Source organism: Impatiens glandulifera, chromosome 4, assembly GCF_907164915.1.
Source record: "Impatiens glandulifera chromosome 4, dImpGla2.1, whole genome shotgun sequence".
Classification (NCBI taxonomy): Eukaryota; Viridiplantae; Streptophyta; class Magnoliopsida; order Ericales; family Balsaminaceae; genus Impatiens; species Impatiens glandulifera.
The window spans coordinates 51,901,598-51,962,992 of record NC_061865.1 but is presented as its reverse complement, the minus strand read 5'-3'; the positions used below and the strand labels follow the sequence as shown (position 1 = coordinate 51,962,992).

The window sequence follows — 61,395 nt, the reverse complement described above, 5'->3', positions numbered from 1 at the left end:
AAAAGTGGGAAACGAAAGATATGTTGCACCTACCTTGAAGATTCCTATCTAAAACAGAAATACAAACATGAACATATAAGTTTGTGAATGTTAGAGAAAATGAACTAATGATTGAAGCAATGTGGACCTCGAGACTTGAAACCAGCCACAAGTACCAAAAATAAAATAAAATTACTACCTTTCTCTGGCGATGCATTTAACTGGGACACAATATCAGGGTTACCATGTCCAAGAGAAAGCTCATGTAAGCTCTTGATAGCGGAATCCAAATCATTACCGCATTCATTCAGGGTTCTTACAAGATCCTGAAAATCAGAACAACCTATCACTATTCAGTTACTCTGTTAGGAAAATGCCTCCAAATGGCCTGGTTAGGGATTGGAATTAAAAGAACCAAGGGATAATATGATAGACAAGTTGAGATGAGTGAAATCCAATAACGATGAGAGGTCAAGAGAACTGTTCTTCAATTCATATGTTTCATTTACAGCTAGTACCTCTATTTATAAGCATATAGGTTGACTCATATAACGAACTAACATCATGTCCAACAATTATCTCACAACTTACGATAAAAGTAAATTAGATGATAAACTTTAGGAATGGCTCTTACCATTGAGATTCTAACAACACAAAACTCGATATGTACTTCTTTCTTATTTGGTTTGATGAGCTTTAATACCACTTGGTACACTTCGTGAGGCTTAGGTTTAAAAGCAAAAAGAAATAAGGGAAAATTGAGTAAAATGTTGAGAGGAAAAATTTTTGGAGAGAATTCATTTACAGCTAGTACTTGTATATAGAATAGAGGTTGCCTCATAAAACAAACTAATAACTTATCTAAACTTGGGTAAAAGTAGACAATGCTTATGAAAGTACATAAATGTATTCACTATTGCATAATGAAAAAAACCCATTTGCAGTCAAAATACTTGCCAGAACATGATAATCAATCACATTGGGGCTCAATTGTGTGCTGACTGTAAAAACAACACAATCTTCTTATTCATCCTTCATTTTTTTCTTCCCACTCATAGGTTTTTTGTATGACCATACATTTTACCACAGGAAATTGCATTATTCTTGATCATAATCTTGCCTCATGAACCTCTAAAGAGTAACATCTCACCAATCAACAATATACACCAACCATGAAATCACAATCTCTGCCCTAAATCTCTCATATGCCTAATATCCTGCTCCATAAACACTGATTCTCACTGTGTATGATCACAAAATTATTTTCTGGAACATGTATAATTTTTCAAAATTGTGTATGGATTTAGATATCAGATCGTTTGAATGTTTGCAGCAGACGAATACAAGAACCTATTTTCCATAATTCACAACTTCAAACAACTTTGTTTAAATCTATAGAATCAAACCTAGGGACCAAATCCAACTACAATCGAGGAAAAGAACAAGAACATAAGAATAATTTGTTCTAGGAAAATGAAATCTAGATCTATGGTACCTGAATATCCATCCGAGGAAAGAGAAGTCTGAGCTGATCGACAAGTGAGGAATTGGAAGGACAAGGATGAACTGGAGACCTTGAAGAGGAACACCGGATCCTCTTAGGAGCCGGTGATGATTGAGGAGATGATTGTAGGTCTTCGAAAATGGATCTCTTGCCGCACAGAATAGCAGACATCGTTCAATCTCTGCCCGCTCCTTGTTTTACGGAAACAATTCGGAAATATAATCGACGAAACAGTTCGATCTAATTGGTTTCAGGATTGGATAGTATGAAAGACGTAAGGGTTTTAGCGATTGGAAAAACCTAGATAGAGAGAGAGATTCGAATTCGTTCTTTGATGATTACTTTCTCTCTTGCAAGTTTTTCATCGCAAAGATGCCGTCGGTCTTCTTTTATAAGGGTGGATACCTAAGCGGTTGTTTGCGGCAAAGGGAAAGTTTTTTCTTGGGTTATTTACAAAGATAACTTCTTCATTTTTAAATTATTCTTTTTCAAAAAAAAATAATAATTTTTATTTTAAAATAATTATAAATAATAAAAATAAGAAGTTACATAATGTAAAAAAACAATCAATGAAATAAAAACAATTAAATGAAAATCTAAATATTAAATAATATAATAAATTTATAATAGAGAATTGATAAAAAAAAAAAAAAAAATACAATGAGAAAGAAAAGAGTAAGATGAATGTGCAATTTAATTAAGTGGATTAAAATTTTAATAAAAGAGAAAAATTTTAAAATTCAATAAAGTATTTAAAAATTTAAATTTATAATTCATTAAAGATGTGACACATTTTTTTAAAATATTTATGTTTTTTTATCATTTCTCTATACATAAATATCCATATATAATATACATTTTATATCTAATAAAAAAATTATATTTCTCAATATAAATGAATAAAAAATAAAAAATATATAAATATTCATTCTCTTCATAATAATATATATATATATATATATATTATTCTTTATAATAAAAATAAATTTAAATTAAGAAAAATAATTTATCTCTTAATTTATTTTTTAATATAATATAAATATTATCTCCTCTCATTTAATTCTCAATATAACATTTATAAATACATATTTATAAATTATTTTTTAATTAAAAAAAATCATGATAAACAAGGGTGATGTAAAAAGAGAATGATGGATGTTGAGTAATTTATATTTAAACTTTGTATATTTTTTTCATTTAATTTGTTAGATATGTAAAAAAACAAAATTATTGTAGAGTTACAATAAAACTGATATCGTTCATTTCTATATTTTTGTAGTTCGACGACCATAAAACTGCTCTAACCACCCGAGCCCTTCTATATTTTTGTAGTTCGACGACCATAAAACTGCTCCAACCACCCGAGCCCTTCTATTGAGACCATAAATATTAATGACCAAGAAGAAGATGATAAAGATGATGACGACGACAAAAACAAAAAAATAAGTAAGTTTCTTTGCAATGTAAAACATGGTAGATGAACATTTTATGGGAGGTGCATGAGTTTGTTGTTCTATAATAAGATGTCATTTCTAAGAAAATCATTTTATTATGTATTATTATTATAATTATTTAACAAGTTTAATTGTTTATTCAGTTTTAAAAAATAATGTGTCAAATAATAAATATTATAAATATAATGATAATTTTTTTTAATAGAAAATGTATTTTATTTTTATCAATTTATTCTATTACTTAAGTTATATATATCTATATATATATAATAATGCTTAATTTTTAAAGTGTCCGGATTGCCGGGTCGAGAGCTGTGGTTAATTTGGATACTTGGGTCGGATTGTGGGTTGACCCGTTTTTAAATTTAAAACGGTTAAAAATAAAATTAAAAATGCTAGAGGTATGTTTCGAACTTGCAACCTATCAAAACAAGTACAACTCTTTAACCAACTAGGCTACAAAGATTTTATATTTTAAATTAACACCAAATTTGATAAACGCGGGACGTTTTAATATTAATATAAGTTCACATTTTTAACTAACTAATCTATATATATATAATGATGCTTAATTTTTAAAGTGTCCGGATTGCCGGGTCGAGAGCTGTGGTTAATTTGGATACTTGGGTCGGATTGTGGGTTGACCCGTTTTTAAATTTAAAATGGTTAAAAATAAAATTAAAAATGCTAGAAGTATGTTTCGAACTTGCAACCTAACAAAAACAAGTACAACTCTTTAACCAACTAGGCTACAAAGATTTTATATTTTAAATTCAACACCAAATTTGATAAACGCGGGACGTTTTAATATTAATATAAGTTCAACTTTTTAACTAACTAATCTATATATATATAATGATGCTTAATTTTTAAAGTGTCCGGATTGCCGGGTCGAGAGCTGTGGTTAATTTGGATACTTGGGTCGGATTGTGGGTTGACCCGTTTTTAAATTTAAAACGGTTAAAAATAAAATTAAAAATGCTAGAAGTATGTTTCGAACTTGCAACCTAACAAAAACAAGTACAACTCTTTAACTTTATATTTTAAATTCAACACCAAATTTGATAAACGCGGGACGTTTTAATATTAATATAAGTTTAACTTTTTAACTAACTAACTAATATATAATGATGTTGAATAAATGGATACTTGGGTCGGATTGTGGGTTGACCCACCCATAAATTTAAAACGGTTAAAAATAAAATTAAAAATGTTATCCGTAATTTTTTTTTCATGTTTTTATATATTATTATTCGTGCAAATGCACGGGCTAAATGCTAGTTATATATAAGATTACTCTACATTTGTGCATTGCGCGAATAATATATTAGTTAAAATTATAATGAAGAAATTTAACATAAATTCCTAACTAAATATAATTTAAATATATGTGTAGATTCAATTTTTTTTTGTTTTGTGTTTCAAAAAGTAAATAAAATATTAACCAAGAATAACCATCAACAGGCCCGGCCCATAGAGCCTCCCGCCTCAATGACCCAAAACTAATATGCATAGGACTATTAATAATTTAATTAGTTAATATTTACTATGAATCAATTAATATATATTTTTTAATTATATTAATATTTTAAATATATATTAGGGAAATAATTATATATATTTTTTAAAATAAAATTTATAATTATTAAAAATTAAATTATGGACCCAAATTTTTTACTTTTATCCAAACTTCTTATCACTCAATTTTAATTTTTTTAATCTTGACAAAAAAAAATTGTTTAAAAATATATTTATTAGTGATCTCACCTCAATCATAAAATTAATTATTTACAATTTCATACAATTAATTAAAACTAATTATTTACAATTTCATACGATTAAATAAAACTAAAATTATATTATTCTATCTAAATACAAAAAGATTAATAACAAGGCCTTGTATTTGCAAATAGGCTTTAGTATTAAAGAAGCCTAATCGAGGCCCGTCTTCATCCTGGGCTGGGCCTTTGAATTGAAAAAATAGGAAAACAGAATAAATAAAAAGGAAAAGGATATGCAAACCAAACAAGCCCTTAGACTGCCTATATATATGAAGAACTGAAGACAGAAAGAAGGAAGCCGAAAAATCGAGAAAAATCTGAATCATCTTCTTCTCCGTTCAAACCCTAGAGAGTTCAAATTACCCGCGCTAAGCAGAAGATTCGATTTCATCTCGGTATTAGGTATTATTCTTCATATATTTGTAACAGGCTTGAGATCTCTTCATTTGTAAAGCAATTATCAATGTCTGTACACAATATGTGATAATTTCTTTGAAGAAATTGCATTATTCTACTTAGATTAACCTTTAATATCAATGTAGAAAACTTGGGTTTCTTTTGTTTCAATTGATTTTGTTGAATAAACTTCTATATCTCTAAATCCAGAGATAAAGTCAGCAGCTTTATACTGGGGAAACCTGTATCTTCCTATTTTACAACATGAAGCAAAAGTTTGACAATCTGTCATGGTTTTTGTTAGCTTGTTTTCTTATTTGAATGACAGATCTTCTGGTTTAGTTTTGTATTTTGATGACTAGTTGTGCTTATTTGATGCTTAGACATTGCATAAAAATCTCTTATTTTTTCAGAATTGAATCTTGCAGTAATGGAACACGGATCACTTCAGGACCCCAGTTCATCAACATTCTCAATAACTAATGAGGATCATACTCTAGCTAACTCTGTTAGATTTACACTCAATCAAGAGTAAGTGGTCTTTTCATTCTATTTGAACAATTGAAAATCGGTGTATGCAGTTCGAATGAAAGATTTTAGCTAGAAAGGTATGAACATTAGCTAAAATAACATGATGAACTAGTTACCCTTTGCTAGATAGGCATGTTTTCTTTCTTCCAATTTTTCCTTTTATCCTATTTATCTGCCAACTCCAAAGTGCTATATTGATTTTGATGCTGGTTTTGTTAAATCAATCTAAACTTCTTGTGGTGTTGCAGCCCGAGGGTGGTTTCTTGTGGGTACAGCATGCCGCATCCATCTGAAGCTCGAGTAAATATGAGGGTCCAGACAACTGGTAAGTCGGGTTGTCTTTTATCTAAAATCTAATATACATGATTCAAAATAAATAAATCCTATATGTTTCTGATCACAACTTGAAACAAACACTAAACAAAGCATAGAAATTTATTCAATGTTCCATTCCATTCTTTGCAAATGAGTTATTACTTCTTAAGAGAAGTGAAAGTCTTGATTTTCGAGTGATGACACATATCCTCTATCTTTTCGATCATGGGTCTATTTGAAAACACTTTTATACGAAGATCCAAATATGCATCAAGACGAAGAGGAATCACCAATAAATTTTTGGATGATCTTTTTGTTATTGTAGGTGATCCTGCAAGTGAGGTGTTGAAAGATGCATGTCAAGAATTGATGTTGACTTGTAAACATATTAATAGTGTCTTTGAACAGGCTGTCTCAGATTTCAAAGCTTCTCAGGCTCTTAAATCCATGGAAATCAAGGATGAATAGAAACTGTCTTTTATTTATTTTTTAGTTTTGATGATTTGAATCAGATTTCTTTGGCTGGTTATTTATTATATAGAATTCTGAACATGGTCTCAAATTTTGAATTATTTGCTAAATTATTATTGGATCTTCTTTTACACTTTTCATCTTTTTTAAACTAACATGTGAATGTTGATCTGATTTTTTAGTTATTTTTTTTATTCAGATTCTTGTAACTAAGGGTGTTATTCAATTTTTATAATAATTAGATCTACAATTTGGTTTTATACAAAATTGATATTGATAATCAATTTACACAAAACTTATGTTAGATTAAGTAGTTATTATAAGATAGATTTATTTAACATTAAGAACACCATTTGTATGTCAATATTGAAACAAATTTAGATTAGTTAAAAAAATTCTATTAAAACGACGTTAAATAAAATATTATACTAAATAAAATATTATACGTGAAGGGCAGGTCTGTTTTTTTTTTTTTCATTTTTTGCATTGGAGATAAAAGCAAAAAGAGGGCAGTGCCCTTTATGTCGGTCATGCACTCCTATGACATTTTCATAATTATATAATATATTCTATAATATAGGAATATTGGTTATATATTTAATTATAATATTTTTTTATTTTTAATTAACATTATAATAACATTAAATAAATATATATTCTAAAAATTTTACTATAATATAGGAATATTAATTATATATTAAATTATAATATAATATAGTAATATTAGTTATTTATTCTCAAATTTATTTTAAATTATAAAAATATTTTATATTTCAATTCATTTAATATTAGTTATATATATATTTAATTAATAAATATATATTTCAAATAAATTAATATATTTTTTTATTAATTATATTATCATGTTTTAAGGGTGAAATTATCAAATTTTTCTATAATATATATAATATAGGAATATTACTTATATATTTAATTAATAAATATATATTTTAAATAAATTAATATATTTTTTTATTAATTATATTAACACGTTTTAAGGATTTAAATTAACAAATTTTTCTATCTAGTATATAGGAATATTAGTTATAATAGTATAAATTAGTTATTTATTTAAAATATTATAAATAAAATTTATTTTTAAATTATTTAGATAAGAGGGCGGGAGGAAGTATTGGTGAGTGCTGAGATGAATATAGATTTGACAAAATAAGAGGGCAAATGTCTTAAATTATGCGATGCTGATGCTCTAAGTCAAGCCACTCAACTTTAGTTTAACTTTGACCAAGTTCGAACTTGAGCTGACTCGTTTCTCGACTCGAAAAGCTGGAACTAGACTTAAATTTTTAAGTTCGAGTTCAAACTTAAATCAAAAAAATATTTTAAAAAAAAATATAAAACTTAAATACAGATTCAACATTTAAATAAAGATGTGGGCACTTATAGATTTTGAAGAGTCTTTTATAAATAATATTTGTTTTAAATTTTAATATTAAAATAATAAATAAATATATATATATATATATATATATTATAAGACTCGAAAAAACTCGATAAATTATCAAACAAATATTATATGAAGTCGAACTCGAATATTAATCAATCGAACCGATTCGAACTTAATCAAAGTCAACCTCTTTCACTTTCACCAAAGGATTCATTTGCCACCTTAGTTATAGCTTATATATATCATTTAGGTTAAGTCCGTTTAATAAAAAAAAAAATTAATTTATCCTACTTTTATTCCCTATTTCCATGTCATCTATTATTTTTGTTTTTAAACTAACTTATCTAACTAAATTTAGAAAGAAAAAAATATACTTAGAATAAGTGTATGAGAATTGAGCAGTTGGGGTTCAGCCACCGATATCGGCGCGGGAGACAGGGAAAAAGAGAAGGGTCGGGTCAGTCTATTCAGTCTTATTAGTCCTAAGAGTTCCATTTTTTTTATTATCTCTAAAATGGAAAGATGTGAATGATTAATCATAGAACTCTTTAGAAAACTTAACAAAAGAAAATTATTGATAAAATGATAACTTTTTTTATTTTAGATTTATATTTTATTTTTGTTTGAGATTATTGTGTGAGATGTATTTTTTAATTTACCAAGGACTAACTCTAAATTTGCAATAATGGAAAATAATTTAAGTATCAAGAGTCTGACTTAAAATTAAAATTTTCGAGAGTTTGATTTATATATATAATCCCACCAAGATAATTCGATGTAAGAGTCGGTTAAGAAAACCAAAATGTCATGAGTTCGATTCCATTTGGAGACGCATTGAGTAGAGCCGTCAAATTTGAGTTATTTTGTTAAATTATTTAGTCAATTAATGTGTAATGATAGACAAAACTTTTTTTGGTGTGTATTATGACTATTTAATCATGTTCTTAAACTCTTATTTTTTAGAACTATTAATGATTTTTATTTATAGTGAGACAACCCGCGGGCGGGCCCGCCAAATCCGTCTAACCCGCAACCCACATTGGGTTGGGTTGGAGATTTTCCGCCCGCCGGGATGGTGAGTCGGACCGCCGTCGACCCGTTAAGCGATGAGTTTTGATGGGTAGGTCCGCCCCTCCATGGGTTGACCCGTCTGACCGCTCTAGTTTTGAGTTTAAACGGGGAACCATGGCGGTGAGGTATCATGCTAGTTTTCCGTTAGTTATATATATAAACTATTTTCTTTTATACAAAAAAAAAAATCATTTAATTTAATAAGAGTTATATATATAAAAAAAAATAATTAATTAATAATACAGAATAAGAAGTAAAAAAAAAAAATATATATATATATATATCAAATTATTTATTTTCATAATATATATTTATTTAGAATATACACTTAGTAATTAAAGTCTTTAACCATCTTCATTAAGTGATCAAAATTCTCAAATTATGTGTCTGATAATGCTTTGAGATTGTTTTGGTACTTAAATATATAGACGTTTTTATATATATAAATAATTAATACAAAATAAAATTATTTTTTTATGATAATATATATCCTTATTTAGACTATACACTTAAAGGCAGGCAATTATAATATAACTAATATTTATACCTAAAAAAACAGGCCATTTATAGATGGGGTAGGAATTATCCGTCAGTCAACCTCAACGTGTTAAATGTTCTTCCAATTAGGATATTCCTATATATGCTTATTATTCATCTTGTATTTGACCAAACAAGAAACTAGTCAAACCAAGTTAACTTATTTCTTTATTTTTACATTTCTTTAAGATTAAACTCATTTTTTTTTTTAATTTAATATAATAGAATATCATAATAAACACTCATGTGAATCTATGTATAGAATAAAACAGTGTGTTTCAAAATAAAATCAATTTAAAGTTCTTACTACTATAAAATAAAAAGACCATCCTTTTCCAAAAAGATAAAATGGTGACCAAGATCTCACCAACCTAAGCCTGGTTTGTTTGATAGAGAATTATCATAAAATTAATTTTCTCATTTTCTTATTTAAAATTTTAAAAATATTTCCTAATCTTAAAAAAAAAAAATAAACCTAGGAATGTATATGTGGCAATATATCATAGGTAGTAATAAAAGAAGATTCACACGGACACGTCACGTAAGGGCTAACCAATCAGAAATTGCCAAAGAAGCACCAACAGAAACGGTTTTTTTCTTTAATGATTCGGTCCGGTCTAAACACAACGTCTCCAACTTGTATCCAAATTTGATTTCTCACTATAAATACATCATCATCTCTCTCAAAAAGATGGAAACCATATAATAAGATTATAAACATAGAGAGAGAAAGAGGTGATCAATAATGGAGGAAGCAAAACATACAACCGCCGCCGCCGCCGTCGCCGGCAACAACGACATTAAGAACAGCAATAAGGAGAAGAAAGAAGAAAGGTACATGGGTATTGCAATAATCCATAGTCAAGTGAGAAAGATTAAACAAGAAATTGAAGAGATTGATTCTTATCAACAGCCGCCGGAGATTAGCCGGAGGATCAACCCTCGCCGGAGACAACAACGGTCTCGATCACCTTTAGGACTCACAGCCAGACCTATTATTACAGTCGGTAACATGTAGTAGTAGTAGTAACTAATTCATAAGAAAGAGATGAGTTCATCAATGGAATCTCCATCTTTATTTACCTTCTTCTTCTTTGTAACTTTACAGACATGTTTATGCATAACATGATGAACTTCTCTTTTTCTTTTATCTTCTTCCTCACAAAATCTTAGATTTTCTTTTTTTCAATCTTTGATCCATGACCCCAACTCTTGAATAAGGGTGTTCTTAATGAGACTCGAATTAGGGTATTCTTAATGGACTCGAATAGAGTGACTGAAAATCGAACCTTAGACAATTGTTCTATTCTAAATTCAAATCCGAGCCAAACTAAGTTCAAATTCATCTCTTATAGTGGCAACAAAAGTTGGATATTCCCGGCCTATCCCTGAGATTTTGAGTTCGAGTCGGTTAGACGACAACAACATGTTAAGTGTGTTCTGATTTGGATTTCCAACCGTCTGCGCTGTTAAGTGTGTTTACAGAGTATCCAACCGTCTGCGCTGTTAAGTGTGTTTACAGAGTATTTGCTTAAGCATTCCGAATGAAATTTGGAACAAAGATTAAAAAAAAAAGGGTTCAAACTCTAGATGAAATTGTGTTTCCCAAATGAATTAATATATCATAATAATCTTTCTTTAACCACAATTTACAATCAAATTGTAGCTTGAATTGAAATCAAATATATTCTAATGTTTTTGAGCCCTAAATCATATGAATAAAGAATCAATTATTGTGATTAATGGATCAACTAATAAATTATCTCAAATGGGTAATGGGGAAGAAGGAAAAAAACAATAAAGTACATCATTCCATAGTCTAATGCAAATAGTTGAAAACATGTTAAACACATCAATTATTTTAAGGCAATGATAAATAAAAGACAATAGTTATACCAATACCACCTTCAGAAAGACTAAAAACTACAAAATTATGTAATTTTCCTTCAAAAAGACAATACTTCTATTAAAATCAATCCTAAGCTTCATAAGCATGCAATAATTGTAGAACCAATAATGTTTACTTCCCATTTACCCAACAAATGGGTTCAAACTTTTATTTTTTGTTGCAGAAATCTTTCTGACTTATGAATTGGCAGAAGAATTATCGGGTAAGAGTGACTTCACCTTTCTCGTGAGATCTCTCATCACGTTTATTATCACAGACTTCTTTTCAATTCTGAACCGAAGAGCCAACTCTGTTGAACTAGACACCCCATTCTTCTTCAACAACGATTCATCCTCCGTTAACTTGGTCGGAAAATGCCCAAGCGCAATCACACACAAAGCAATCATGGTTCTCAAAACAGCTATCTCGGTTTCTTTTCCTAAAGGAGCTTCAACTGATAACGACATTAATGTATCTAATTCAATCTTCTTAGCAGTTTCCTCATCATTAGCTAGGAATACCCTTAGAGCAGCCAATAGACGACCTTCTACCATATCTCGACCACCAATTGTTACCTGATTGTGAGAAAACGTGTTCAGTCAACCAAAAAAAACAATTTAAAAAAAATATGATTATGACAGGACCTTGAGAAGTGATGTTTCTCCTGTTAAATTGAGCTGAGACAAAATATGATGTTGATATGGTGTTGGCGAAGAGAAATTTGGTGAAGAAACACCGGCAGCCATACTTGCAGCATCGAGAAGACCTCCGTTGTACTTGAGTTCGATACAGTCGTAGGGATTCGATGTTATGACGAAACCGTAATCTAAAAGGAAAAGATCGTTGTTCAAACAACCATAGTTGAGTAACAACGGTTCATCTCGTTGAATCTTCATCTCTGCTACAACCTGTGTAGGACAAGAATCTGTAATCTATGGCATTGGTTGATATGTGGGGTATTGAGATTAATTACAAATCACCCACTCATTCAATCAACTAATCAATCATATTTTTTTGTATCATCAACTAAAATAACACATTTTTATTTTTACAAAAATTATTTGTACAAGAATTTTATCAAAATGACAATAAAAATCTCGTCTTTTGAAAATCATGGTTTATTCCCTAGAAGAAGCTACCACAACCCCCACAACATGGCCCTCCACCTCCAACAAAGCGTTTTTAGTGGTAATCGAATCTGAGGTCTATTAGGCAATACTCTTTTAACTTTTCACCTTCACAATTTTTAAAAGTGATGGTCACAAAATACCACTTTCCAGAAAAGCCCTAATGTTTTTCACCCAAATAACCTCATTTTCCATATCAGGATAACCTACAACACCCAAAGTTATTTTGAAATAACCACTTGGTTATTCAAGTAACCTAATAGATCAAACAAGGCTTAACATTGTTTAGAAAGATTGTAAAAAGGGGAGAGATGACAGAGATAACCGGTTCTTGCCTTAACTAACATCCCTTTATCTCCTCCGGATAGTTCCTGAACAATATTGGCATTTGGATTGAAACTGTGGTTACACATATCAACAAGTGGAAGCATCATCGGGAGATTGACACGATTCCCATCACTGAGTTTCTCACCATACAAGCGAAACGCCCTTGACGAAACTGCAGACATTGCCCAACCTAAAGAAGAAGCATCTACATCTTGTCCACCAAAAGGATGTTCATCTAATTCAACATCTTCAAGCATTTGTCTAACAGATTTATCAAATTCAAGAAGAAATCTGCATCTTTTATTTACCTGATTATGGAAAACAGATGATGAATTTCAATCTAAACATAAGGAATCCCAATTTGAAGAATGAAAATACCTGATGAAGAAGGGGAGCATACTGCAAATTCTTTATGTCTTCACCAGAAAAGAAAATGGGGACAGTGTAGGTATCAGGAAGATTGCTGATATATGGCCACCAAAATGAACCCTTTTTAGCTCTTTCTTGAAGTAGTTTCAGTCCCAGTCTCATTGCCCATAACTCCTCTGTCAAAGGCTCTCAAGTGTCCATTTTACTCCTTATATTTGATAATTTAAACAAGTCCAGTTTAAAGAAAATTGAGTCACTTAAGTATACGGCAGTGTATATAGAAGATAAAACCTAATACACTAACATCATCATCATGAACAATCGGATAAATCAAAATCAAAATCAAAATCAATCACAAAGTGGCGATTAAAAGCAATGAAGTAGAGATATATACCAGGGACTTGGCGTGATAAGTTAACCAGAACAGAGTAAGAAGCAGCATTATCGCCACGGTCAGAATCAAATCTCAAGGGTACATGAGGAGGGAGAGAAATTAGGTCAGACCCTTTGGGGATTTCTTCTGAGGCCACCAATCCGAAACCGTGAGGGTCTGTTTGAGCAATTTTGATGGAAGGATGAACGAATCCTCCCTCTCTTTTGACCCATTTGATAAGGTCAGGCGGCTGAGGAACCAGACGACCAGAAGAGAAGGCGGAGACCGCGGAGGTGGCGGCGCAAGTGAGAAGTCGGCGGTGTGTTATACATGTGGTTGAGGTAAGCAAATGCAGGTCTCTGATCGCCATTGTCACCATCGCCTTGCTTGAACTTGAGCTCATCATCGTCTTCCTTCTTCTTACAGTTACAGCTCCATTAGCGAGAAAAAGGATAACAAAGGGATTGGATTTGATTTATTTTAACATAAAATTCATTTAAATAATTTACCCATACAATATGTAATTCTTTTTGCCAAGTTTATTTATTTATTGATTTGGTAATTCTTTATATTTATCTTTATACATTAGGAATGTTACGTTATTTTTTTTTTTTTTTTTTTTTTTTTTAGATCTTGCTTGGGATTTTGCATTCTCATATTTGTGCAAACTAGACATTACGTGAAATAAAGATAGATTGAGAGGGTTGGAGTCGCAAAGTAATAAGATTGTGAATTCTTCGATGATGAAGATAATATATTGTTTAACAAATCATCGAAAAGAAAGAAACTTACATCGTAAGTAATATAAGTTTCCACACTAACAAAATCAGAAACCTTTGCGCGAAGAATGAATATCTAAGAGAAGATATTAAATAGTTTTTCTATCTAATACCGTTAAAACAACCTGTAGCGACTTGCCTTGATATCATATTTCTCACTTCGTTCGTCGATCAAACCCAAGGATTATCTTCTCAAAGATCACAGGGTGCTTCAGTGGCAGGATATGGGGAATAACTGTGGTCAGTGAGTCAAATAGGTCGGGAAGAAAGAGTCTGAGGTCGGGTTAGACGACATACATCTTGGTCAGTCTCACCACCACTAGAGATTAGAGATATATATAAATATAATCTTTCTTCTAAATAAAAAAAAAAATGAATTAATATTATTTAAATAACTGTATCTCAACTGTTGCCATTGAATAGTTGAGTTTGATGCTATCGTTTTCGTATATAAGAGAAAGGTTGCAAATTTTTAGTTGTAGTTTATATACGTTCATTCAATCTCGCTTCCATTCATTAGAAAGATTCTTGAATAAGAGGCTAAGAATAGTCTTTTCAGTCCTTGTATGTTATGTATGCTCCAATAAGAAAGTCTAACCGAAGTAAGGGACTTTATTTTAATTTTAGGCAAGCAAGGCGTCCTTTTTTTGTTTGACTCGCCCTTTTTTGTTTGACTTTTGCCGCAATAGAGGTCTCTGGTGGATTGTTCCCTTCATAAAAGAAGTGTGTTTCGGGTCTATTCTTTGACTCTCCTATAGAGTATATTATTTACATATTCCTACTATCATAGATATGCTAACAACAAATTACCTAGCTTAGCTAGTTGGAAGCTCCGCATCGTGAACTGCATCGACAAGGGCACCGATCTCTCTTTTATGGGCAGTTTCCTTCGGGCTTAGGAGTAGTAAATGCATGCCTTAAGGCAGCTCGTGACCGTAGCATAGTGACAGTTTTGTAAATATGAACTTGTATAAAATTGAACCATTTCGTTCTTATTGCTCTGGTTCCAATCTACATAACCTTCGGGCAGTATAAAGTATACCTCTGGAGTAGAGGCATGGTCGATGTAGTTGAACTTGTTGAGTCTGTTCAGAGGGAGCTCTCTTTCTTATATATCAATGAAAATCTTTCTATGTGTGTGGCGTAATAAAGAATGATGGCAGGCAAAAAAATAAATTTGATTGAAGCAGGCTAGGCCCAAGAAGCTTAGTTACCTCCCAAAAATGGCCGAAAGTCGTTTAAGGGCTCAGACTCTTAAAGCAATGTTGAATCCGTTAGAGACCGGGTCATGAGCTGCCTTTTGAGCCCTTCAACAAAGGATTGACTTAAGGTAAGACAACTTTAGTTTCAAATTTGAGTTTATTTGTGACCCAATGACATCAGAATATACTTGTGCTGATTGCCGAATCTAAATATGAATCTCTAATTAGTATTTGTATACCTAAATTGAACGTCGATAAAATTGTTGAAATTTGTTGCAAGCACTTAGCGTAAATGGAAGTTATGTTTGCGTTGCGTTGCTAAGTCATTTGAGAAAGTCTATGTGCTTGTGTTTAATCCTCCATCAAACAACACTCTCTTATCAATTATTTTTTATCTCATTATTATTTTCATTCCAAATCGTAGCATTTCTATCCGTATTAATTCATTATAATTGTTATTTATTCACCTATAATATGTTTGAAAAAATTTAGACATATTAAAAGAAAAGCAACGTGAACTATTTAAGTATTGTGACATAGAATTTAGAATGCTTTAAATTTGAAGTGTTTATGGTTCTTAAAAAATAATGTGACATAAAATATGTATTTTATTTTTATACGAATTTTCAGATTAGGCTATGACCATCTTTAAATCAAATTGTTACAATATTTAAATATAATTTGATATCACGGCTCTTAAAAGTGTAGTCAATTCTAGTGTTAAATTGTTTTAATTGTTTATTATTATTATAACCTTAGTCGTGCTAACTATGATTATTCTTAATTGTAACAAGGTTAAGCAAGACATTATTTAAGTTTGCATAATACATTTTGGTTTAATTAATATAAGTTTAAGCTTAAGCTTGCATAACACATTTTGATATTAATATATATAAGTTTAACCTTGAATAACACATTTTGGTTTAATTAATATAAGCTTAAGTTTGTGACCAACTTATTCAATTTGAACATTAACAACTCAAGAATTTTAATCTCAAAAGTCTATTTATTAAATAGATATAATGCATAATAACTTCACTTGCAATTTTCATATATTTTATATTTTGATTGAATTATGCATTTGTTTTGTTACTCATGTAACTTTAATAGAATATATATTGGACAATTTGTAATAATAGATGATTAGCCATGGTTTTTTCTTCAATAAAATAAGATTTTACAACCAATTTAGTGCTCATCTCAAATTAATAGAAAAACAAATCAAATCCATACTAGATTAAAAAATAGATTATTTGAGATTATATTAAATTATTATTCAGTAAATTCAAAAGATAATTTGAATTATATTAAATTTAATATCAAAGCCATCCTATATTCAAACAGATTGCTATATTCATTCTCAATTTTAAATTCAGACTATTTCAATAATAAAAAATTATTTTTTCTAAAGAAAAATACATTCCATATTACACTGATTCAATAACTATCTCATCAAAACTTAGGTCTTGTCTTTTATTTTTCAAAATAAACTTTATTTTTCTAATATTTTGAAATAATATTAAAAAGAATATAGATCAAATGAGTAAAATATGTTTAATATTTCCCATTTAATAAATAAATGAATGAAATTATTTGATTAAAAAAGTGGTTGCTGATGATGACACGTTTGTTTACTTGAATTTAATTAAAATAATCAAAATCAAGAGCTTAGGGTTTTGTCTATGCTAATTTGTTAAACTTATAGACAAATTCAGGAGAGAATAACACAATATTGTCACATCTTGTTACAATTATTTTTTGAAAATAATGTAATTAAAAAGTAAAAACAATTTTATTATTGAATTAAATAGATTTTTTTATATGAAACTAAATAAAAATATATTTTTTTTATCAATTAAAACCATACTAATGGAAAAAAAAATGTATAAAATATTTTACATTTTTTTTATTCTTAGCAAAATGAAAAGTACGAATTATCAAATAGGTTTTGTGATATTTTGTGACTAAAAAATGTAACAATGAAAGTGGCTTTTACTAAAATTTGCAAGTAAATTTAAAATAATAGTAAACTAAAATTACCTCAAATATATATTGGTATGCACATATTAATTAATATGTTTCTAACTATACTAATCATATTTTTGTGTTGTTAAAATATGTCAATATTTTATTCATATTAAATAACATAATTTTATGGAGTTAGGACGCAAAGATTAACAAAAATAAAATTGTTTGTTGAGAGTAAGAATTATAGTTAATGATGATAGTTGTTCGTATATCTAATATTTGTGAGTATTCAATTGTCATGGTCGGATATTTTAAATCGGGGTTAAATATGATAATGAGAAAAAGTTATCGGAATTAAAAACGCGCAAAATTCAAACCTAATTATATTAATATTAAAAATATATATTAGTAACGTATAAATGGTGACTTTTTACTATCCAAATAATTAGAATTATTACAATAAATATATATAATTTATTTCATTTGAATAAATAAGTAATGTTTTTATTTTTATTTTAGTATTATTAATTTTAAATTATTTATGATGTAATAAAGTTATATATTTTTTTTCAATATCTATAACCTTAACATATTTAATCAGGTAATATGTAATGATGTACACGTTGGTAATCGAATATCCGACAAATTGAAGATGGAGATACAAATAGAGATACTCGTCAAGTTCAGAATCGGATCGTAAAATAAAAATTGGATTCGGACATGAGTTCTTCACTACCAACTACGCCAACGGGTAAGATAACCGTTGTTATCCTTACTCGAGAACCATTATAAAGTATTTTAAAATACAATAAATAAATTAGATTAATCTACAAGTATTTGTCTAGAAATTTAAATTACAAAATTAATTTTATAAATTATTATAATATTATACATCCATCACAAGATTAAAACATGTCAATTAATTATCATAAAAAAATTAACATTACAAAAAAATTGTCAAATTATAATGAGAGCTGATTATAATATTTTAAAATAAAAAATAATTTTTTTTATCAACCTTGATACTATTTGGGCAATTTCTTTTAAAATTTATTTAAAAAATATATATTTTTAAATATCTTATTAAAATATTCATTTAGATAGAATAATATTTTTATGTATATATTAATCAATTTAATATTTATTTTTGTTTTCAAACCGTCCATTATATATAATTTAAAATAATTAAGTTTATTATTAAATAAAATTCTAATATTTATAATATATTAATACTTAAATATAAAAAGAGTATTTCTCACATTTATATTTAAAAAAATATATATATATATATATATAAATTGAGATTGCGTCATCACGTTTAACAAAAATATATATTTTAAAATTATTTTTATTGTAAAATTTTAATAATTATCATAAATTATAAAAACTTTAAATATTAGATTAATGAAACCTTTATAAGTACTATAAAAATATTTTTTTTTATGTTTAAGTTGAATTAAAAAAATATAATAGTTCTATATTATAACTTAATAAAATTAATTAAATATATTATTTTACTCGGCCAATTGTGTATCCCCTTAAGGAATTGATTAATGAATATAAAAATTATTTTCTAAATTAAAAATCTTTATTATTATAATTTTTAAGAATCATAAACATTATTATCAAGATGTTGACTTATAAAATTTTTTTTTATTATAAATTTTAAATATATCAAAATATTATAACAACTAAAAACTTAAAACAAGATTTATTTATTAAAAACCCTATAAATATCTTAAATAAATCAACATCAAATTTAATATTGGTCAACAAAAGGGAATTGGAGTTTTGTGGTAAACAACATATATGCCTTTTTTCTTGGAAAGTGGGGAGCATAATAAAATAATAATTCAATCAAAATAATAATTTCAATCAATTTAAGAAAAAAGATTTTCATTTCCCAAATATTTAATAGTCTTTTTCTCTAATGAATTTCAATCAATTTAAAGCAAAAGATAATATCTATAAACCAAATAAGAAAATTCATTTACTTGGTTTTTTTTTCTTCTGTTCTTCATCAATTCATCATCTTCTTCATCATCATCTTCTTCAATGATCTTTAGGTTTAGGCAGTTCCATTGCACTGAATAACGATCCTTTAGTCATCATAACCTTGAATTCTTCAAAATCAATCATACCATCACCATCACAATCAACGCCGCTGATCATTTTCCTACATTCAGATATCGAACATTCCTCCCCCAAGCTTTTCAACACATTCTGTAATTCATCAGCAGAGATCGAACCGTTTTTATCAATATCAAATACAGAAAACGCTTCACGAAGATTCTCAAGGATCTCATCAGAATCGATATCTTTCGTATTCAATTGAATGAATTCATCCAGATCGATGAATCCATCGCCATCTGAATCAACCTCACGAATCATCTTATGCAGTTCTTCTTCCGTCGCGTTATGACCTAAACTTCCGAGAATCGATCCGAGTTCTGAGGATGAGATCTTACCGTCGCCATTTACATCGAATTTGTTGAATACTTGTTTCAATTCTTCCTCGATCTGTGCACGGGAGCTCATTGATGATGATCTTGACGGAGAAACCGATGAACCGTTGCCGGAAGAATCCCCGCCTCCGGTTCCAGTGCCGGCGCCGGCACCGGCAACGCCGCGACGTATCTTCTTCTTAAACTTGAATAGAGATTTGAGCCCCATAGTTTGTTGTTGAAATGAAGGAAGAAGATGAAATCAGATCTTGTGATAGGGAAGAAGAATGATGATGAATTTCTCTCTCTATATTTCTCTCTCTCTTAAATTCAGGGTTTCGTACATGTACCTTTGGATGGTTGTGGCTAGAATAATTATAATAATATATAATATTTTCTCCGGTTATTAAGGTATGATAATAATAATAAGTATTTTATTTTCATTTATGACTTTTATTAATATTATTTTTAATTAATAAAAAGATTAATAACTTATTAGTTAATATATAAACTATATTTAAATATTTATTTAATAAATTAAGTAATATATTACCTTATTTGAATAAGAAATAAGGATAAGTATTAAATGAAAGTTATTTTTCATGATAATTTCATTAATCATGTTCTAAATTATTGAGATATAAGTTTGTTTAGAATATTATTCTTCTAATATATTTTAATTAAATAAAATAAGTATTAAATATATATTTATTTAATAAAAAATATATTAATAAATCTAATTTAGACGTATATATATATATATATATATATATATATATTTACTTATTATTATATTATTATGGTGTTAATTTATTTATATATATTAATATTTATCTTTAATATTTTTTTTCCTCAATATGGTCATAAATTTATTTTATAAAAAATAATCAAAATAAACAAAAAAAAATCCCTATGTTTATATAATTTAGTCATAATTTCTTATTTTTAAATGAGATAGTAGTGTATATGTCTAAATGCAATTTATTCCAAAAGCAAATATTAAGACTGTTTTACTTTATTATAGTATATAATTTAATTAATTCTTTGATTTTTTTTATGTCTAGTTTTGCTTCAAATATGATGGTAAAATGGGAATAAACAAATTTTGACTGCAAAAATCCTAATGCAACCGGATTGTTTGATTTTATTACGATGGTTAAACTTAATTATTGATAATAAATAAAAATTGAAATAGTAAAATACATATATTTCATAATATTTATGACAATTAATTATTTAATTTGAATAAAAATATATTTTAATATTTTAGTATAATTATAATAAATTAAATATTTAAAATGTGAATTATAAATTATTCATTAATAAAAATATTTGAACTATGAAATTAGTAAAATTTTCACGTATCTCATAATTATAATATACTATGAATCAAACTCTTAACTATAACTAAGATAATTATAATTAGTGTTACTAAGAAGGTTCATTTTGAGTAACTTTTCTAAGTTTAATCAGTAGTTGACCATAATGGTATTTATGTTCATCCTCATTTAAATATTACTTAACATAATTAAATATATAATATTTTTAATATAATTATTTATATTTTATAAAAAAAAAATATTAATATTTTAATAATAATATGAATTTTTAATAGAGGAGTGATAGAGTGAGGGAATTTGGTGAGGGCATCACTTCATTGGTTGGAAAATGTAAAAGTTGGAGGAAAGAGAGAAAAAAGAAAAATTATTTGATTTTTTCATCGAATAAGATTATGCCACGTCATTCTCTCACCAAATTCTCTTACCAAATTCCCTCACCTAATCATTTCTCTTTTTAATATATTACAATATATATTATATAAAAATATTATTTTATAATTATTTTTTGTATTAGTAGTTGTAATTCAATAAATCTTCGAAATAAATAAAATGTAACAAAATAATAACTACCAGAATATCTCAAACATCAAATCTTATAACTTGAGTTAACTTAATAGATATATTTATAAATATATTAATTTACTTGATTTTATATTTATCACAAATTACCATATTCAAATTAATGAAATTATACTATTAAATGAACAATCATTATATATAATAAATTAGATCTCCCCACCAAAACAAACAGGCCGTAATAACTGAATTAGTCAAATAATTGCTTCATAGAAAGATTCATCATTTCAAAAGATTATGTTTTGACCAAAAACGTGTCTACTGCTCCTTATATACTTCTAATTACAACAATTTCATATTTTTATAACTAGGAATTCCCTTTATTATTATTATTATTATTATTATTATTATTATATTTTTTTTAAATGTAATGGAGGAGGGTATCATTTTTTCCATATATAAAATATTGAAATAATGAGGTTTAGTGTTTAAGCACTACCAAAAAAAAATGGCATTCAAAACAATAAGGTACACTATATTGACTATTATTAATATATTGAACCAATTAATATAATAAATTTAACTCTATTTTTTTTTCCATTATATTTGTACAATTATATTAACATAATAGAAGAGAATTAAAAAAAAAAACATTAAAAACTAATGTATAGTCTATCTAATTTCAAATAATATATTTACCATAGAATTGTACATTATCTAAAAAAGACGACTTTGATTGTTGAAAGTTTTCTGATTTCACACTAAACAAAATAAATCTAGGATTTATCACTTATAATAAACGAAGAGTGTTTTCGTTAATTTTTTACATATGAATATGCCATTATGTTCGACCATGGGTGATGCCACAGGCAAACGATAGGATCAGCCTTTTCCTGGCATAAAAAAATTGAAATACACTAATGTCGGACATTGGATAGTAGTTTACATGTTATCAATATAATATTACGAAATAAACTAAATTATTTTTAATAATTATAATACAAAAATATTATATATTTTTAATATAATCTAAACTATAGCTAATGAAATAAAAAAATCCATTTAGAACACCTCGGGTAGACACTATAAAAACACACTCTTTATGTGAGAATAAAGGCGGACAATCAATTTGATATATTAGAAAAAAAACTTTATTTTCATTTTTGGAAATAACCGGTCAAAGAGGTTATAGAACAAATTTTCGCATCCAACGGAAGACCAAAATACATGGACTGAAAGCACCTAATGTCAAAAATCAAAATTTACGACAAACAAGATTTTCTCAATTTAAGCATCTTTGAGATATATAAAGTGATTATTTGTCGTTTGCTTGGGATTTCGTGTTAATCATGTTTTTGTCTTTAGTGACATAAATCATACCAAATATATCATCAAAAAAAAATGAGAAATGGAAAATAAAATTATTCTCGATCCGCAAACAATCCACGAAAAAGTCCTACATTTTCGCCGAATATCATCAACTTCCATGACAAAAAATAGGAAAAAACATGATCCTACTCGAACTCTAAAAAAAACTCTCAAAATTACCATTTACAATCACATAAAATTTTAGCCTTCATGTTGATGCAAAGTTTATCAATCTTTTGAATTTCACTATGACATAAAAGAGAAAATATTAGTTAATATGATAATAGACTCTTTTATATATATATATATATAAATAAAGTTGGATGAAATCGCAATAACAATAATCCGTGTTAGCTGAATTATTTCATTCATTAACCATCAACACCACATCAAAAATTTGTCGTCTCTTAATAAATGTCATATTAATAAATATCGTATGTAGAGATGGACTTAAGAATTAATGTTAAGATGGGCTTGAAAAAAATTAAAATGAGTTTAAATTTAATTTATTTTGTATGTCATATCCCTTTTTCTACTATAAACAAATAATATTTTTTATTACGTTTATTCCGAGAGAGTCATTCTTATATAAAGGTAATATTAAAATATAATTAATAAAACAAAATTTTAATAAATTAAATAAAGCAAATATTTAATTTAATTTTTATATAATAAAATATTTCTAGTTCATTCATGTCATTAAGGCGGACTTATAGAAAAATAAAAATTAATATTTGAGAAAAAAAATAAAAAATAAATAATATGTAAGTAAAAAAATCATAAGATATAATTTAGAAAAAGGTCAAAATAACTATGATATAAAAATTATTCAAAAATTATAAAAACACTAAAAAAAATTATAGCAAACAAAATCTAAAACATAATTAAAATCTAAATAATAATTAAAATCAAACAAAAATAAAATAAATATATCTTAACTTCTTCTTTCTCTCTCAAAAGTCTTGGAACGAGAATAATTAAAGTAGAATTTTAACTCTGGTTAAAAAAAATAAACAATAAAATTATTCAATAAGCCGAAATAACATTAGCCTAATATTCGTATCCACACTAAAACAACCAAAGAATATTTTCTTTCATTTCTAACTTCATAAAATTCTACATATTCCAGGGTCGGCTGTAGCTTCGGGTGACCTAGACGTTAAAAAATATATTCTTATTTGTTTTTTTTGACTTTTTATATTATATTGAAAACATATATAATAATATATAATAATTTTATATTTAAATTTTAAAAAATATTCTAACTTGCTTCACTCAGGGATCGACCCTACATGATCCATGTATGACACCGGAAAATATACAAAGGTCACCGTCCTGATATAGACACAAAGGTTTTTGGGTAATTGCTTTTTATAATTTGGTACTTTTAAAATTAATTATGGATTAACTATATATATATATGTCGGATTTTTTTTTTTTTATATTTTTTATTTATTTTAGAGAGATGTTAAACGAGAGAAATACAAATTTGAAAATGATCTCCTATAAGATTTTTAATTCACTCATAAAATGAAAATACGGAGTCCTGATACTAGGACTCAAAGCCGCACACGAAGCCGGACTTCCAGCATCATCTCGGTGACTCTAATTTAGTTAGACTTTAATTTAGTTAGAAGACAAATCAAATCAATGGCGATTTCACAATCAAAGAGTCGGGCGGCGTACAGGGCTCCCGTCCAAGACTTACTGAGGAAATAGATCCAACACATTCCGCGGACAGCCAACAGGCATGCAGACGCATTGGCTACACTGACTTCAAAAATGCAAGAGATCCGATGACGGACTCCATGGATTGAGCCCCTTTCTCCTACTAAAAAAGTGGGGTGGTTGGGCTCACATTGAAGACTGAGGATCGCTTAGCATCGAGGTGATTTACTTCATTGATAAAGACACAGAAGGTAGTCAGCATCAGCGATCTCATCGTTCGAGTCCCCGGACGAAGGTGAGACCAACCTTATTATGATTAGCGAAGTCCTTTCCAACTCCGTCGAATGGTTTCACTCCTCTTTTACCCCTTCTGACAAGTTCCTTGTCAGTTAGTCGACTCCCGTCCCTCACACTCAGAGATGAATTCAGAAATTTGAGTTGGGATAAACTTAAAATAAATTTGTGTTGAGCTTAAAAAATTAATATAAAAATTATGGATAAAACGAGTAAATAAATATAAATTTTGTTCCTTTTTCTACAAATTAAAAAATAAATAAATAGTGAACTAAATTGAAAAAATTAAGAAATTAGGGTTGTGTCATATTCTTTAACGTAAAAAAGAAAAAAATGTGGTCACAAGAGGTTAAGCACATATCCCACAAACACACTTAACCAGACGCATAATTTGCCGGGTTCAAAACCAAGACCTTTCAAGGAGGTTAGGGATATTCACATTTTGTTGTCGTTAACTTAATTTTGTTCATATTCTATATTTCATTCTAAATTTTGTGATTTCAATTCGATTGCATTATAAATCTGAAATGTTCCTTTTTTTCATGACAAATACTAATAATTTCAGTGACAGAACAATTAAAAATAGTATAGTGAATTTATGTAAATATAAAATTCAAGTTGTTCTTTAATGTAAATTATTTTCTTTCTTGAATTTGAAAAGTATCCTTCTATTTCAGTTTCGAAGGTGTTTTCTCGATCTTAGTATTTGGTAAGTCGTTTGTTACTTATTTCTTTCAATTGATTGTGTTAGTAATACTTTCTTTTGGTCGATGTTTGGTTATTTTTAAGGGTAAAGCAGATGAAGTTACAAGATTTAGAGTTAATTTTCATACGGTCAATAAAAAAAATTGTTGAAATTTATTTTCATAATGGGATGAATTATTTTAATATATATATATATATATAAATACAAATATGACATTTCTTTTTTTTTTTTTTGATAAAAACAATTTTTATTGCCATTCAAAATGTTTCATAAATTTATTTTACTTCACTTTCATTACGGGACTCAAATAAATTCGTTTTTAAAATCACATTAAAGAAATTGTATAATCATTAATATTTTTTTTATAATTAGTCATAATTTAACATCTAATCAATTGATTATTTTGATTTTATAAATATTATCTACATTTTTATTATATATGTATCTACTTATTTGACTTAAATGAGAATTAATTTATGTATATCTCAATATTTAATCATTTGTATTTAGTAATGATTATGTAGATGTTAATGAAATAATGAATGTAAGAGTAAAATTCTTCAATCCCTAGTGTAAAGATCAATGATAAAAATTCCTTATTTGTATGGGAAGATATTTTGTTGTTGCTTAGAGTGGATTTTAGGGATCTCCAAAGTCCTATTAATGAATCTCATATTACCATATTTCTAACAATAATTGTATATATATATCTTGAAATTTATCGCCATGACGTCTAAGAGAAGAACAAATTGATAAATTGCATAATTCTCGTCAAACAAAGAATCTATCGGATCGATAGTGGTAGACGAACATTATCTTGGTAAAACACATAAAGGTTGGAGATTCTCATTAGCACAAATTCTTTATAGAAAACTCCACATATTCAATCTTATCTCTCATTTGGATTTAGTGTTTGAAAACTCCACATATTCAATCTTATCTCTCAGTTGGATTTAGTGTTTGAACTCTCCACTATTTCAAAATTCCTTGTATGTTTGATGACATGTTACTTTTTGTTATTTTCCTAGGGCCCATTTGAAACTTTGAATAAATGACTAAATTGCATCCCTCAATAGTATGATATTCTCCTTTTACTTATCTGTAAATCAAAATGAACCATGACATCAATCAACAAAGCAATTGTTGATATTGTCAACCAAATTCATTCAAATGCAGTTTTAAACATAAAACCATTACATTTAAGTGACAAAAGTGGTTCCTAAGAGATCAAAAGTTACGAGTTCAATTCTCATTTAGAACGTCTTAAGTTGAAGTAATGTCAAGAAATCATGCTAACTTCCAACTATATTAAAAGCGAAACTTGTCCAATTGATTTTGAATTCACCAAAAGTGCACCAACTTTTAGCAAGATCCTAATCGCCCCACTTATGTCAAACCTATTTGTTATCATATATCTTATTATGATCCAAAATAATAATGTAAAAAATCACAAAATTTATTAATAATTTAAATTATGATTAAACAAATTAATCTTTATGCCAAAACAAACCAAAAATCACAATTACAAATATGGATCATGATTTTAAAAAAATTATTTGAATCATGATCCAGAAAATAATGATATTTTAAAAGTGAGTTTAATCCACACCAAAGAACCTCTTGATTACATATCATCCAAGATAAATAAAACCAAATAAGAGGAACAAAGAAAAAGGAAAGATCTCAAATTTGGAATTTTATTGATCATGATGGTACATTGCAATTGAATAATTCAATAAAACTCACAAAAGCAACAATAACCAAGTTAAATGTCAGCATTTAAATGGTAAGATACAAACCCCTCAAAAGCCATGAAGAACCCAAATGTCCAATAACACTTCATATGGATATATTAAGATTATAAGAACATATTTGAATTAGGTCATTAAAGTATAAAAAATGTGTATATTACTGGCTCATTTGGTTCTAATTTAAAATATAATAATAATAATAATATTCTTATTATTAATAGTAAGATGAGTACATATCCTCCTTTTAACATATTAAAAAATAATAATTACTATGCAAAATAGCTTAGGAGAAACCTCAACACCCCATTTACTTTTCCTTTTTTTTGGTGAGAAAAGATGACAAGGATATACAGTTTTTACAGGCATTATCCTCTTCATCAGTAAGATGAGCAAGACAAGAAAAATATATGGAAAAAAAAATTAAAAAATCATTTACTAAATCTGACCTCTATATGAAGATCTTGAAGAAGGTCTACTTGCTTCGGATGTCGAAATTGACAACCGTTCTTCCTCGGCTCTTTGGAAATTCTGAACACAACAGGAAATAAAAGACAGGTTATTCACATTGTCTTGTTTTTCAACCAAGAAAGTGTTACTTTTTTAAGTAAGAACCTTTTTTGATGATGTAGGGCAACAACTTGACTGTTTCTTAGACTTTGAGAAAATACGATGTTGTAACTGCATCTGCTGAAACTGTTGCAACATGGCAGTATAGTTGATTCGACGTTGTGAATCTTCATCCATATCAGCTTCTTCAAATACTTGAGAGGCATCGTGATACTGCGAATAAGAGTTCATTCTTGACAACCATTTGAACTGATCATCATTAAATGAGTATGATGATGGAATAGTCTTTAATCGAGTTCTCAATATTTTGAAGGCCTGACTTTGCTGCTTGAAGAAGAAGAAATTGTAGTAAAATTAATGTAAAGACTTACAAAAGTAAAAGTCTAGAAAAGACTCGGAACATATGAAATTAAAGTGTTTTACCTGGGGGAGTAGCATCAGCAATCCATACAAGACTTTTAGAAGCCATGTATATCTACTGGATTCAAGGAGCTGCAAAGGAAAAAAAAAAAGATGAAAGATAGGATATTTTATGTCAACCCAACATCTGAAGTTACAAATGGGAGTTCTAAAATATTGTTTGGTATGAAGTTTTTTCATCTGAATCGTGATTTGGAAAAATCTACGTTTGATATATCTGTGAAAAAACACAATAATCCCTAAATAATCCAAATGAAGTAAAAATCACACTATAATCTGGAATATGATCAAGAAAATAATCATACACCAAATGACAAAATACTTTCAATTTTAACTCTGGCGATTTTTCATTGGGATCGTTAATGTGTAAGGGATTGTAACAAAATAACAAGTTTCCAAATAGGCAAGTTCATTGTTCAATATGTGTACAATAGTGGCTCCCGTGTATGAAATGCACATGCAAATCAGTATTGGGCTGCCCTAGTCCAATCCCATTTCTTCAAGAATCAAAATATCACAAAAAAAGTAAAGTAAAATAAAAATATAATAGTTTTTTTTTGGGAAGGGGTGGGGATGCCCAGCCTGAAGGCTTAATGGGGTTATCCTTGGGTCGGCCCTGACAACTATGTGATGAAGGTAAAAATGTCCTAACAGATCATTCAAGTGGTAAAAGATTCTTGAATTTAAGAGGTTGAGGTCTCAAGTTCGATTATACCCGAAACCTGGTCTAAAAAACTACAGTCCCTATTTGGAAAAGATTCATATTGAGACCCTGGTGGAACAAAATCTATACCATGGTTAAGTTATCCAACTAACCTAACAACTATAGATTTTTAGGAGAAGGGCTCACAATGACATCAAGCAAACACATTGTGATTTTGGTACCTTAGGGTTCATATGAACGTCCCTGCACTTCTTTGAAACCAAAAAAGAAAACACTTAAGAATAATTTAACATAAGAGATGTCCCAAAGCACCTGCAACCTAAGATAAGCAAAAACGGGTGTCTCCAGCAAGTGCACTAATTTGTCCAACTGAACCAAGAATTTGATGTTCATATCCTCCTCAACCAGCGACAGAATGACAGAACTTGCATGCTGATAAGCCTATCAATTTGTGTATAATGAATTGCACACAAGGTCAGAAAAGCACAAACATCTCAACATCACGCTAAATAATAATTATTTTTAGGAACTTGCCTGAACTAATAGGCAGAGACTTATAATTGCCATTGGAGAATGACACCATGAAGCATACAAAGAAAGAAATAAGTCACTTCCAGTAGAAGTAACAAGAGATTGTTTGAGAAGATTTCGCATCTCAGACAACTCTGTGGAGGTGAACAGAATCAAATTCAAAGCCTGAAGAACAGTACACAGACAACAGAATATAATTATCTGCAGCTATAAACAGTGAATCAAATATTATTATTATCTAATGTCTTGTGCTACATGCAGATATAGTCATACCTGAACCATAACTGAAGCAAAATCAAGATCTGCTTGACCCTCAAGTATCTTGGACAGTTCCCTAAATACCTTTTCAGCATCTAAAAGTAAACAGAGTCTGCGTATTATTAAAGCACCGCGCCTACAAAACTTAAAATTTCATATAAGCAAATGTATGTAGGCGTTACTACGATTATAAATTTTTACTTAATTCCCATGTTGCTAAAGTTCAGTAGGGACTCACTTTTCCAGAAGAGAATTATCCATTCTGAAGTTATGAATCAAGAAAACTAGAAGCTGGCGGAAGTATGGTGCATCTTGAGCTATGCATGCATGCACATCAAGCACCAGCAGCACTACCTGGAAAAAAATTGAAAAGAAAAAGATATCAACAGAGATAGAGATGGTCGTTCCTTAGATTAGCATTATAAAAGCGGAAGAACAGGTGAAAGGAATTGCAGTTCTAAACTGCTTAAACACGAGCCACAACCTCTAAACAAAAGTAATTGATAAATTCAAGGGGCATAGATGGATGAATAGCAATTACTGAAATCTAATCATAAACACCCCTATGGCACTAGTCCATGCTAACCCTCATTATCTGGACGCTCTCCATATTATGCGAGTCAAAAGAGATAAGGAAGAGAATCAGGGCAACCTCTTTTCTTAACCGTTCTTAGCTTCAGTTCTGAAAAACGTAAATCATCCATGCTAGGATACAAGAAAATGACATATCATGGCGTCTGCATACACATCTATCTTGACTAAGGGCTAAATACTATCAACCCTTATTGTGCTTCCTTTATGACGTTAGTAGTCACTAAAATATTGCATTTTCAAAGTACATGCATAGATAAAACCTTAATCATAGAAGTTTAAACAAACCATATCAGAAAGCAGACTACACCAAGAACAAATTATTAAAAACAAAAGACAGTTAATCTGCCCATGATAGTGATTCACCTATCTATTCCAGCAGAAATATACTACCAACAATGTGACATGAAGGATAAGTCCAAGGCCAACAAGATTTGAGGCAATGCCAAGAAATTCATTGTGCAACCAAAGTACATAAAAATGATTGTCTTCTAAAGAATAATGTCAAATAATCAGACTGAGGTTGAAAATATCAGACAAGTGGAGATAACCTCATCAGAGGGATCCGATAATTTCTTCAAGAGTGCCTCAAAAATGTCGCTCAAAAATGTTAATACCTGTCACCAATTTGAAGGAACCATGTCAAAATTTTCAATAGCATAACAACAAAGTTTCATTTTATTTTCTCTAATGGATATAAGAGTGCATGTCAGCAAGTGACGGAGGAGAAATGTTTTGCAGCATGTGTACTATATCCTTGTTGCCCCACCTCTGCCCGATGCCTTTTCAGAAGGGTCAAAATCCACTGCAAAGCTTCAATTCGAGTATCCTCCCATTTATTCGCCAACTGGCTGATAAAAGAATAAACATCAGTTCCCATCAATTATGTTAGATAATAGCACACATAACCATATCGCTTGTGTATTCATAATGGAACAAAGAAAAAACTGAACTGTGCATTTACATCTGTACACTGTAGCCATACATTTCAGAAGATTAAAAGGTGGAGATTATTATTTTGCAAAACCAGATTTTCTTAAGGGGTTAGAATCTCTAATGTTTGGAGTTGTTCCCTTAATGGTTTTTAGAGTTTGTGCACAGGCGTCTCTTGTTTTGTCTAAGATCATTTTCCTTATTAGCTTTTTTCTTTCAGCATGTTGTCAAATTTGTAGATAAAATCCTTTTGAGACTTCTTCACTTATTTATATGCCATCTTCAGTCTGGGTCACTTGCTCTATTGTTTTCATGGTACCTATCTATTCTCACTTGTCAAAACAGTAATTATTTCTGCAAAACTCGTGATAGAATGAGAACGCACCTCCTTGCAACAGAAAGAATAGCTCCTACATCAAACCCTTCAGCTGGATCTGTCTTAGTTGCTTGAAGTTCTTCATTTGTTTCCCGAGCAACCTGAAATTGAATAAGACAAAAGTAAAGAATGCTAGGCACTGCTCTCATTCTTGTAGTACAATTTTGCTTGGTCACATCACCCTTAGTATGGGAAAAGGGGAGAAAGAAATGTCACTCAAAAGTGAGAAAATTAATCTCTAGCAACATGAGAGGTACATAAAAGGGTAGATCAACTCACAACTCTTATCTTCTCCTCTTTGTCAGATATACAAGGTAAAATAGCCCCCAAAATATCAGCATAATAGGGAAGAAGCTGGTCCCCACCAAGTTTTACAAATTCATTTATCTGCACCAGGTAAGTAAATTGAAGAACCTTGAATTCATGAATAAAATAACTTGATGCTATTAGTTTGACAAAGAAAATGACTGATTTGTTGGGACTCCCTACTTCAAAACTAATCAAGGTATTAATTATCATATGTGAGTGCAACCAATTTTAGGCACTTTTAGGTTTTAAGTTAATTGATCAATCAATCAGTTAGCCTTCGAAAGTTTAATATACTAGCTGTTAACTACAGTTTCAACTGAGTGAAAACGAAAGCATAACTAGTAAGCTATCAAATATATGGACCTGCATAGCTTCTCCACTTTTTTTTTTGTTCCTAACTTATTTCTTATATAACATGAATATAACTACAAAGATTTATAAGTATGAAGGGCTTAGTAAATTCATAATATAGTATATTCAAGCTATCACTGCTACTGATGTAAATAAGCATACATGTTATGTATTTTGCATACAAACAATGTAAACAATAAATCCATATACGCATGTATTATGGTAAGACTAGAAGACCAAGAAATGCATAAAACAAGATTCCATTGAACAAAGAACTACGCCATCAAGGAAACAAGATGCTCAAACCTCATAGTATGAAATATCTTACCCAAGTAATAGCAGTTAATCGAGTAAATTCATCTCCAGAGGCAGCCCTTTGCACAAGTATTTCTGCCATTCGACCATAATCTACAGACTTCAATGGAAGCACTACTCGAGTCAGAAAGTGATAAATGCATAATGGAATTCATACTTAATATAATAATTCTTCCAAACCTTTTCATTATTCATGAAACTACTAGGGTGAAAAATGCATAAGCATTCACTAACAACATCAAGCATACTAGAGTAACAAATACAAGTTTTGAAACAGAAAGTTGCCTCTCTTGTAACATTTTCTATTACAATTAAAAAAAAACATATTTTAAGGTCAAACTGTCAAAGCACCTTTTTTACTAGGGCATCACACTAAGATTGTGTTCAATAGAGAAGATTGCTTCAGTACAGCCATATTATTGGAGCAGTTTCAAATTGTAGCTTAAAGCTAGAATGGGAATACTTGTGCCAGAAAGAAAAGATATATATAGGATAGGCAGGCAGAACAACATAATTATCACATATCAGTACAGATTTATTTGTTCTATCAGAGCATCAAACTTACTGGAGAGTTTTTTATCTCTTGAAGAAACTCAGAAAGGGCTGAGTCAGCCTGTTGTCGTATTTCATGGCTAGAATCACTTAGCATGTTAAACAAGCCTGAAATAAAATAATATTGGGTCACCACGGCTTAAGAATGCAAGAATTATCTTTTCATGCAATATTAACCAAAATTCCTCATGGATATCAATTTGCTTGAAGCTATGAACATTTACCATCCAGAAAATCCGGAAGAAAACCTAGCATATCAATATCTGGGACACTGTCTAATACTGTGATCCATCCCACCAAGAATTGGCGGACATAAGGATTTAAAACGTTCATCCGCTCCCTCAACAATGGTATAAATTCTTCGATGCTAAGAAGAAAACCAGTAACCAAAAGAGTTAGCAATGTCAAAGATTACAGACTTGCAGTCTTTTCTCCAGATTAGACAAATATAAAATAAAATGTAAGGATTAAACACCTGAACTCATCAGTCTCAGTGACGATATCCTGTTTACAATGGGTTAAAGAAAAAATAATAAATCATTTATTTAGTGCAGATCATCAAACAAGTGTAGGTGAATTATTATTCACCTTTATAAGCCTATCTAAAAGATGAGCCGCACTCTGAACATTAGCATCTGAATCAGCTGAAAGCTTACACAAGGCATCAAAAATTTTATTGAAGAAGACAATAAAATCTCCTCTGACAACCTAACAGAAAAAGCAGATGAAAGCAGTTAAAATAGTAGATTTAAATAATCCTCAAATAACCCACGCCGTCTTCTCATCAATCACATAATTCAAAACATCAACAAATGTACAAAATTACCCTATATTTCTTCTTAAAATATAATTTTTCATTATATATTTATACCCTTTAAGTATTTTCAGAACAAGGCCTAGTGACCAAAAGGAATAGACATTGAAAAGAGGTTTAATAGATTTATACCATAAATATATATATATACATATATTTTTAATGCCTCTCACCTTCGCAATGTTATATAAAGCTTCACAAGCATAGTACCGAACTCTGGTATCTTGATCAGTAAAAGAGCCAAGAACTGGTGGAACAATTTGCTGAAATTTTATACAGCAAGACAGTGAAATAAGATTAAAACAGATGTATCAAGCATATTTGTACAAGACTTAAAAAATATGCCAGAACTTGAATTCCCACATTCATGACAATTTTAAAATAGTAGACTTTCTAGCACATGACATCCCACATTAACAACAATCTTAACATTGAATAATAGTTCAATTCATATTTCAAACATAAAATTGAATCATTCTCTCAACCATAAGAGGGAGTAATTCCACTATTCAATAGCGAAATTATAAACCCACTGACTGCTGTATATTGAACCAGGCTTTCGTCATTGCTTATACTAATTCATTTCTATAGCATTATTGATCAGAAGTCGGTAACATCATCTTGATAAAACTAGAATAAGAAAGGCTGATAGAAGTATTATTGCCACGATTTAGTCAGTGGAAACTGGAAAATGAAGTGATTGTAAACATTTTCTGTCTTTTCATCTGTACACTAGTTGCATTCAATCTCGAAGAATTTACCTCAAGATGTTGCGAGGCGTCTGAAGTCAAACCAACAGTTGCAGCAGCTAATCCTATCAATCCTCCCTAAAGTTATCAATAGAAAAGTTAAGCACTCCATCAGAAAACAAATATCAACAACATACAGAGAGGTCCGTCCGTCCGTCCCTCCTATCTATCTCATCAACTGACCTTACGATAATTCACTTGCGGCGACATAGCGAACTCCTTGACCAATAAATTGATAACAGCCTTAATCTTGCCATGATCTCCAGCTGACGTCAGCTGTTTAACGATTCCCTCCACCTATATAATACACAATTTCGCGCATGAAGATCCAAAAGAAACCACGCATTACAGAGATATATATATAGAGAGAGAAAAGATGTACCTCTAGCGCTGCATTCTTACGCTTTTCGTAGAGCTTATCAGATAGATTACGTAGAACGGCAGGCGGAATCACCAAAAGGGCGTCGCCCATTGGAAAATCCTATGATCGGTAGAACCGATGGTTTCAATCTAAATCAAACATTTCCGAATCTTCTTCTCCTCTTGCTTGTTTGCTTAAATTTGGCTTCAGGAAACGGTAGATCTGATCAAAATGGTACCGCGGCGAAGCTCTATAACCGAAATGTTATCGACGAGTTGTTGCGTAGTCTGTATACCTCCGGTAAGTCTCTGAGTATTAGACCGGATTTGGCTATGGGGCCTACGATTTCGCCGGAAAATGGCGTCGCCGGCGTTGACAGTTCGATAGACTCCCGCCACCGTGTGGTTTTTGATCATCCAAAATTCAGACTCGCAATTTAGTGTTTATTAGGATTAAAAAAACATTACAATTGAATTGAAAATAGGCCTATGTTATGTTATAGATAGAATCTTCATTTTTTTAATACATATATAGAATCTTCATGTTTTATAGATTCTCTAATAAATTTATTCTAAAATATATATATACTTGTAAAATAGGGTAAATGTATATATATATATATTAGAAAAGTTATTTATTATTATTAGAGAAATGATTGTGGGGGAATTTGGTGAGAGAATTTGGTAAGGGAATGACGTGGCATCACCTTCATTGGTTGGAAAATGTAAAAGTGGGAGAAAAGAGAGAAAAGATGATTTTTTCATCGAATAAGATTATGCCACGTCATTCCCTCACCAAATTCTCCCACAATCATTTCTCTAATAATAATAAATAACTTTTCTAATATATATATATATATATATATATTTTTTTTTTAGTAAAAACAAGAAAATTGAAAAAATTATTTAGTTTTTGTATTATTATTTTTTTTTGGTTTTTTTATGATTTTTTTATTTGTTTTTTTAGTGAGGAGGGTGGCTCTTTGTTATGTGTTGTTTGATGTGACATACTATTTGGTTGGTTTGAATTTTTTTTGTCTCGAATTTTTATAATTTGAATAAAACTTTGTGTTTGATGTTCATACATTCTAATTTTGTTTGTGATATTTTTAACGTTAATGGCCTTCTCCTTTTTGAATATAAGTAGTTATTTTTTATATTTCAATATATAGTTATTTGAATTAACTTTTATATTTTCATGATTGTTTGGGAATATACATATATTTGTATGATTAAATTTTTTTAAGAATATTTTTTTACTTTGTGTAATAACTCTCTTCTAAGATTATTTTTAATGTTGTTTATAATATTTTTAAAGATTATTCCGACATTATTTAGTTGGTTCATTAAGCCCGTTCTATTTCAACATTTATTGTTTAAAAACTCAAATTAGTTTAATTTTTTAGTTTAATTTTTATAAATTATTCATATAATTTTAAGTCTAAATTAATAATTGTTTATTATAATTTTATAAATGTTATTTTGTATTATTCACTTAATTAATTTCTTATATATAATTTTTTTTATTAAATTTAATGATAATTAACTATTTAGTATAAATATATATTAAATGTTATAAATAATACTTTTATTGTTATTAAAATTATTTTCCGCCGCTTAAACTCAAAGATCTTGAAAATGAAATCGAAATCGTGACCTTTTAAATTAAATATAATTATTATTATTTAAATTATTTAAATTTATATAATAATAGATTAAATAATTCTTTATTATTTTTATTTAAAATTATAAAAATATTAATTGATCACCAATTTGAATGAGACATTTTAACACTTAAAAGATTTTATTTTGATTATAATGAACTTTTTATTAATAAGTATTTACAATCCCTTCAAGCTAATTTCTAACCTTTAATATATATATATATATATATATAAGACTATAAAAATAATTTTTAATTATAAAAAGTAAAATGATATAGAACATAAAAAAAAAAATTGACAATAATGTGTAGGAAATAATGTATCACAATATTCTATTTGAATTAAAAAATTTAAAAATTCTATCCTATTCAATTTTCAATTCATTTAAAGTGACATATTATTCTCTACCCAATATTTTCAAAAATATTCTACGTTCATATCTTTACTCTTATAAAAATACCAACCTATTAACAATGAAAATGTAACTTTTTGTTAATTTTCAATAAAAATGCAATCAATTTTTCATTTTATACTCTAACTTTAATTAATTGTAAAAATACCAGCCAAGTAATTTACATGTATTACAATCACTCATACAATGAAATACATAAAAGAATAATTAATCTTTGACATCTACCTTTAATATTTTCTAATGATACATCTTTCAAACTAATGAAATGAAGTCTACAATTTGTTTTAAAATTTTATACATTTAAACTAATTATGTTTTTAAACAATTAAAATTGATAAATCAACTTAATTAATTGAATGAATGTTTACTTACGTCGACATTTTTTTTTTAATTCGACGTCAATGATTAAGATGAACACGTAAAGAAAAAATATATCAAACTAAACCGCTTACAATCTTATTTCAAACTATAACGTTTAATTTAACTAACATTTAGCCCGTGCATTTGCACGAGTAATAATATAAAAAACCGTGAAAAAAATTACGGATAACATTTTTAATTTTATTTTTAACCGTTTTAAATTTATGGGTGGGTCAACACATAATCCGACCCAAGTATCCATTTACTCAACATCATTATATATTAGTTAGTTAAAAAGTTGAACTTATATTAAATTAAAACGTCCCGCATTTATCAAATTTGGTGTTTGAATTTAATATATAAAGTCTTTGTACCCTAGTTGGTTAAAGAGTTGTACTTGTTTTGTTAGGTTGCAAGTTCGAAACATACCTCTAGCATTTTTAATTTTATTTTTAACCGTTTTAAATTTAAAAACGGGTAAACCCACAATCCGACCCAAGTATCCAAATTAACCACAGCTCTCGACCCGGCAATCCGGACACTTTAAAAATTAAGCATCATTATATATATATATAGATTAGTTAGTTAAAAGTTGAACTTATATTAATGTTAAAACGTCCCGCGTTTATCAAATTTGGTGTTGAATTTAAAAATAAAGTCTTTGTAGCCTAGTTGGTTAAAGAGTTGTATTTGTTTTGTTAGGTTGCAAGTTCGAAACATACCTCTAGCATTTTTAATTTTATTTTTAACCGTTTTAAATTTAAAAACGGGTAAACCCACAATTCGACCCAAGTATCCAAATTAACCACAGCTCTCGACCCGACAATCCGGACACTTTAAAAATTAAGCATCATTATATATATATAGATTCAAACAAGATCTTCCTATCTATGCAGGACATCATAAACCATCTTAAAAAAATCACTCTCTTATTTGGACCAATATTTATACGCAATAAAATGCTAGCAATAAAAGGAAAGACACTTTTTTGGACCAATATTATCTCTTTTTGAAGAAAAATAAACAATTGTTTAATTCAATGCTTTGTGATTTTAATTGTTATCTGAAAAAAATATTATAGTACTCTTAACCTAATTCAATCTAAATTTCATTTCCTATTATCTAACTGAATTACATTTTTAACCGAAATTATAGTTATAGATTCTAAGTTATTTTTTTATAAAAAAATAATTATAAATAAAATTAATTGAGATTTATAAATAATGCAAAATAACATATACAAAAATAAAAAAAAAGTTAAAATTTGAATATCGTCTCTTACTCTCTTACTTGCTTGTGCACCTACATAGTAATAAGTAATAAAATTATTAAAATCAATTCTAGTTAATCATATTATTTTTATTTCATTAAGGAAGCAGTCCCACTAACTCGTTAAAACGGGCGCAGAGCCCTAGAAGAGTGGTACATCCATGCTTCAGACCAACTCGAGGAAAATAAGTACACTCAACTAGACTTGTGAACTCGGATAGCCTAGGTCATAAAAAGAAATCAAAGATAAGATTGAAGAGAATGAAAGACATATAGTTGTTCCTTCTGAGTATAGAAAACGTTCAGAAAAAACTTTCTACTCCACTACCGAGCACTCCCTTATACTGATTAAACCATTTAAGAGGACCCCTTTTATTTGACTTCGTTATTCTAGACCTAGATTGAGAAGAAGGGGTGAGCACTATTATCGGTTCATGCTAAAGAAAGACAGAAGGCTAAAAAGCTTATGAAAAAATATTGAAACGACAAAAAGAAGAGCACCTTATGGGGAAACCGATTTCGCGAGAGCTAAAAAATAAGACGCAAAGTCTGGACAGCTTTCAAAGAACATTAAAGAAGCGACTCTCCCATTCTCAACCATGACCTACATAAGTGGTTTTAGAACCCACATTTCAAAAAGTTTTATTAGGTTTTTAGTTAAATTAGTCACCTATCAAAGATAATATGAAGTCTCATTCTCGACTAAATCATTAATCTCATTCGTATTCTGACAAAATATTATTGATTCTAGAAGGACTATATAATGAGGAGGTGGACATAACTTTATTTTTGAAGAACGGTTAGAACCATTTCATTAAAATCTCAGAAGTAGGAGAGTCAAAATCAAATTAGACAAACTCTAGTTATGATTAAGAATGATAATCAAAAAACTTTAAAAAAACTGATTAGTAGCATTTATACATTCTAAAAAAACAGAGATTACAAACAGAAAAGACTACATTCAAAATAATCATCCCAACATTTGTGTATGTCATCCGTTTTCATTAAGAGACAGTCTTCCCCTTTCTCTTCCTCTTCCCCTTCCTCTGACAATGAAAGGAGATTGTATTGAAAAGTATGATGTGTATTGTTGTTTCTCATTTAAAATTTTCTCTTTGTACGAGTCTGTTCTGATTTGACAGAACTTACTCAAGACTAAAAGGATAAGTCACCCGGTGATATTGGTTCGAATCCAATTCGTATAAAGAATATGATAAAAATGAGCTAAGTGAATATTATTGAAAAGATCATAACAGAGATTACATCATTTCAAAATAGGATTGTGACACGAGTTTATACAAGACTCGGTCTCCTGAAATCTATAAGACTTGATCTTTAAGACTCGGTTTCCTAAATCCTAACAGAATCTTAATATATATATATATATATATATTATCCTAATCTTATTAGATATAGAATTGGGTCGACCTATTAAGAAGACCCAAATATTCAAAAATACTCAACAAATTTCCACATTGACTTGAATTCTATTAGACAAATCTCCACATTAACTTAAAATCTCCAATATGCCCAAATTATTAGTTAATGCCCAAATGACTGATGCAGCGTGCGTGGCTAGGATGAACCTTTATCAAGATTCGTTGATTCTTACGAATACCGAAAGTTGATAGATATTGAGGAAACCTCGTTTTCTAATTATAATCTTCCCCTCACAAAGTGTTTTAAGATTCTTTTAAATACTCAAACCCTAGCTTGCAAAAGAAGTAAACAACTTTTAATAAATTGCAAAAAAACACCCGAAACTAATAAAAATGCGATTTTGAGCCCCTAAACGTTTCCGCCCGAAAAACACTAGGCAATCGTCGAAATCTGACACTTGCGAGATATTTTGGATGCTGCAACTTTCGCATAAACGCCTCTTCGACTCGCACCGCATCATTCCCCCCAGGGTAGAAAAGATTCGTCCTCAAATCTGGAACCGCATCATCCTCATCAGAAGAAGACTCACCCACAAAAGGAACAAGATGCTTCACATTGAACACATCAGAGGTACGCACATGGCTGGGAAGGCGTAAACGATAAGCATTGGGGTTGATCTTCTCCACAATCTCAACAGGACCAATCTTCTTAGCAGCAAGCTTGCTATATTCATGAGCTGGAAAACGATCCTTAGTCAGAATAGCCCACACAAAGTCACCAACTTCAAAATCAACAGCACGCCTTCTCGAATCAGCCTTCTCCTTGTACTTGGCAGTAGCAGCAACCAAGCGGTCATGAGTGGTCTGATGAACCTGAGCCAAGTGACCAACAAAATCCGCAGTAGTGGAATGAGGACGCACCTTGCTGGGCAGCGCTAACAACTCAAGAGGAGCACGCGGAGACAGCCCATAAATCACATGGAAAGGACTGAAACTAGTGGAGCGATTAACAGCATGATTGTGAGCAAACTCGGCCTGAGGCAGCTTCAGATCCCAAGCCTTAGGATGATCCCCAATTAAACTGCGCAGAAGGTTCCCCAAAGACCTATTAACAACTTCAGTTTGGCCATCAGTTTGCGGGTGATAGGCACTGCTAAAATTCAGCTGAGTATCAACCAAACGCCAAAGACTCCTCCAAAAGTGACTCACAAAGCGAGTGTCCCGATCAGAAACTATGGAGGCAGGAAGTCCATGAAGGCGATACACATCCCTGAAATAAAGCTGTGCAACAGCCACAGCATCAGAGGTTTTCTTGCAGGGAATGAAATGAACCATCTTCGAGAATCGGTCAACCACCACAAAAATCGAATCAGAACCACGCTGGGTACGTGGCAGCCCAAGGACAAAATCCATACTGACATCAGACCATGGTTGAGTGGGAATAGGCAGAGGCAAGTATAACCCGGCATTAGTCGAAGCGCCCTTAGCCAACTGACAAACACGACAACGAGCAACAAAACGCCCCACCTCTTTGCGCATCGAAGGCCAGAAATAAGAAGCTGCAAGAAGCTGGAAGGTACGATCACGCCCAACATGGCCTTCTTTGTGGAGTTCCTAAATCATCCTCAAACGTAGGCTGCAATCTGGAATGCACAGCTGCACACCGCGGAAAAGGAACCCATCCTCCAAGACAAAGTCCCTCGAATCCCCCTGTTGGATGCGAATGAGGACCTGAGAAAAGAAAGGATCATCACGATAGAGGTCCACAAACGAATCAAAGCCGGGTACATGGACACGCATCTCCGCCAACAGCCCATGACGACGACTCAAAGCATCAGCCACGCGATTAGACACACCAGCCTTGTGTTTAATCACAAAAGTAAACTGCTGTAAATAAGAGACCTACGAAGCATGACGATGAGAAATCTTGTCCTGACCACCAAGATGCTTGAGAGAATCATGATCCGTATATAAGACAAACTCCCGCTGAAATAAATAATGACGCCAGTGTTTGACTGCCTGGACAATAGCATAGAACTCAATATCATAGGTACTGAAACGAAGTTTAGCGCTAGACAGTTTCTCACTAAAATAAGCAACAGGACGCCCAGATTGGCTAAGTACAGCCCCAATACCCAATTTCGAAGCATCACAATGTAGTTCAAATGGCTGGGAAAAATCAGGAAGAACCAAAATAGGGGCTGAAGTGAGTCGGTGCTTGATCTCAACAAAGGCAGCCTCGGCATCATCCGTCCAGAAGAACTTAACCCCCTTCATACAATCAGTGATAGGAGCCGTAACACTGCTGAAGTGAGGAATAAAACGCCGATAGAAGGAAGCCAAACCATGAAAACTGCGAACTTCAGTGATCGAAGAGGGGCGGGGCCACTGATTGACAGTCAGTACCTTACTCGGGTCCACTTTCAGGCCCTCCCGAGACACCACATAACCGAGGAACTGGGTAGAATCAGTAAGAAATGTGCACTTCGAGGAAGCAGCATAGAACTTGTCACGCCGGAGAACAGATAACACCTCACGAAGATGGGAGAGGTGTGCCTCGCTATCACTGTAAATCAAGATGTCGTCGAAGTAAACGACTACAAACTTCCCAATGAAAGGGCGAAGATCCTGGTTCATCACACGCATAAAGGTGCTAGGAGCATTCGACAGACCAAACGGCATAACCAGCCACTCATATAAGCCCTCATGAGTCTTAAAGGCAGTCTTCCACTCATCACCCATGCGAATACGAATCTGATGGTATCCACTCTTGAGATCCAGTTTGCTAAACACAGAAGCACCACCCAACTGATCCAACAAGTCATCCAACCGGGGAATAGGAAACCGATAACGCACTGTAATCTTGTTGATAGCACGACTATCAATGCACATACGCCAAGACCCATCCTTTTTTGGGGTAAGAAGGGCCGGGACAGCACAGGGACTAAGGCTCTCTCGAATGTGTCCCTTAGCCAGCAAGTCCTCCACCTGTCTATGCAACTCTTCATGTTCTTTGGGACTCATGCGGTAATGAGGACGGTTGGGTAGGGCAGCACCTGGAACCAAGTCAATGTGATGCTGGATATCACGCAAAGGAGGCAAGGCACAAGGCAGATTCTCAGGAAAAACATCTGCAAACTCCTGTAACAGCGGCTGCACTGGAATAGGCACCTCAGAACTAGCACTACAGGTAATCAGCGAACATGAGATTACCTTGGCGGTCTGAAAAGGACCCCGAGACAACAAGGTGGTAGGGGGGGACGCATGATGAGTGGGGGCAGCACCCTTCTTGGGCTGATTTGGCATCAACACAATCTTGGTACCATGAAATAAGAACGTGTAGGTATTAGCACGCCCATCATGTATAACAGAATGATCAAACTGCCAAGGGCGACCAAGTAAAAGGTGACAAGCATCCATAGGAACCACATCACAATATACAGCATCACGATAATGGGAACCAATGGAAAAATTAACAAGTACGCGCTTGGAAACTGTAACATCCGTACCTTGACTCAGCCAGGACAGGCGATAAGGCTTGGGGTGAGGTTCAGTGGACAGACCCAGCTTCGAAACTGCAACCTCAGAAATCACATTCTCACAACTCCCAGCATCAATGATGAAGGTGCAAACTTTGCCACCGATGGTACAAGTGGAATGGAACAGATTATTGCGTAACCACTCGTTGTCAGGAGCACGAGGGGTTAAACATGATCGACGAATCACCAAAAGGGGGCCAACATCACCAGAAACATACTCCTGCTGCCTCATCATCATAAACATCATACACTGGGGCTGAATCTGAAGGAAGAGCAGAGTCAGGATCATCCACCTCAGTAAAAAGACCACGATTGGTGGACTTTGGGTTGCGACACTCTGCTTGGCGATGGCCAACTTCACCACAATTGAAACAACGCAAGCCACCGGGACGTCCCTGCGGGGGGGCTGTAGTGCTGCGAGGGGGGGGGGGGGGGGATGGGCCGGCTGGGAAGAAGAACCAATGCCACTAGTGGGGACAACCTGTTTTCCAAAGCTACCCGAACCGCGCCTGGCTAGCTGTTTCTCAGCCTGTGAAGCACGCTGATGTGCCTCAGAAACAGTCAAGGGATCAAACATATTCAAAATATCCTGCAACTGGAGGCGAAGGCCACCAATATAGCGAGAAACCAACTGGAGAGGGGACTCAGACAGGTCAACACGAGCCACAAAGGTGTAAAACTCAGTGGAATAGTCATCCACGGAACGAGAACCCTGACAAAGATTCTGGAACCGCTGGTACAGGTTACGTTCGTAATTATATGGTAGAAACGCAGCCCTAATATGCTTCCTGAATTTGTCCCAATTCGTGAGCTTTGCCTTACCATGACGAACACGTGTCTGTTTCAACTGCTGCCACCATGCTTGTGCACGACCATGTAAGCGGATCGTAACAAGGGGTACACGACAATCTGCAGGAACTTCCTTGAAATCCAGAATCTCTTCACAACCTGAGAAAGCCAATCAATAAACTCTTCCGGTGGTAGACTACCATCGAACTTAGGGATGTCCACCCTGAAAGCCTGCTCTCAGCGATGATTGGGGCGTTCAGGGGATCGATTCCGAAGACCACCGAGAGGGTTTTCATCTGTCATCGTAACATCATCTTCAGGGTGGTGCGTGTGCATAGATGCATCCATCCGTTGCGTCAACCATTCAACCTGCCGCCTCAAATCGTCGTTATCACGGCGAAACTCAGCGTTTTCACGTCGCAACTCAGCAAGGTCACCATCATCAGCACCAGGGGTAGGGTTGCGCGGCTGTCTTCGGGGCGGCATACCTCAGGGTCGACTGGAAACTGATATCAACTGATGCAGCGTGCGTGGCTAGGATGAACCTTTATCAAGATTCGTTGATTCTTACGAATACCGAAAGTTGATAGATATTGAGGAAACCTCGTTTTCTAATTAATAATCTTCCCCTCACAAAGTGTTTTAAGATTCTTTTAAATACTCAAACCCTAGCTTGCAAAAGAAGTAAACAACTTTTAATAAATTGCAAAAAAACACCCGAAACTAATAAAAATGCGATTTTGAGCCCCTAAAGTTTCCGCCCGAAAAACACTAGGCAATCGTCGAAATCTGATACTTGCGAGATATTTTCGGATGCTGCAACTTTCGCATAAACGCCTCTTCGACTCGCACCGCATCATTGACCCAATGTATTAGTCAATGCCTATATGACTCAGATGACTTAGATGGTCAGATGGTCAGATACATTAGTCAATGTCAGATGACCCAAATGAATTAGTCAATGTCCATATACATTACTTAATGTTAGAAATGATCCAACGAATTAGTCGATGACTAAGATGGTTAGATGCATTACTAAATGTCAAATGTTCAGATGTTTTACTCAATGTTAAATGGTCAGATGCATTAGTTAATGGCAGATGTCCTAGATGCATTAGTCAATGCACATATGTATTACTGAATGCTATAAATGACTCAAATAAATTAGTCAATACCCATATGACTTAAATGATCAAATGTATTATTCAATGTGAGATGACCCAGATGCATTAGCCAATACTCATATATTACTCAATGTCAAAGATGACTTAAATACACAAGTCAATGTCCAGATGACTCAGATGACCTAAATGTCCAAATACATTACACAATTTCAGATGGCATTGATGTATTAAGCAATGCTAATATTCATTACTCAATGTTATAGACTTGAGTTCTCCTAGATGCCCCATATGTTATATCTTCTCTCTTCTAGAGTTTCTTCTAGAGCAACTTAACAGTTTATAACGTTAAGCAAGTCCAAACAATATTGGAACTTGTTATAAGGAAGCGGCTTGATGAACTATCAACAAGATTATCAATAGTTTATACTTTCTTCACCTTTATTCTCTTCTCACTCATATGACATAGTTTAGTCAGGTTATCTTTGTAAATCTTTGAAGATTCAACAAATAGAACATGAGACATTAGAACTCTACATAAAATATAGACTACCATTTTTGACACATTTCAGAACAACATCAAAATCATTGAAGACATTCAAAACTCCACTTTCATCGTTGAACTAAAATCCTTTATTATTTAGAATACTCAAAGATATTAAATTCTTAATAATAAGTGGAACGTGTCTCACTTCATTCAATATACAAAATTTATCATCGTGCATCATGATTTTGATTGAACCAATCCCAACTGCATACTTTGCAATCATTGATAAAATAATTAGAGAAACTAGAATTTCTTATTAGCAAGCATAAAACAAACTAAATGTAATGAAAGATTTTATATAGTTAATGATTACAATAGACTAAAATATCATTAAGTGCTAATAGACTAAAATACCATTAATTGCTAATAAAGATAATAAAAGTAATATATCTAACATCCACTCTCAAACTCATGATACAACAATAATGAGCATTGAGAGTTTTTCAGTCAGAAAACGAAAGCGCAAAGTCGAGTGCATTTTTATAATTGTATCAGCAATCTATAAGGAGGAATGAACGAATGGAAAAGTTATGGTGTGAGTATGTAGATGATGACGAGTGACATGACAATCAATCTCGATATGTTTGGTTTACTCATGAAAGACAGAACTCTGTGCAATTTGAATAGAACTCTGATTATCGCAATGTAGCGAATTGGGTGAGAAAGAGAATACCCATATCAATAACCAGCGTAACTAAACAATTTCACAGGTAGTCGAGGTCATGGCATGATACTCAGCTTATGTAGAAGACGGGAGATAACATATTGTTTCTTGCTCTTCCACGAAATAAGTGAATCATCGAGGAAAATACAATATTCAGTGGTCGACTTACGGTTCGTAGGATCACCAGCCCAATCCGCATCAGAGTAGGTGCACAACTTTAATGAAGACGTGGAAGGAAACATGAGACTATGAAATTGAGTGCCCCGAAGATACATGATAATACAAAAAAAGTAGCACAATGAATTGTAGTAGGGAAAATGACAAACTGACTAACCACATGAACTGCATGCATAATGTCTGAGCGAGTTATAGTAAGATAAACTAAGTTGCCAACAGGTACAATAAAACCAGAATCCTCCAAATGAGTGTCATCGGACGAAGAGTAATTAACATTAGTCTCAATGGGTGTATCAACAATTCGGTTGTCGGTTAGTTGAGCACACTCAAACAAATCGGCAATATACTTAGATTGAGATAAAAGATAACATTTTGGAGAATAAGCTACCTCAATTCCCAAAAAATAGCGTAGCATACTCAAATTTTTCATAGAGAATGAATGTGTCAACTCAGACTTCAATGATTCAATATCATCATTATCATCACCTGTAATAAACATATCATCAACATATAATGATAGAAGAATACGTCATGTTGTTGTACGCTTGACAAATAAAGCCGAATCATGATGACTAGGAAGAGAGCCAAACAAAGCGATCAACATAGATAATTTTTCAAACTAGGCACGTGGTGTTTGTTTGAGATCATAAACAGCTTTGCAAAGTTTGCAAACTTCACCAAGTTGATGAGAAACATCCGAGGGAGACATCATATAAACCTTTTCATTAAGGTCACCATTAAGAAAACATTATTCACATCCATTTGAGAGATTTTTCATTAGCAAACCGAGGCAACAACATAAGGCAGACCGGGGAGACAACTTATTACGCTCAACATGTGATTGAAGGAAAAAACAAATACAACTGAAAACACGCAACAATGAATAATCAGGTGATTGACCATATTATTTTTCAAAAGGGGATAAGCCTAAATTATGAGATATTTGGATTCTATTGATCACATGGTATTCGTCCACTGACACAGTTTTTTTCTTTTAACCGGATTATATCTGGCTCGCCCCTATTTCAAATATCCGTGTGGATAATTGTGCTTCTTGCACGCTTCCTTAGGATTGTGAAGTCAAAGTAGAGGAAGAAAAAAAGGTGTATTTTCTTTATTTGTCGGGTCTCACTTTCGAGCAAGTTAGAAAGGAAAGGAAAAGAACGTCTTGTATGAACACCATATGATCATCATCTGACGAAAAATTCAGTGGTTGTCCAGAGAAAACCTCTTATTTAGTGGTTGCCCAGAGAGAAAATTCAAAATGTGCATTGACTATAACTACACGGATCAATCTCAAAAGAAGAGAAGGAAAGATGATAATTATTGAAAGGAAACCATATTCGTTGTTTCTTCTTCGTTAAGTTCTTATTTAGGGGCATATGGAAAGGGCCCTTGTTCTCTTTTTTTTAATGGAGGGAAAGTATGACAAGAAGATATTAGAACGCGCATTTAATAATAAATAAATAACAAACCAAAACCTAAGAAATAATAAATTAAGAAACTGCAAAACAAAAACAAAAAAACTGGCTTGAATTTTAAATAATACAAGGAAAACAATACAAGCTTGTTTATCTTGCATTCTCCACAAGTGTGGCCTACACTGATTTAACAATAAAACAAAAGACTGCAAAACAAGTTGTACAAAAATTAATGTGGAGAGATTAAATAGTGTACATTTTCCTACCATACAATATTTGAAAGAAAAAAAAACTAAATAAAATTGAACTGAAGAGTGGATAGAATGATTAATAATCTTATTCCAAAGTGCTTTTGAATTTGGATCTCTGATGCTTCTAAAAGTAGGTAACAAGTTTTCTCCTTCATACACATTTCTCAAAAGTATAAAGATGCTTTGTGCAATGGATGATGATACTTTCAAATAACCCGAGAAGAATTAGAACCGTCTGTAAGGATATGGGCTCAACACAAACTCTTCCAGCTCTTTAAAACAGCGATAAACACCTTCTGTTTGGTTCTGGGGAAGTGGCAATCTCCTTACTTCAGTCATATACCTGCACAAAACATTTGAATTTGAAGTACTTGACAAGGAAAATAATGTGAAACTATAATGTGGGAAAAATACTTAAAAACACTATTTATGTAACTTGATTAATTTACATGGGTTAAAGTTGTCTTTTGATTATAATACTTATCCAATGAACTTAATTCAAATAAACACTCCGGGAAAATAATGTGAAACTGAAAAATTAAGTGTTAAGAATAAATGTTGGTTCAAATTTGAAGTACTTGATGCAAATTGACCTGATAATAATGTTTGAAAAGTAATTAATGACTATGTTACCCTTGTAGTGACGTAACTTTCAAGGGTTAAAGTTGTCTTTTATAAGCATATTATACTACCGAGTTAAGTCATTCATAACTTACCAAACCAAGCTAGTTATTCTAGCTTTCATGTTTTAGCTTAATTTGAGCTGATTCTAAAGAATGAAGGGGTTTTAAGTAACACTGACCAAATTGACTTATTTTAAATAAGTACTTTCATTTTTCAGATTAAGTGATACACTACATTATCAAACATTGCCTTAGTTACTTAGATTAAGTGATAAGTTGTATTATCAAGCAGTGCAAGCTAAAAAAGTTCGGAAACTATAAATAGAAAGGGAATAGAATAGTTTACCTGTTCGCAGCACTTGTGATCTTATCACGAGTCCCTTGGTTAAGGGCAGTAGTTTGATCAGGTAAGTATGATCGGCTATTAATTAGGGAGGCCCCTGCCCTACTATTTGTACCCAATGTAGACATGGCCCACTCGCGAAGCACAACCAGGACCGAACGAAGCATGCGCAATCTTAGAGTTGCTGATGGCAAAATTGCTCCATTCGATAGAAGTTGGTCGTAGGAATTCAAACAGGTTCTATAGCACCCTTACAAGCAGCAAGAAGAGCTCTTGCTATGTCTTCATCTCCAACAGATTCAGCCCCTGAAGTTGACCGCTCCTAATCAATAATTCAAAATTCAAAAGTTTAGTTTTTGTTTGTGTTATCAACTTATAGAACATGTTCATTTTCAACCTGTTTTAAAAATTAATAAATCTCGAAACTAAGAAATAAACTGTTTTGCAACAAGATTCAATGACAAACAAAAGTTTATATATTTTACTTGGGCAATGTTTGATATAGGTTTTTTGAATAACCAAGTGGTTGTTTCCAAATAAATTGTCTGATGTAGATTATTGAAAATCAAGTTATTTGGGTAAAAAAAGAACATTAAAGGGTATAATATATAATGAACACAACTTTTTTTTAGATAGATGGTATCTGTATTTAGAATGATTTGATCGATGATTTGATAAGGGAGATTTGGATTAAATTGAAACAACCCTTTAACAAACAGGACTTAAGCTATAGAGCTTGTTTGATGTGGGATTATTTGAAAAGGAAATAGGTTAGGAAATTTGATATAAAAATAGGGTTATTTGGGTTAAAAATAAAGCAAGGGTTTTTAGTATTTTGGTTGAAGAACCAAGTGATTTGATGATTAAAAAATACATTATGTGATAAAAGATTTTTTTTCAAAATAATCAAATAACCAAATACACTATCAATTCTATGAAATGGAGGTGTACCAAGGCAGCTTTCTCGAGGTGAAGACACAAACTATCCAATGGTAGTACAACAGCTCCATCTCCAAGGTAAACATTAGAACCAACCCTTTTAAGGACTGCACAAGCTTCTGCAATCCCACTCTTTGAGAGAGCCTGATCCATCAGTCTAGCCCATGTCTCCCTTATAATACTGTTATCTGTATCACCAGAATAGTTCGCAAAGTATAGCATCTCCAAGCAGATCTGCACCACAAAATATAATCAGAAAAAGAAAATTTAGGAAACGTTTTTTTAATCTGTTTCTGTATCCTGATCCAATACGAAAACAAGGAATTTATAATAGTGTAATCTGTTTATGGTCTGCATACCTCCCAAATCTCAAATGGAACGGCATACTCATTGTATAGTTGAGTGATGCTTTTAAGATCTGTTGATAACTCCTTGACCTTTTCTCCGACAGAATGCAAAAAGTTAGCATCTACTGATGAATCATTAAGAGTAGACTCAGCCGAACTAGGGGAAGCCTCCATGTTAGAGGCAATGGACTCCAGTTCCTCTTTGATCTTGATTTGAAACCTAAGAACAGCAAGCTTTCCTTCAAGGAGATCAAGCAGCCCATCATCATAAGCACCGCGATTGGAGACATCTGGATTGTCACTGGCATTCTTCGCCTGTAAGACTGCATTACTCAAGTATTGACACCTGAAATTCAAAAGGCAACAGCCTAAATGATTGCTGGAAATTCACAGGGAAAAAGGAGTTCGTCGATTTAAACAAGTAAGGCTTTGTTTGATCTGGGGTTATTTGAATAACCAGGTGGCTATTTTCAAATAATCTTGCTTGATGTATTTGGGGTTGAGTAAAAAAAAAATAATATATATAATATTCAACTAGACGATATCATGGTATTTTATTGATGATTTGAATGATGTGGGAGTAGACTATTGATGGGATATTGGGTTATTTCGAAATAATCTCAAATAACCAACATCAAACAAGCCCTAAATGACAGTAGCTGAACATAAATTAGGAATGTGGTTTTTTAGCCTGCTCAAAATCATGTAGACAGATTTCAGAACTTTTTAATTTGAAAAAAGCAACAACTTAACAGAAATAGAAGATTTTTTCCTTGTAAAGGACAGAACCATAGTCAAGGACAAGAGTGTGCCAGTTGGCAAACATCTCAGAAGAAAGTGATAGTAGCTTCAACCATAAGTTTTTGGTGTTAACTCCAGCAGGCAAAGGTTAAATTTTCAATCAAATGATATTTTATTAGAAAAATAATTAGAACAAATCTATTCAACCTCTTTTTTTCAAAACAAGTGAAAATATTAGTATTACTCGGCAAAAAAGCAATTTAAACTACAGCATTTATTATATCAATACAGAAAACAATCGAAAAAACGTGAAAAGATGCACCAAGGTCTTGAATAAGAAATGACATTACCTCTGCTCTAATGTAGGCGCAATATCTGCTCCCATCACCAGATCTCCTTTCTGTTAGCCTTAACAGCACATGGAGCTGCAAGAGCATGTTGCCTCTCAGGACATAATATCGTGCTAGGAGTTCAGAATATTTTACTTGATTCTCTTGATTATGTGCTTGTGAATATTAGTCTGGCCCTAGAAACAAGATAATACAATCTTTCATATAAAACAAATTTTGAAGTCCAACTGGCAGAAAAGGGTAAAAATACTAACCTCTTGTACAGGTTCACGCAGAAGCATTCTGTAAAAAAGGGCTAGGTCAGGACCTCCATACTCCAACAACTCATTTTCAGAGGCCCAGATCAATTAATGTCCTGTATAGAAACTCGTGAAACGATCTATCAGCTGACTGAACGCCAAGTTGAACAATTTGATGAATATACTTCTTGCGGGTGCTGGATCAAGTGTTGATTGTGCCACAGGCCTAATAGGAGAACCAAACTCCCTACTATGGAGAAGTTCCACCTTTCAAGAACGCAAAGCAGAAGTCACAATTTCATAACACTGTTCACGTTGAGCAAGAGCACGTCCCTCCCTAGCTCCACCATCTATCTGTTCATTATAGGCATCACCAGCAGGATCAAGAGCCTCAGCCTTCTGTAAGGGCAAACGAACAACTGCTTCATAAAATCTGCACTGAGATAACACAAGTATCATTAGTATTTTGCAATGGTTAAACAGAAATATAAGCTAATTGAGAGGTTTCTGCGTTCAGCTTGGCGGATTAAACAAACCTCAAGTCTTCAAAACGTTTGCAGACTGTTCGTAAATCTGCAGATTCAGGAATCTTACTTAAGTGGTTGAAGCTTCTCTGGCACGGTTTTGCCTCTCCTCCGCATCAGGAATATACAGAAGCTCTTTCTAAACATTCTACAGCAAGATAAAATTTGTAATCTGACTCCTTATAGTAGCTTGGACATCCCTCCCTTAGCCTAGTACTTATGTCACCCACGGTTCCCCTGCCATCTGGACCAGTGTAATACTGGGTAGGTGTATGATAATTGACACAAACAGTTAGAGCTGGGAAGACCTTGTTTGATGAGAAAGTGGATTATTTAGGTTAAAGGACTAAAATATCCTTTGTATTTAATATTTTAAAATGTTTAAAAGAAATAAAGTAAGGCTAATTTAGTTGATGATTTGATTGATCAAGAGATTTGTGATGGGATAAGGGGTTATTTGGATTAAATTCAAATAACCCTTCATCAACCAAGGCCTTAGTGTAGAAATGACAAGGCCTAGTCAATCAAATTATTAAAATCATCAACAAAATACTTCATTTCTATACTAAGACCTTGTTTGATGAGATGATTGATGACGGGATAAGAGGTTATTTGGAATAAATTCAAATAACCCTTTAGAAATGACAGGCCAAAATCCAAATCAATCAAATCATCAACTAAAATACTTCATTTCTTAACTATCTAAACTAAGACCTTGTTTGATGACGGGATAACAGGTTATTTGGATTAAATTCAAATAACCCTTCATCAAACCAAGCCTTGATTTTGAAATGACATGACCTAATATATATATTAGTATATCTACTGATTTTTGACAACTTATGAGAAACCGTTAATAGAAGATGATAAATAATAATCTATTTAAAATTATAATTATCTAAAGCTTCCAATAGAAATATGAAGAAGACCAACAAAACAGCTACTAGTAAGTCAATGACTATTTTATATAGGATCCGAAAATATATAAATACCTCCATTAAAGCCGATATAAGTCTTGTAGCAAGCTGGTCCCCTTCTTCAGTACAAACTAATTGATGAAATGTCAACTGAGCCAGTGCTTGCTTTAGCGTAGCATCAAAATTTTGAACCAAGCGTGTGAGATGATGCTGGGAAACTAGTTGAAGAAGAAAAAGAGCTTGAGCAGACCTAAGAAGTAACTGCCTGATACACTCCATTGCTCTCACCTACAAGGACAGGGAAAGAGCTCTAGCTTTAGAGATAAGAGCAAACAATAGTAAGACGACAACAGGATAACTAATTCCAAACTCACTTCCATTGTAGCTAATTCAGTGGAATTATATGGGAGTCTTTGTCTCTTATTTGATGAGACGACATCAGCAGATCCAACATTCCTAGAATATGTACCAAATAAGTTCCTTACAGCACCCAAATCTGAACCAGCCCCAAACAGAATTGAACCAGACACGTCTCCAATTCCCGCAACACAACCATACAACCCCCTTCTCTGATTCCTCCTAGACCTAAGAAACTTCTCCAAAGAACGAATTTTATCCTCGAGAATTCGCATTGCACCCGACGATAGCCTGCATGAAACCATTTCATTTTCAGCCGCAAGACTGGAAGCACTCGAGCCTTTTGCCACTATAACTGGAAGCTCCCACAAAGGCAAAAGTAATCTCGATGTGCACAAACAGAGCCCCTCATGTGCACCTGAAAAAACAGGCTCAGCCTCTTGGACAACTTGGCCCATGCTGAATCCACCAGTAACAGTTCTGGTGTTCGATAATGCACCACTACCACCTTCCAGCAATGGCATTCCAACAAGTCTTGGATCCTCGAAAGCCTCAGCTGCCTTCTCTGCAACAAAGTTACTGATGATATTTTCCGTTTGGACTATTTTAGAAGCAAGTATTAAGCACATTGCCGCTGACTCTCCAGCTCCAAATCGGTTGAAAAATTCCTCCAAGGTTGATCTAGCCAGACTAGACTCCAACAATTTCCTCAGGATGTCAACTGGCCTGTTGAAGACTAGTTCCATCATCCCCATTGTGCTGAATACAACCATTCTTCTTCTAGGTAATATATGTTGAGTTGAAAGATCCCCTCTAGCCCAAGCTTTCCTGATTCCTTTACAGAATCTTCCCCAAAATTGTCAAACCCACAAAATTCTAATTGAGAATATAACGACTGCATAGCAGTTGCCGCATCTGGTAGGGGTAAAATGTCGGCCACAAACAGCATACGACCCTCAACGGGTAGTGAAGATACAAACTCTCGAAGTGCCCGAGAACTTCTTGCACCTGTTCCAAAATTACAGTTAAAGGAGATTGTGTGCTTGAATCCTTGTTTACAATAAGAAGAGGTGACATGGTTGACGGCGAGGAATCAGAGAGAATGAGAGTTCCAGCAGAATAATATGAGGATTCAATTTTTAGTGACAGCTCCTCATCCTGAGAACGCCCAGCAAGAGATATCGGTCCAAAAGCTCCACCTACGCCTAGAGGAGGAGAAGGCCTGGTTGTCACAACTTTCAAGCAATATGGCTTGTGATTATTGGCATCAAATGCACTCAACCCAGCAATACCACCATTATTTCCACTAGATGAAGTAGTTGTTAAATACAATCTTCTGCCATCAGATAGAACAACAACAAGATGCAGCCCCTTCGATTCCAGTGTTGAAAGAGGAGAAATGCAAACAATTGATGTCTTTGCTGGTCTAGCTAGGGGTCTTGATCCAGCCGCAGGTCTACCACCAAAATTTGCATCTCTCACGTTAACTAGATTTTTCTCTTCTGCAACTTTTTTGAGTGCATCATTACCATTAATTCCAAGAAAAAAACACTTGGATTTTCATCTCCTCTGTGCGTGCATACAGGATATGCCTCTCATTATCAACAACCATTTCGATAATAGAGTCAGCAGCTCCAAATTTGAATACATTGGGAACTACCCATCTGAAGTACACATTCACAAGTACAAATATATTAGATGGTCATATAAAGAAGAATTCAAATACATACTTTGCAGTTTGAAAAAATGTTGACAAGAGGTTATATTGACACATGGAAATGTAGGTTTATTAAATGAACAATTTCAAATACTTGCAACTTGCAAGATGTATTTGCACTTTTTTTTCCAAAACCTATTGAGTAAATCAAATATTATTGCACAACCTTTATCTGATTTCTATTGGTAGATAAACATGTGAGCCACTACTTGGAAACGATATATTACTAAACAAAAATACTGATGCATAGGCATTATCTTTAGATATTTGTCATTCTTGTGATAATATTATTTTTTAAATGTGGAAGTTAAAGAGAACTTAAAATTTGAGGCCACGATTTTTTTGCAAATACAATTGATGGTATCCAATATAAGTTGAAAGATATATACCTTGAAATGACACTTCCTAATCCTGAGGTGACACAAATTTTTCTACAGCGTTTTTGCCATCCCGAACCAGTTGAATAAAGTAATTCATAGATATGGCCATCACGTCCAGCCAGGAAAATACGACCCCCATCAGTACATGTGATGCATGTCATTGTAACCCCATCAGAGGGTACTGTATACTCTGGAAAAAGTTTGAGTGAAACTTCTGCATATGGGTCTGTACCATCACTCTTTCCAGAACAGCAGACACCTACAAGTATCAACTGAGGACGATAGAAGACAAATACAATCACTCACATAATAAAATATACATAAAGATAAAGATGGGGGCTCATGAAATAAATCAGAAATGAGCTTCCTCTGAGAAAAAACACAGTTAATCAGTAGTACTTGTTAACAAAATAAATAAGACAAAGATTTATCAATGCTGAAAAAGAAGCGAAAGATACAAGAAGCATAGTTAGAGGTATTAGGTTCCTAAAAGAGATAAATTCCAGAAGGAAATAAAAAGACCAAGAAAATACAAAACTGATCCAATTATACATCTCATGAATAAATTCCGATCAGTGATTGCTAATTAAGCTATGACGGGTATACCAGTTAAAAAGAAATCCTAAACACTAAAAATGGTACGGATTTGTGTTTATGTAAATTTATTCATCAACAGAACCAAGAAATGTTTCCACTGCTATAAATATGTCAATGGTTTTCAAATGATGTCGAGAATGGGATTATCAGTCCAGTTACATCTACAGAACTTGTAGCAAACAGAATTATTACCAAAATGAGCTCTGCAGGAATGGATGTTTATATGTATGCTTAATGTTGAAAAAATATTTTGACTAACATTTCAAGCCAAGCAAATGGTCATTCTTTCCTATGATTTATTGAATTAGCTTGACTGGTTCACAGTGACAAAAGTATCAAATACAACAAGTTAGTTTATAGTTTGTGGAGTTCAAACCAATCAAAACTATACGGATGCAGATAAGGAAACGCATGCACTACCAACACAAGATTGCATATTTATGATGTTCAAAAGTGATGAATTACTGATTCTACATCCACTTACAGATTTTCTGATAGAATGTCTGAACCAATATAAAAGATAATAAATACCAAATGATAGTCACAGAAGTATGGTATATAGCATTAACTAGTATAGATGTGAATGATAGGCAAAAACTATATGGGAGAAAAAGACACGTCAAATAAGGATGCCATTACCTCAACAGGAGTAGCTAAGATCAAAAGGTGTTGAATAGCTTCAATAAAAACGCCAGGTTTGCTTTGGCTAAACCAACAGCACAAATAGCTTGTTCGTCCCCATTATATTCAGGACATTGATCATCCCTAAGCCATATAACAAATAGAGAAATCAAAGACGTTTCTTTAGCGAGACACGCATAAAATAAGAATAAGATTAATATATGATATCCTTTGAACCATTTGGTCTAACCACTTATCAAAGCGCCACAAAAACAAGGAATTATCTACAGATGCCCAAGCCCTGCGAATCTCTGGGAAAATTCCACATAAAGCAGTTCCTTCCCCACCGGCTACATTGTATCTTTCAATAAGTATAGGAGGTAGCTCCCAGGTATTCGCCACTTCAACCAAAGGAGGCCACTGAAATTACTTGCACAATGTAAGATTACGAAGATAATGCATCAAGTCAAACAAAATGGAAGTTTAATTTAGCCAATTAGTTAAAACTTCAGTTATCCATTTATTACAAATATGTTTCCATAGATAAGGATGTGTACTTAGAGGACAAAGTAGCATGTAATAAGTAATAGAACTGTATCAACATACCACTCATCTTGCTAATTACGAACATGTTAAAAAAGACTGTACACAATGCAAATATCAGAGCTAATTTTGAAGGCTAGGGCACTCCAGAGTGGTTTTACACTGATGGGTTCATGTCCATTTGTTTGAAAAGTTGAAATTAAGGATTAGATTATCAAATGATGAGAGACGTGTCATTAAGGATTGAATCATGCCCTTATAAGCCAATTACTCATCCTATTACACATCACTATGTTTCAATCCAAACTTCATCCAATCCGTGAAACAAACCACCTTTACAAAATGTGCATTCTCCCTGCAACATTCTAAAAGTTACAGATGATAAACCCACAAAGTCTGGATATGAAATAAACAGACAGATGAGGGGGAAGTTTATGTATCTAGTCCAATCGTTCAACACCACCATCTCCATAGGTGGGTACAATTGTGAGAAGGACACTTCCTTAGTTAATTTCCAAAGGATATAAAATTCAAATATTACCCATAGCTAAAACTCGAAGAGCTCCAAATAGAAGAAATTGAAAATAAAAAACAAAAAAAAACTTTTGAAGTATTTCCCGACTTACAAATTCTCGTTGATGCTTAAGTGAACAAGAAATCGGTAAGTTGAGAAGTGAAGTTGTACTTCTTAGAGCACTGAATTACCTCTCTAGGATGAGTTGCATATGGATGACTAGTGTATCTAGACGCTTCAAGAGATTCTTCGAGATCAAGTTGCGCGGAGACATCTCGTCCAATGCGGTCAGTAATTACGAGACAAGCATTGGAAACATCACGCAGAACAATCTCGCTATCCCAAGAAGACATTTTTGCTCACAGAAACCCTAGATTCGTAACTGATGAATGCTGATTAGCACACGTATTTACTAGGGTTTGTGAAATTGAAAGCGAAACAACGGATTAAAGAGTGTAGAAAGAGAATATTCCGTTCAAAGTTGAGATTTTTAGAGAGAGAAATGGAAGAGGGTTTTTGCTCCTTCGAAGGAGAGGGGGGTTTAACGATGATGGCCGGCGGGCAACGGGCAACGGGCAACGGACCCTAATAAACCCCTAATTGCTTGTAATTAATAGATTTACAAAATAATATTTAAAATTTTGAAATAAATAAATAATAATTATTAAATATATTTATTAATTATTTAATATTTTAAACGAATTGTATAACAAATATTTATTATGTATGACATTTTTATTTTTTATAAATTTTATTGAGTAATTATTTATATGTTCCTCCTCGTGGTGACGATTGCACAATTATATTAACGGTTGCAATTATATTAACGGCGATAAAACGACAAAAATATAAGAATCTTAATTTATGTATAATAAATGTTAGAAAAAAACTTAGGGTTTATATGGACTATTAGAGATGATAATGATGTTTATTTTTTGGAACAGAATGAATTTATCATTTCTTATGTTAATGTATATAGTTTAATTTTACTTATCAAATGTTTAGAAAACTTTAAAAAAAAATCAAGAAACTGACCGTTATCATTAAGTACAAATAACTAGGAACTTGTATCAAGTAAGTTCAAATTTATTATTTGAAACCTTACTATTTAATTATTTATAACCTTTTAAAAATTTAACTACAATTTTAGAGATTTTACAAGCATATAATTGGACCTCAGGTTCTAAATTTAAAATATAATATATTATAAAAAAACAAAAAAAAAAAACAAATTTAATTTCAATTCTATTTTGTCCCTTTAAACAAATAAAACATCATAGTAAATTAGATCACTAAAATTACTTATGGTTGATGTATAATGGGTTGGATGAATTTTTTTTTGGATAAATTTAAATTCCATTATATTAAAGTCCGTTATATTTATTTAAGATTCTACATCCATTATTGAGCTAGGCTAGATAGGAAAAACGATAGCACTCACACAAGATACAATGCTTCTCTAAGACTAGATGCGTTGAATCCGGTCTTAGCATCAAAGCCTTATTTTCGAGATCCAAGGTAAATAGTTTTGATGAAAGACCCTCTTGTTTGCTTCTTCATGTTGTGATCGCAGCCTCTTTGTCTTTTGTTTGATCCTCTCGAGTCGAGCCCAAAAGATCTCAGGATGTATCTTATATTGAGTCGGTTTGATAGTTGTTACCCTAATACATTTTAAACTAATTTTAAAATAATTAAATTAACAAAATTAAGTAAAAGATTAATATAAAATAATGTCAAACAATTTTTTTATTAAATAAAATTGTAAATGATCAATTTTTTTTGATAAATTTAACTACACTCATATATTTTTTTAGTATAAAAATTTAGTATGACACTCCATAGTCATAACTTTACTTTCATTTAAAACGTTTTAAGTGAGAATCAAACTTGTGACATTTGATATTATGAATAACTTTTGCCATGTCGATTTTTTTTTTAGTGTAGGAACTAGCCTGACACCACATAATGATAGATATTTGGTCTATTAAAAACAACTCTAGTCTTTGAACTATCTTAATGGAGTAGATATGGTTCTATTATATAGATTATACTCAATTAAGACTTTATAAGTTATAACCTACTAATAAAAACAAAAAATTAAAAACATTTTCCAAATATTATAAGTTTTTCTTTCTTTTCTAAAAGACAATGGTTATGTCCAAATTTCCTCTTCAAAGGGTTCCTTTTTTTAGGGTAATTGGTGAACTACTTTCTTTTATTTTTGCTTAAATTCTAAGTTTCTATTGCCTCCAGGAAGAGTGATGCAAAAACAGGAAAATAAATAAAATAATTTGTGAGAATTGATATATGAGTCATTATCTCTTAAACAATACTCTATCCAATTGAACTACTTATTTTAAAAAAATAAAAATATAAATTATACACTTTCAGAATAAAACACAAAACATAACTATTGAACAGCTTACATCTCCATTCAATTGTATTTCTCACATTCAATTCCAATTCTAAAGTCAAATCTGGGAAATTCAAGGACATACATATATCCAAATAAATTAAAATATCTTATTAACCAATTTAACCCAAAAAAAATCTGCCAGGCTAAGTGGTAAACTATAATTCATACAATCTGAAGAACATCGATGAAACTGGAACTATAAAGATCGAGTAACCACATTATTTTCTTCATAACTTTCCCTGTCCAACCAACATAATAAAAAGAGAATTTTGGTTCTTCT

The 61,395-nt window shown here is 31.7% G+C and overlaps 7 protein-coding genes across 9 annotated transcripts in view; 2 read left to right on the top strand and 5 right to left on the bottom strand.

The window, feature by feature from the left end:
- LOC124936789 overlaps positions 1 to 1,858 on the bottom strand; it is a 3,477-nt gene extending 1,619 nt beyond the window's left edge. The window contains exons 1-2 of one of the 2 annotated variants that reach the window (XM_047477317.1): positions 1,475 to 1,858; positions 179 to 305 (exon numbers count right to left, since the gene is read on the bottom strand). In XM_047477317.1, the coding sequence (XP_047333273.1) occupies positions 179 to 305; positions 1,475 to 1,654 (307 nt within the window). In that variant the 5' untranslated portion in view covers positions 1,655 to 1,858. The remainder of the gene's footprint in view (positions 1 to 178; positions 306 to 1,474) is intronic. The other variant, XM_047477316.1, reaches the window with a different exon arrangement.
- A 3,131-nt stretch (positions 1,859 to 4,989) lies between these two features.
- Positions 4,990 to 6,556, top strand: LOC124936859 (DNA-directed RNA polymerases I and III subunit RPAC2). Of its 2 annotated transcripts, none has more exons than XM_047477381.1 (4): positions 4,990 to 5,120; positions 5,543 to 5,645; positions 5,894 to 5,970; positions 6,286 to 6,556. In XM_047477381.1, the coding sequence occupies exons 2-4, from the start codon at positions 5,545 to 5,547 to the stop codon at positions 6,426 to 6,428; spliced, it is 321 nt and encodes a 106-aa protein (XP_047333337.1). In that variant the 5' UTR covers positions 4,990 to 5,120; positions 5,543 to 5,544; the 3' UTR covers positions 6,429 to 6,556. The 2 variants fall into 2 exon arrangements, with proteins under 2 accessions (XP_047333337.1, XP_047333338.1); XM_047477382.1 differs by having other exon boundaries at positions 5,023 to 5,120; positions 5,528 to 5,645.
- A 3,596-nt stretch (positions 6,557 to 10,152) lies between these two features.
- Positions 10,153 to 10,585, top strand: LOC124936804. Its single transcript, XM_047477330.1, has one exon. The coding sequence runs from the start codon at positions 10,190 to 10,192 to the stop codon at positions 10,460 to 10,462; it is 273 nt and encodes a 90-aa protein (XP_047333286.1). The 5' UTR covers positions 10,153 to 10,189; the 3' UTR covers positions 10,463 to 10,585.
- Positions 10,586 to 11,285: 700 nt separating this feature from the next.
- Positions 11,286 to 13,989, bottom strand: LOC124936072 (actin-histidine N-methyltransferase). Its single transcript, XM_047476529.1, has 5 exons — positions 13,550 to 13,989; positions 13,165 to 13,331; positions 12,795 to 13,094; positions 11,977 to 12,240; positions 11,286 to 11,907 (listed from the first exon to the last, which is right to left on the bottom strand). Exons 1-5 carry the CDS (start codon positions 13,932 to 13,934, stop codon positions 11,530 to 11,532), a joined length of 1,494 nt encoding a protein of 497 aa, XP_047332485.1. The 5' UTR covers positions 13,935 to 13,989; the 3' UTR covers positions 11,286 to 11,529.
- Positions 13,990 to 19,501: 5,512 nt separating this feature from the next.
- LOC124936016 (probable calcium-binding protein CML25) lies at positions 19,502 to 20,269 on the bottom strand. Its single transcript, XM_047476466.1, has one exon. The coding sequence runs from the start codon at positions 20,148 to 20,150 to the stop codon at positions 19,530 to 19,532; it is 621 nt and encodes a 206-aa protein (XP_047332422.1). The 5' UTR covers positions 20,151 to 20,269; the 3' UTR covers positions 19,502 to 19,529.
- Positions 20,270 to 27,790: 7,521 nt separating this feature from the next.
- On the bottom strand, positions 27,791 to 35,820 carry LOC124936217 (protein VAC14 homolog). Its single transcript, XM_047476699.1, has 20 exons — positions 35,377 to 35,820; positions 35,178 to 35,291; positions 35,007 to 35,072; positions 34,419 to 34,508; positions 34,020 to 34,139; positions 33,907 to 33,935; positions 33,656 to 33,798; positions 33,445 to 33,539; positions 32,893 to 32,979; positions 32,184 to 32,291; positions 31,914 to 32,005; positions 31,365 to 31,446; positions 31,147 to 31,212; positions 30,243 to 30,358; positions 30,020 to 30,140; positions 29,750 to 29,911; positions 29,528 to 29,656; positions 28,555 to 28,623; positions 28,177 to 28,455; positions 27,791 to 28,092 (listed from the first exon to the last, which is right to left on the bottom strand). The coding sequence occupies exons 1-20, from the start codon at positions 35,464 to 35,466 to the stop codon at positions 28,000 to 28,002; spliced, it is 2,151 nt and encodes a 716-aa protein (XP_047332655.1). The 5' UTR covers positions 35,467 to 35,820; the 3' UTR covers positions 27,791 to 27,999.
- A 13,337-nt stretch (positions 35,821 to 49,157) lies between these two features.
- LOC124934237 (nuclear pore complex protein NUP155-like) lies at positions 49,158 to 59,245 on the bottom strand. Its single transcript, XM_047474736.1, is given in 21 exon segments — positions 49,158 to 49,290; positions 49,917 to 50,148; positions 50,151 to 50,235; positions 50,865 to 51,086; positions 51,212 to 51,545; positions 52,291 to 52,313; positions 52,315 to 52,445; positions 52,502 to 52,622; positions 52,624 to 52,724; positions 52,727 to 52,962; positions 53,066 to 53,313; positions 54,046 to 54,258; positions 54,345 to 55,150; positions 55,153 to 55,350; positions 55,353 to 55,875; positions 55,877 to 55,991; positions 56,434 to 56,696; positions 57,661 to 57,722; positions 57,725 to 57,786; positions 57,893 to 58,062; positions 58,891 to 59,245. Coding segments are annotated over 21 exon segments (4,425 nt in total). The 5' UTR covers positions 59,053 to 59,245; the 3' UTR covers positions 49,158 to 49,172.
- Positions 59,246 to 61,395: the final 2,150 nt, after the last annotated feature.

Excerpts from the sequence above, each read along its gene's own strand:
- LOC124936859 (XM_047477381.1), top strand. The coding sequence starts at position 5,545 with ATGGAACACGGATCACTTCAGGACCCCAGTTCATCAACATTCTCAATA. Across the intron at positions 5,646-5,893 it reads AGATTTACACTCAATCAAGA|CCCGAGGGTGGTTTCTTGTG; the intron begins GTAAGTGGTCTT and ends GTGGTGTTGCAG. Across the intron at positions 5,971-6,285 it reads TATGAGGGTCCAGACAACTG|GTGATCCTGCAAGTGAGGTG; the intron begins GTAAGTCGGGTT and ends TTGTTATTGTAG.
- LOC124936804 (XM_047477330.1), top strand. The coding sequence starts at position 10,190 with ATGGAGGAAGCAAAACATACAACCGCCGCCGCCGCCGTCGCCGGCAAC.
- LOC124936072 (XM_047476529.1), bottom strand. The coding sequence starts at position 13,934 with ATGATGAGCTCAAGTTCAAGCAAGGCGATGGTGACAATGGCGATCAGA. Across the intron at positions 13,095-13,164 it reads ATGCTCCCCTTCTTCATCAG|GTAAATAAAAGATGCAGATT; the intron begins GTATTTTCATTC and ends TTCCATAATCAG. Across the intron at positions 11,908-11,976 it reads GAGAAACATCACTTCTCAAG|GTAACAATTGGTGGTCGAGA; the intron begins GTCCTGTCATAA and ends TCTCACAATCAG.
- LOC124936016 (XM_047476466.1), bottom strand. The coding sequence starts at position 20,150 with ATGGGGCTCAAATCTCTATTCAAGTTTAAGAAGAAGATACGTCGCGGC.
- LOC124936217 (XM_047476699.1), bottom strand. The coding sequence starts at position 35,466 with ATGGGCGACGCCCTTTTGGTGATTCCGCCTGCCGTTCTACGTAATCTA. Across the intron at positions 32,292-32,892 it reads GATTAACTGCTATTACTTGG|ATAAATGAATTTGTAAAACT; the intron begins GTAAGATATTTC and ends TACCTGGTGCAG. Across the intron at positions 31,447-31,913 it reads ATTCTTTCTGTTGCAAGGAG|CCAGTTGGCGAATAAATGGG; the intron begins GTGCGTTCTCAT and ends TTCTTTTATCAG.